Source organism: Lathyrus oleraceus, chromosome 5 (genome assembly GCF_024323335.1).
Source record: "Lathyrus oleraceus cultivar Zhongwan6 chromosome 5, CAAS_Psat_ZW6_1.0, whole genome shotgun sequence".
Taxonomy (NCBI): Eukaryota; Viridiplantae; Streptophyta; class Magnoliopsida; order Fabales; family Fabaceae; genus Lathyrus; species Lathyrus oleraceus.
The window spans coordinates 146538125-146598800 of NC_066583.1; the positions used below are offsets into that span (position 1 = coordinate 146538125).

The following is a 60676-nucleotide window of genomic DNA, read 5'->3' on the forward strand; positions in this document are numbered from 1 at the left end:
AGACGATCGTAACCAAGGTTGTTCGCACTTAAACTCCTTTAAAAACTTGAGAAATGGTGGATCACTTTATGGGGGCCATTCATCCCAAGGATAATAGTCGGTCGAGTGAGGTCCTTAGAGCATCATCGCGGTGTTTCAAACTTTGACTTTTGTTTCCCCTTCTGGGGAAGACATTGCCTTCGTTTTTATCCTTGGTAAGGTTTTAGAGCATACTCGCATTTTTTGGTAGGATATTTATAAAGAAAACAAAAGGTATAACTCAAAAATAAATGAATAGTGTAAAAAGTGTTTGTATTGATCAAATGTGTAACTTATAGTTTCTTTAATGAACAAACTGTGATATTTTTTAAACTTAGTTGCATTCTAAATTCTAGATATGGGAACATCATTCAGTGTTTCCAAGTTATACGCTCCCTAAATGATGCTAGTGATGATTCAATAAGGTCTTTCTTGGTTGGGAGCTAATTTTCTTTCAATTGTGTTTTTTCTTCATATGTTGTCCTTTCTAACGACTAGGTCTCGGAGATTGAAGTTACATGGTACCACCTTCTTGTTGTATTTTGATTCCATTCTCTTCTTTATTATGAACTCGCTCAAAACAACCCAATCGTAACATTCTTTAAGAAGGTCCTAACATTCTTTAAGAAGTCCATCTCTTTTCAACGTCCTTCTTTGTTGCTCTCCATTGACAATGGGTGTAGGGTTCTTCAACCTAACTACCATATCTAAGCGAGGATTACGACTTTTATATTTTAATTGATGCAAAAGGGCATTTCATTTGTGGAGGAGTGTGACATCATCATGTACACCCATAAAACATGTGGATGTTCTTCGGCCTAATTTCCCTTTGCATTTTTCAATTTTTGTCTAAGACCCCTTATAAACTCCATTCACCGACTCTACTTGGGCGTTAGTCTAAGGGTGTTCCACGGAAGTGAAATGTTGGGCTACATGCAAGTTGTCCAACAAATTGAAGAATGTTTTGTCAATGAATTGTGTCTCGTTGTCAATTATTACGATTAATGGGATTTTGAACCTCGTGAGAATGTTTCTCTTAAGGAATTGAATGGCGTTGTGATCTTTAACCTTTGTCAAAGTTTCAACCTCGATTCACTTTGTAAAATAATCGACGCCCACAATTAGATATTTTAATTTACCAAGAGCTATTGGAAAAGGTCCAAAGATATTCATCTACAAGTAGGTGGACAACTAAGACGACGATATGACACTTGTCTCTTCCAATGGTGCAATATGTATGTCCTTGTGCCTTTGACATTTATAGCACCATTGAATTTTCTCTTTGGCGTCTTGGTTTATTGTCGTCCAGTAATATATGGCCTTTGAGGTATTTTTAGCCAAGACTCTTCGTCCTGGATGCTGAAATGTAGTTCCTTCGTGAACCTTCTCCAAAACATTTTTTCATTCTTCATATATTAGACATTTCAATAGTGGATTAGTGAAACCCTGCCTGTAAAGGCAGCCTACCACCAAAGAGTAGGATCACACCCATCTTCAAACCTTCAACCCTTCCTTCATATCATCAAGTAGTTGGTAAACCCAAATATCACTCATAAAGTGAATTATGTAGAAGATTGAAATGAGGAAATACGACCCGATATTTCGATGACCATCATTGTAGTGTCTTGTGAATCACTAATTGTATATAATCCCTTTGACTTAGAATTGACCAATTTGGATAAGAGGTATGCCCTTTGAATTTTTATCTTCAGAGATATGTAGGATTTCTACCTTATTGAACTTATCCCTAATGGCTTTAACCATTGCTAAATATTATTGTATGATGGTATCTTTAGCCTGGTACACTCCCTTGACTTGTGATGTGACCAATTGTGAATCATATTTGATTACCACCTCCAATTGTTAATCTTTTGCTTGCCTCTGCCGTATCCGGTGACTGCTTTCAATGACATTGGGCCACATACGAGAAGTTTTTGGCAAAGACAAGGAGTGACAAGCGACTTCGCGACTTATGTCAAGCATTTTCTTGTTCGATCTTTGGTAAGATGCCCCCTATATTGATAAATTTCATATAATCGCTTTCTGCGACAATCTCAACGAATTCTCATTTGTCTTCTAGTTGTTCAACCTTTTTTCTTGACTCCAAATATAGTGTTTCTGTCTTTTCTTCCTCCTTGAGAGGTTGTTTCTTTAGACGGGCATTTAGTTTCAACGTTGGTCTTGGGCTCCTTTGATAATTGATATTGTCAACAAGGCTCAAAAACAAGTGTGAGACGCTTCTAAGTCTATCTCAAGCAAGTATACCTTATTTTCTTTGATATAAAATTTTAACTTAAGATGGATCGTTGATGACAATATGCACATCCCTACCAACGTCAATCTTCCACAATGCATTTGTAAACATATTTACATCCAAAGGCCAAACACTAGACTTTGATGACTCTTCTTTGTTTGCTTGTCTTGAATGCAACAGGTAAGTTCAAATACCCCAAAGGTTTGGTGTCAGAAACATCAAACCCCTGAAGGTTTATCTTAAGATTTGCTCAGGCTCTAATACATTATACATTTTCGCATACATAATGTAGCAAGAATCATTCTTATATATAAATTGACACAATATACCTTATTTATTCTAAACTATTCAGCTAGTTCCAAGCCGCTTTTCCTAACTGCAACAAACTACGAGGCTTCTTGATTTGTGTTGCCGTTGTCTTATGCCGACTTATTAGCTGTTCAACTTCCTTTTGGCTCATTACAATACACCATTTAAAGGTGCAAGGCAAGGCACTAGGATTAGGATTAATAATTCTAGACTCAAGCGAATTGAGAAAGAGAGGGAGTAAAAGAGTGAGGGAAATAAGTGTCTATGGGTATGTCCAATGTATGAGCTAATTTCCTTCTCTGAATTCTTCTTCTCCTGTATTTGTCCTCTCCCTAATTTATGCTACCCTAGTGTATTAATCCTTCTGTTATCAAAGCATAAGTTGATTTTTACCAAGCTATAAATAAAACAGCACACTACTCTCATAAATTTGTTCCAAGTACATTTCATTCTGCATCATGGAATTTCATCAAAATAATGCACCCCAATGAAGGTTCATAAATACAAACCAGTTATGAACCGATTTTTGCGAACCAGTTTTTAACAGAAGTAAAACTGGTTTAAAAGTTTATTGGTTTTATTTTATGAAAGTGAATTTTAAAAACTGAACCAAACTATTAACATTATCCAATTCAATTTAGTTTATGAACCATACACACCCCTACTACCAATCACCAATCTTGCTTTTGATGGCCATGCGGTGAAGCCATAAGAGAAGTTCAAGAATATAATGTTCTACTTTGTCTTTATAGGCATAGTGGAATGTCTCAATCCGCATTACGCTGCCCTGAAAAACTTTCGTATCCACCTCAGAGCTTCAAGAATCAGGAAGTATTGAAAATCAGAAAATACAATAGGGAAAAACATATAAATTTCTAATTCAAAATAAGAACCTTAGGGACTAGCTACTTACACTGTGTTTTCCCACTCCCCTAACCAACCAAAACAATGATGTGCTCTGAACAAATTTTAAAACACCAAAAGAAAAGGTAAAAGAGAATTAGATTATCTTATAAGCAAAGTTATAAATTGATGATTAAGGATTGCTTGTCATGTGGCCAGTAAGGAGTTAGTTGATAAAAAGCCAGAGATCTTACTTGGATGTGTTTGTGGCAATTGGAACCAACCAATGTAATGTTTTCTTCATCTCATATTTGATTTCTGCTACAGTTAGCTGTGTAAACCAGACAGCAAAGCGTTAGCAACAAACCTCTAATTAAGATTAATGTTAGGCCAATCTATTGATATGCAACTGCTTAAGTTTGCAACTGTTTTTGTTAGTTTGTTTTCTGTTGTAACTATTAGAAGTTCTTAAGGAAGATCAGTTTGTTCAGTCCTTTGTATTCTATAAATACTTCTCATGTATTATTTACCAAATCAAGGAAATACATTTTCATATTGTGTGTTTCTTTCTTTATAGTATCACTTGCGGGAAGAAATCTATAGGATCTTTGTTTCCGTTTTTTCTTTTTCTTTTTTCCATCCGACATAATGTCTAATTCTATGTGAGATACTGAGTCCCAACATACATCCAAACATTCTTCATCTAAGTGTTGTTTCGCTATCACCTCCCCTCTCTTCTCCATGCTCGTCATCTCTCCTCTCTCTTTGCTCACGAATTCGCTCAGATCCGGCGGCTTGGGCGGCGGTTTTCGCTTTGGAAGGTGCTTCACAAATGAATCGGTGTCCGGTGGTTTCAGAGGTAGTGTGAGAGAACCCGAAATCTGATTTTCGTGCTTCTCTTTGGTTTGGATCGGATGTAGATGTGATGCCAGTGACTCTAAAACCCAAACAGTTTGTGGCTTGATTTTCTTCTCTGGCTTCTCAGCCACAAGGATTACATCTTTGTTCAACACACTCGTTTCCTTCTTCTCCACTGCTTCTACCTTTTCCGGCTTCGCATCTGATTGGAACTCCATCCCACAGTGCTCTTTCATAGCATTTGTTATCGGAATTACACTCCAATCAGAGCTAAGATTCTCTGCGGGAATATGACCCATATGCTTCGCCATCTCTGTCCTCAACATAAAGGATTTGAAAGATTCTTCCAATCTTCCCATTCTCACTTAAATTGCATCAATTCTCTCAACCGTTCCTTCTTCTAACTGTTCTTCTTCCGCAATCATCTTGAATGACAAGAATACTAGCACCTCTCTCCCCGATAATACGGCAGGTCAGACCAATTGACCAGTTGATAGAGCAGAGCTTACAGGTATAAGAGAAATATTTGATGGAAGAGATTTATTGTATTAATGGAATAGTGAAAACAGAAATACAACCAAGTGCTCCTAGAGAAGAGATGATTCTCTCTGTCCCACACAAAAGATTCTTAATAGAAATCATATTGAATGCCTTCTTGCTAACTAAACATGTTCTTATATAACTAACTACCTTTCCCATCTATGAAATTGGTTCATAAGCCGGATTAACCAATTCATTATTATTGGGCTATATTATTGGACTAAGGCCCAGACCGAGTATCCTAATACATTACTATGGGTGGCTGGCTATTAATGTTAACTACATGGTTAATTTTTTTTTTTAATCTGGGTATCCGACCTTGCGACCGACTAATCTAAGGGGACCAATTCCACCATCTACTTGCAGGGGCCCCGTTTAAAGCCAGCGCAAAACTTTGTATGAACATGGCCCAACACAGGAATTGTTTGCACCTAGCATGATTCAAACCTGACACTTTGAAATGAGCACACTCTCAGAACTCAAACCTTCACCACTAGGCCAACCCCTGGAGATTAACTAGATGGTTAATTGAGTTTGACTGCAAAACCAACTAAAGTCCATCTTCAATTGAGTTGTGGACAAGAGGCAAAGGGTGCTTCAAGCTAAAGCCTTTCTATATCTATTCTAACTCGTCCAGACCAACCGTAATATTTTGTCTGATTTTTCAACAAAGCAGCAATAATAAAAAGTATAAGGTGTTAATCATACCTCTTCTATGACATGATAGGATGGTAATTTGGAACGCAAAGCTGATTTAATATTTGGGGGCAAGTTTTGATACAATGAATCCCTTGTATTTGCTAGCATAGAAAGAGACCTCGCTACCTGAAAGCATTAACATGGACTCACTACAATGCTCGGCAATGCAAAACAGATTTGTGGTTGATTTTCCCTCTTAAGAAATAAAGATTAAAGGGTAAATTTTAGATTTTACCAAAAACATGAATCTGAAAATAACAGAAAAGTAGACAAGTAGCACGGAAGAAATTCAAGCATTTCTAGAAACTCAATTATATTTTCACCTGATTCAGGGTAAGGTGCAAAAAAGAATAGTCATGGAATGAAATAAACACAATAACATAGATTGACTTACAAGGGTATCAATTTGAAGCACTATATTTGCATAATGCAACGCAAGACCAGCGGCGCCCAATCTTTGGCGATTGCCAATGTGTCCAATTATTGGTTTTTGGTCTACATGTACCCGTGCATGCAAAATACATCTTTCACTACAAACTGATTGCAACAATAACTTGATGAGATTAAAAACACATAATGCAGCTAATTGGTCCTAAAAAGCTGACACTTCTTACTCCTTTCAAATTTATAAATTACAAAATAAGGCAAACAGTCTAACATGTCTGAGACTTTCCTAGTAGCTAGCAAAATGTTACCCCTCCGTCTCATAAAAAGTGTCACATTTGCATTTTTTGCTGTATCAAAATAATTGTCCTTTTACAACATCAATGCGAACACTTATTATTATTTCTCCACTACCATACCCCTATTTATTAACTTTCACTTTATTCAACCACTCTTTTAACTACAATTAATAGGGGTATTCTAGTAAACGATGTTAGTTTTATCACCAAAACCAACCCATCTAATCATTTTTTTAAGAACCGTGAATTGTTCAAATAAGACACTTTTTATGAGACGGAAAGAGTAATTAATTAATCACAGCGATACAAACTAATAGTTATTACATTGACACTAGAACAACATAAATTGAGTAAAGAAAACATCATATATGGCTTTTAGCGGGTACAGACCTGCACTCCCAAAGTTATTTCGTATCTCTAAATGTAAAAAATGGACAATATCTTTAAGCTTCTCAATAACCTGCAATTCATTAGATAAAGAATTATACTCAACTTTTCTCGGTTTTTGATTTGTGAATGAAATGTACAGGATGAACTCATTTCTACAAATAAAAAAGAAACCCCCTATAGTATCTTCAGTATAACCAATTAACATGTGGATCAGACACAATGAAAGTCTAATAGAGAATTAAACAAATAGGAAGGATGATACTGAGGATGAGATGAACACATCAAGAAGTAATTTGTAGTTACCTCCTCCATATTTCTACACCAGAATGATTTTTTCTTTATATTTTTAATTTGCTTCCTTTGACTTTTAATTGTTGCTTCCAAGAATGCAAGGTTATTATCGCCTATAAAGGGAAGAGTGATACTGACGGTCAAATAATATATATGAGATAAGAGACTAACAGGAACAAAGACGCAGAATATACTTCAAAGTCAGACTTAAGGGTAGCTGTGACTTCTCTTCAAAAGGAGTATGTAATAGTAAGCAATCGTCTATTTACATTGTTACACTTAAATATTATATCCATTTCAATGTCCATGGCAAAAAGTAGTTTAATATTAGCATACATCTTTTTTCAATCTTTTTTCAGAACCAATTACATGATCAATGTAAACATAGTCCCAACTCCCAAGGTTCCACACATTTCACAGTCTAATTGATCACCAAACTTTGGGAAGAAAAAAATAATATTGAAATATTTACTCATTATTAACCTAGATACTATTTGTTTTTATGTTTATTAAGTTGCATATCATATCGTGGCCCATTGGTGATATTCCACAATTACCTCTTTGATCCTCCTTTTCACCCTTATGCCAAAAATCTTGTTCAAATCTAGTCATCGCGTTAAGTTTATGGTACAACTCCTGTGGTCATAGAAAAATTGATCTTCCAAAGTATTTACAAATAAATAATCCCTCATAAAAAACTATGTTGGATAAAAGGAAAGTAGTGCATGGAATAGAAAAACTTAATAAAGCATTTGCTTTGCCGCCTGATAAAAAGCCTTGAAGATAAAGTAAATGCAAAGTATAGATAAGTAGACAATCTATTTCTTCACTAAACTAATTCATTATATAGAGAAACTCTTTTTTAGGCGTATTTGTACCTTGATTTTTTTAAACTGTTGTATCTCATACCAGTATCTGTAAGAGTATGAGTACTGTCTATGCATCATAGAAGCACACCTAACCATTATATTGCTTTTTATTTCCAAACAGTGTAATTATGAAATTTCGATGTATACACGATAACAAGTATTATGTAAGGTGATGACAGACATAAAAATATACTGTACCCCAAGAGATTACCACAGAACTAAAGCATTTTTTTAACTGAACGCGGAGCTAAAGTAGTTGAATTCAGAAGTTCCTTATTCATTAATTGAGCATAAATCATGACACGTGTAAAAAGTACAAAGTTCGACAGAGAAAGTGATGGAGAGAAAAAAAATTGATAGGCCCCAGTTAGTTGAGAAAGAATTGCCACGTGAGCAGCTGATGTACATGGAACCAAGTGGACCCCGAGCTTGGAAAGTTTATTCTAGAAGGAAGGGTAAGAAGGGAATTGGTGGCTAATTAATTACAATACAGTGACGTGGCTTGAGTGAGGAGAGCATCTTGCATCCCATTTCCACGATATAAGGAATCAGAGAGAGAATGTAGAGATTGCCTTGGATTATAGTGATATACTAGCATGTATAGGGAGCTATAGCTTCCTATTAGGAGCCTAGCTCTTGTCAGATCTAGGGTTACATTCCCTTTTCTGTATCTCTTTCCATTTCTGCTCAATATAATAAAGCTCTTGTCAGATCTAGGGTTACATTCCCTTTTCTGTATCTCTTTCTGTTTCTGCTCAATATAATAAAGCTCTCATTCTCCTCTGTTTGTCTGTTGTACTGTTATATTATTACATTCTGTTTTTTTGATACGTAACAAGTGGTCCGACCTACCGGATTCCGACGACGGAGCCAGTGAATGCCACCTAAGAAGGTGACGTTAGCAGCGTTCACAAAGATGGAAGCTAGGGTCGAAGCTTTGGAGAGTGAAATCACAGAGGTGCGTTCAACTCTTGTCGAGGTGCAGAACTCAGTGACGACAAACCATGCTAATTTGATAGCAATGTTGGAGAAATGCTTGGGTAAGTCGTTGACTGTGGACGAAGGAGACGCGAGTGTTTCCGGTAAAGGTTCGTCGGGGGTGACAGTAGAGGGCGCTCCGAAGAGCACTGTTGTCGACAGCCATCGGGGAGATGCTTTGACGGAGTATCGTCAGTCCGTTAAGAAGGTGAAACTGCCGGCGTTTGATGGTGAGGATCCGGCGGGATGGATTTCACGTGCTGAAGTGTATTACCGCGTTCAGGGCACGATACCGGAGATGAAAGTGAGTTTGGCTCAGCTGAGTATGGAGGGAACAACGATTCACTTTTTCAATTCCTTGATCGGGGAGGAAGAGGGGTTGACATGGGAAGCGTTGAAAGAGGCATTGTTGGAGAGGTATGGAGGACACGGTGAGGGTGATGTTTATGAACAGTTGACGGAATTGAAGCAAGAGGGAACGGTTAAGGAATACATCGCTGAGTTTGAATACCTAACGGCTCAGATTCCGAAGCTTCCGGAGAAACAATTTCGGGGGTACTTCTTACATGGGTTGAAGGCAGAGATTAGGGGGAAGGTACGTAGCTTGGCGGCAATGGGAGAGATGAACAAAACAAAATTGCTCCAAGTCACAAGAGCTGTTGAGAGGGAGGTAAAAGGGGGAAACGGTTCAGGTTTTCATCGTGGGCCTAGATTTGGGTATAATCCAGCTCATAATGGGTCAGCAGCTCATAATGGGTCAGCAGGAAGGAAAACTGGATCTGACTGGATCATGATAAGGGGGAGAGATGTTAGGCCGCATGGGAGTGTTAAGAGTGGAGTAAGTGGGCTCAAAGGAGACAAACAAGCCCAAAGCGAAAAGAAACATATTGGGCCTCGGGATAGGGGTTTCAAACATTTGTCTTACAATGAATTGATGGAAAGGAAGCAAAAGGGATTATGTTTTAAGTGTGGAGGTCCATGCCATCCTATGCACCAATGCCCGGAAAAACAACTTAGAATTTTGGTTGTGGAGGAGGATGGCGATGATGAGGATGAGACCAAATTCTTGGCTATAGAGGTGGATGAAGGTGATGAAGAGGAAAGGTGGAGATGAGTGTACTTAATTTGCACCACATTGCACATAATACTCATCATACCGTGAAATTCCAAGGAGCAATACATGGAGTAGAGGTATTGATTTTGGTGGATAGTGGGGCAACACATAATTTCATTTCTCAGAAATTAGTGCATCAAATGGACTGACCAGTTTATACTACTCCTCAAATGACGGTTAAATTGGGGAATGGGCTCCAAATAGCAACCCAGGGGGTGTGTAGAGGAATGGAAGTGTGTATTGGGGAATTTAAATTAGACCCAGAAATGCATTTATTTGAATTAGGGGGAATTGATGTGGTTTTAGGCATTGAGTGGCTTAAAACTTTGGGGGATACTACTACTAATTGGAAACAACAAACTATGAGTTTTTGGAATGAGAAAAGGTGGGTGACTCTTAAAGGACAGGAGGGGTGCAGAAAGTCACCGGTGGCTTTGCAGAATATACTGAGTAAGCCCAGGCCCCATATGCAGGATTTATTGTGGACAGTAGAGAAAACAAAACCCAAAGAGGCTAAAAGAAATACGTTGTCTGCCCAGCTACAAAGGGAGTTGGAAACAGTATTACGCAAATACGATCAAGTGTTCCAAACAGTGCTAGGTCTTCCTCCGAAAAGAAACAAAGAGCATGCAATCAACCTTGTGGAAGGACAAGGAGCCGTAAACGTGAGGCCGTATCGCTATCCCCACCATCACAAGAGCGAAATAGAGAAGCAGGTAAAGGAGATGTTAGCTACGGGGGTCATTCGCCACAACACGAGTTCGTTCTCAAGTCCGGTGATTTTGGTGAAGAAGAAGGACTGCACATGGCGAATGTGCATTGATTATCGCGCTCTAAATAAGATCACGGTACCTGACAAATTTCCTATACCTGTGATCGAAGAGTTATTGGATGAGTTGCATGGAGCGAAATTCTTTTCGAAATTGGATTTGAAATCGAGATACCACCAAGTGAGGGTGAAGGAATCGGATGTGTGCAAAACGGCTTTCAGGACACATGAAGGGCATTATGAGTTCCTTGTGATGCCGTTCGGACTCATGAATGCTCCATCAACGTTCCAAAGCCTAATGAATGATGTTTTTCGTTCTCTATTGAGGAAACATGTGCTGGTCTTCTTTGATGACATCCTCATCTATAGCAAGAGTTGGGAGACTCATGTGCGGCATTTAGAGGAAGTGTTGAGTTTGTTAGCTAATCACAGCCTAGTAGCTAACAAGAAGAAGTGTTTTCTTGCCCAGCAGAGTGTGGAGTATTTGGGGCACATGATCACAGAACACGGTGTAGCTGTAGATCTTGGAAAGGTGGTCAGTGTGATGCAATGGCCACAACCTAAAAATGTAAAAGGGGTGAGAGGGTTCTTAGGACTCACAGGATATTACAGGAAGTTTATAAAGGATTATGGAAAAATTGCTAGACCATTAACTGAGCTTACCAAGAAGGATAGTTTCAAATGGGGAGTGGAAGCTCAGCAAGCCTTTGACAAGTTGAAGGAGAGGCTTACATCAGCACCTGTGTTAGCTTTACCCGATTTTTCCAAGAGTTTTTTGATTTAGTGTGATGCTTCCGGAGGAGGAATAGGGGCGATCTTGATGCAAGATAAGAAACCAATAGCATATTACAGCAAGGCCCTTGGTGTGAAGAATTCAGCTAAATCTGCATATGAAAAAGAATTGATGGCAGTAGTTTTAGCAATCCAACACTGGAGACCATACTTGTTGGGAAGAAAATTTGTAGTATCAACTGATCAAAAAAGCCTCAAACAGCTACTGCAACAGAGAATTGTAACTGCAGAACAGCAGAACTGGACTGCTAAATTATTGGGTTATGACTTTGAGATTGTGTACAAACAGGGTAAATTGAACAAGGGGGCAGATGCTTTATCCAGAATTCATGAGGGAGGGGAGTTAGCTACCATGAATTACCAATGGAAATGGCTTCAAGAGGAACAGATTAAAATAGAAAATCAACAGGATGAAAGGTTGCAGAGAATAATAGCAGGGGTCCAACAGAATGCAGAATCATGGCCAGGTTATGAGTACAAGCAAGGGGTCTTGATGTATGAAGGTAGGTTGGTGATTTCCAATAAGTCCTTGTTAATTCCTACATTGTTAGAGGAATTCCATTCAACACCCCAGGGAGGACATTCGGGGTTCTACAAAACTTATAGAAGATTAGCTGCTAATGTGTATTGGATAGGCATGAAAGGAACCGTACAAGACTTTGTAAGAAGGTGCGACATTTGCCAAAGACAGAAGTACATAGCTTCATCTCCAGGAGGTTTGTTACAACCTCTACCCATTCCTCATCAAATTTGGGAAGATATATCGATTGACTTCATCATCGGGTTGCCAAAATCAAAAGGCTTCGAAGCTATTTTGGTGGTGGTAGACAGATTGTCCAAGTACTCTCATTTTATTCCTCAGCGACATCCATATACTGCTAGGAGTATTGCCGAAGTATTTGGTAAGGAGGTAGTCAAACTCCATGGCATACCTCTTTCCATAGTGAGTGACAGGGATCCCATTTTTATGAGCAGTTTTTGGAAGGAGTTGTTCAAACTGCAGGGAACTAAGCTGAAAATGAGTACCGCATATCACCCCAAATCGGATGGTCAGACAGAAGTGGTTAATAGGTGTTTGGAGACCTATTTGAGGTGCTTCATTGCGGATCAACCTAGGACATGGGTAACTTGGATACACTAGGCCGAGTATTGGTTCAACACAACGTTTCATGCTGCTACCGAGAGAACACCATTTGAGGTAGTTTATGGGAGGCCGCCTCCAAAACTAATTCAATGGACTCAAGGAGAGACTAGAGTAGAAGTTGTGCAGAGGGACTTGTTGGACAGAGACGAGGCTTTGAGACAATTGAGGAACCAATTGTTGAGAGCACAAGAGAAAATGAAAAGTCAAGCTAATAAGAAACGCACTGACAGGAGTTTTGCATGTGTGGAGTGGGTGTTTGTCAAGCTTAGAGCTCATAGACAGCAGTCGGCAGTGACCAGAATTAGTGCTAAATTAGCAGCAAGATACTACGGTCCTTATCCCATTATTGAGAAGATAGGAGTAGTGGCATACAGATTAAAGCTACCAGAGGGGTCCAGGGTGCACCCTGTTTTTCATGTATCATTACTGAAGAAAGTTGTGGGCCATTATCATGAAGAGGATGAGTTACCAGATCTATTGGAGGAACAGACTAAAGTGTATGAACCAGAGGCGGTACTAGCTACTAGGAAGGTGAAAAAACAAGATGAAGAAATCAGACAAATCCTGGTACATTGGAAGGGCAAGATAGCAGAAGAAGCAACTTGGGAGGATGAGATAATGATCAGAAGCCAATTTCCAAAGTTTGGCCTTGAGGACAAGGCCATTGCGGAAGGAGAGGGTATTGATAGGCCCCAGTTAGTTGAGAAAGAATTGCCACGTGAGCAGCTGATGTACAGGGAACCAAGGGGACCCCAAACTTGGAAAGTTTATTCTAGAAGGAAGGGTAAGAAGGGAATTGGTGGCTAGTTAGTTACAATATAGTGACGTGGCTTGAGTGAGGAGAGCATCTTGCATCCCATTTCCACGATATAAGGAATCAGAGAGAGAATGTAGAGATTGCCTTGGATTATAGTGATATACTAGCATGTATAGTATGTATAGGGAGCTATAGCTTCCTATTAGGAGCCTAGCTCTTGTCAGATCTAGGGTTACATTCCCTTTTCTGTATCTCTTTCCATTTCTGCTCAATATAATAAAGCTCTCATTCTCCTCTGTTTGTCTGTTGTACTGTTATATTAACATTCTGTTTTTTGATACGTAACAAAATTCCATTGCAATTGGTATGTAATGCAAAATTATAATGTAGATCGAAATCCTTCGATCAATTTCCTCTATAATACATTGTTTGAAAAATTACAAAAGATGACTTCCTATAAAATATTTCCTATTTGAAAACAAACACTCCCTCCCTTATTTGGTTAACGATATTCAAATAGAGGTATAATAAGAAATCGCCTATAAACTTAATTTGGCCGCTTGAGTAATTGTTTTGTTATTGCAAATACTTTCACCACAATTCATTTGTTTTATTTCCTTATATTTCCAGCTTCAAATGTACTGACTATCAATCTCCAAGCAAAACTACATATTTTATTTGGTGACATAACAGAATAGACTCACAACTGTAAATTGGGCCGAAGTCATCAGTTCTTGCATTATTGATTCTGCTTCGTCTCTTGATAGTCTTTGAGCACTTGATTCTTTGCTAATCCTAAGATGTAAAAGAAAAAAAGACGCTGAGAATAATATATGAAAGGCTAAATAAGTTTTATCAAATGAAAGGCTAGATGAATGAGCAAGTACAATTTACATTACTTCTCAAAGTAACAGTCTAAGTTGCGCCACTGAGGATCCTTTGAACGATTTCCAAAACGGCTCACCTCTTCAGAAAAAACTTTCAACTCATGCCTAACAACAAAACCCAAACCATATACCACTGACTTTTATGTTTCCAATGGTGTTGAAAGTGTAAGACAAAACAAAAAGCTCAAGTCATTATTTAATTAATCCAACAGGGCCAGTACTTACCACTTGTCTGCGGCAACAATCCTAAGAAGCTCATCTTTTTCCTTTGACACTAAATCATGGACAGCCTCTGAAAGAAGCACCTCTTCTTTTAGATGCCTTATATTTTGTGTGGAAAGAGATTGCATAAGTCGATAACCTTTGATAATAGTGTTTGCAACCTCAAATGCTAAGATGGAAATTCTAGTCCCCTTAACTGCATCCCTCGAAACAAACTTACTGCTAGCGCTTAAATTTGTCATGCTGCTTCCAATACTATCCAAAAAACCCAATACTTTCCCTGGTCTAGCTCTTCCCAAACGTGAACTCACCTCCGATACCTGAAATAGAAAAAACTCAGTATATGATATCTTAATTTTTCACCTACATAAACTTTTATAGACATAAGCCAATGAATGCTTCTAAATAAGCCTCCTCACAAATAGCCATTCAGGACTGATTCATACACAATGCATAAGGACCATTTTAATTAATGCAGAATAGGTACTAGACATTGAGTCATGGTCATTGAAGCTTTCTTGGATAACAAGTCAAGGATAAACTCTCCTAAAATCTTAAACTAAAGGCAAAAATCCCATGAAATGTTGTAACTTATATGTATGAAACAATGCCGGTTGACATCCAAAGCACTTAAGAAGAGCAATTTTGTTATCATGACAAACAACCTAAACACAATTTGAAATAAGATAAACAACACAAATCTAAAACTCCTTATTAGCAATGAACAAACCCTAAATCCTAATTGCAACAACACTCATCTTTAATCATTATTCTAAGATTCGAGCAGCAAAAACTCCTTTCTAATAAGTAAACTGATAACCAATAGAGGTTGGCGTGCTATGAAATGACAGTCCTATGCAAGAACAAATACTTGCAAATGATGATCCTCTTCATTCTCATAATAGAAATCACATAAACTAGTCTAGATTCATCAAGAAATTAGTTGTGATTGGGAGTTTCGTTGATGATATATAAACAATACATCGAGAATACAGAAACGGTTAAAGGTACACTAACAACGGTAGGTTGCTTTGCGCTAAGCTTGTCGGCATAGCGTGGGATTCCGTCGGATAAAACTTCGTCGGCGGTTACTCCGGCCGGATTTGTCTCCGTGATTTCGGGAAAGTAAGGCGGCGCAGTGATATCAGCGGGGTTGTTGATAGTAAAAGGTTTAAGAGAGGTATCGGAGTTGGCAAAGACGCGGTCAACCTTGACGTAGCGTGGGATTCCGTCGTAGTAAACTTCGTCGGCATTGACTCCGGCAGGACTTTTCTTTTTCTTAAGGAATCCCATTAGTTGAGAAAATGGTACCAATAATTGAATTATTGACACTCTCCATTCATTTATGGATATTGTAAAATAAACTGGCCTAGAATTGTAAAACAAAATTGAGTGAAATGAAGTGAAGTGAAATGGAATTGAATAATTATGTTATTCTTATTGATAGAGTATTTTATGATAAAATAGATTAATTTTTTTATTTCACTTAAATCAAAGAGTACAAGGAATCAGATGAAATGTTTTGCTTCATTTTATTTTTTTTAATTATTTCATTCCATTTTAAATGAGTATTTTATGAATAAAGATATCATTTTATTAATTGAGTATTTTATGATAGAATTAGGCATGGTAACATAACACGTATATGCGGGTACCCACTCAAACTCATCCCGAAGTTGACGGGGAAAACTCGTTTTGATTGGGTTTGAGTTTGGGTTTTCTCCGATTATAAAATATAGGGACGGGTCGGGTAATAGGGATACTAGTACCCACCCCGAATTCGTTTATAATGTATATTATTATTTATTTTTGATAATTTAGAATATTAAATAAGTGGGCAATGTTTTGATATTTTGATTTGTATTAATTATTTAAAATATTTGAAATATATGAATGGACTTTTTTTAGATTGTTTTATTTCATTATTTGTAATATAATTTGATTTTTAAAAAAATAAATATTTTTATTTAAAAATTGATTTTATTAAATGGATGATGGCGGAGCGGAGATACCCGAACTCAATCTGAACTCGTTTGGGACGGGTTTGAGTTTTAATTCTCCATCCTCATTTGGATTTGGGGCGGAGAACGGAGATTGTTTGGGAATTCGGATTTGGGTTTGGGGGAGGTAAAAACCGTCCCCGACCCGCTCCGTTGCCATGCCTAGGAGTAATTTTTTCATTTTGCTCAAATCTAAGAGTACAAAACATATGAAAAGTGAAGGGATATGATTGAATGGATTCCAACTTGTTTAACCTCATTTCATCCTTTTTATATCATTTCATTTCATCACATCACATTTCATCAATCTAAATATAATATAAAATTTGGAGAGGTGTAAAAAAAATATGTGTACATGTATTATCCTTGATAAATCAGTTAATGTTTGCATATATTATCTCTGATCTTTTGATTCATCGCTATTGTATTGGCATTTTCGAAGAAATTTTTAATTTTTTGTTGTTGTTTAATAAGTAATTAATTTCATGCATTCTCATCGTCATTAGACAGTCCTTCGTCAATTTGCTACTTGAAAGAAACCCTACATCATGGTTTATTTGAATGCTTATAGTGACTCTTGAGAATGTGTGGTTGGATCCAACTCAACCATATAAAACCGTCTAGTAGGGTGAGGATTATTCAGGCCATATATTGTCCGATGTGGGACTCCTAACAATGATGTTGAATGCGCAGGACGTCTTGATACTAGACAATATGTCACCGGTTAGAGCATGTTTTTAACTCTTCATTGATCTCATGGAAAAGTAAGAACTAGTGCAAATTTATAAATCTTCCATTGGATCAAAGTATTGTGCTACAACTACTATTTGTTCAAGAAAAAAATTGGCTTCACGATTTTTTTAGCTTCGATTTTCTCAAACAAAGCAAAGTTTATATCATTTAATGCTACAATACAAACGTGTGAAAAAAATATCCATCATCTATCTTAGTTTAGTTTTGATGAAGACAAAATTTTATCAAAGAAGAAGTATCGAAGAAGAAAAAGTTTGGAATCAAAAATCAAGAATGCATAAGCGTATAGATATTTTGAAATTAAAGGAAATTGATCTTGATGATAAGGTACTTAATTTCAATCTCTTTCTTAGAATTGACATCAGAGCGGGTTAAGGTAACTTACTCCTCGGTCTGGTTATATATGGCTTCTACAAAACCGTTCTTAGTAGATAGTTCTAACACCAACAAACCACCATGTTTCGTGGGCGAATAGAATGATTTCTCGAAAAATCGTGCAAATGTACATAGAAGAACAAGGGGATGAAATATGGAGTGTTATAAAGGGTGGACCTTTCATTCTTACAACTCTCATAAATAATGTAGAACAACCAAAGGTTCAAGGTTCTTGAAACTATGACGACAAGAATAAAGGGTTGTATGACAAGAATGCAAAAAATATACATGCATATGCCTTAGGAAATGAAGAATTTTTATGAGTGTCAAATTGCAAAACAGCCAAAGAAATCTAGGATACATTGGAAGTAACACAGAAAGGAATCGTAGAAGTCAAGATCAAAATTGAACACTTTATGACAAGAATATGAAATGTTCATAATGCCACCCTATGAAAACATTCTATATATGCAAAAGAGGTTCATTGTCTAGAAAAATCACTTAACTGCTCTTGGAAAAGTCTTCACTAATGATGAACTAAACTTAAAAGTCCTTAGATCATTGTCTAGAGAATGGCAATTAAAAGTGACTGCAATATCCGAAAAGAAGAGTTTTTCTAAAATGTCATTAAATGGAAGGCTTCACTCGCTCTAACGCTTTTTAGTAGACAACGAGGGGAGTGCATAAGCCTCTTTAGATAGAGATAGGTGTCAGTTCCATTGTTTAGCATTCTGACATACTTTGTCATCTCATCAAGTTTAGAATTCAGGAATACTACTTCAGTTTTTAACTTAGAGATGGTTTCCAAATGTCCTGCCTTATCATTCTCAAGTTGTGTTATCACTTTCTTCTGACTTTCAACTTGTTGACACACTTCTTCACTTCTGTGACATAGCTTTTTGTATGTAGTTGCTAACTCACTTGAGTCTTCATCAGACCCACATCTTCCAGTCAAGGCAGTCACGAGATTTACAGACTCTTCTGTTTCACTTTCACCAGACCAAGTAGCAGCAAGACTTTTCTTCTGTTTCTTGAGGTAGGTTCCACATTCAGTTCTAATGTGTCCATACCCATCACATTCATGGCACTGAACTCCTTTTCCTTCTTTGGGCTTTTCATTTGATCTTGTTCTTCTTCCAGCATTGTTGGATTTACTGATGTCAGATGAGATGTTCTTGACATTAGCCTTAGACCTTACATCCATCTTTTTCAGAAGTCTGTTGAACTGTCTTCCCAACAATGCTACATCATTTTCCAGATCTTCATCAATATCTTGACCATTTTCCTCCTATTTCTCCTCAGTGTTTGACATGAAGGCTATGCTTTTGACTTTCTTTTCAGGTCCATCACACATTCCCATATTAAATGTTTGGAGGGATCCAATTAGCTCATCAACTCTCATATTGGAAATATCTTGAGACTCCTCTATGACTGTCACTTTCATGGCAAATCTCTTAGGGAATGACCTGAGTATTTTCCTCACTAGTTTTTCATCTGACATCTTCTCACCCAGGGCTCCTGAGGCATTAGCAATTTCAAGGATATTAATATGAAATTCATGAATATTTTCATCTTCTTTCATCCTTAAATTTTCAAACTTGGTAGTGAGCAGCTGCAATTTAGACATCTTTACTCTAGAGGTGCCTTCATGAGTGGTCTTGAGAATGTTCCAAGCATCTTTAGCCACCTCACAGTTGTTTACAAATCTGAAGATATTCTTATCTACTCCATTGAATATAGCATTCAATGCTTTAGAGTTCCCAATGGCTAGATCATCCTCCTCCTTGGTCCATTGTTCCTCAGCTTTCTTATCAGTTGTAGCTTCTCCATCCTTAATAATAACTGGATGTTCTCAGCCTGTTAAAACAGCCTTCCAAGCCTTATTATCCAAATATTTTAGGAAGGTTACCATTCGAGGTTTCCGGTAGTCATAGTTGGATCCATCCAAAATAGGTGGTCTGTGAACAGATCCTCCATCTCTCTCCATAGTACCAGAAAGTAACGTCCCTAAATCTCACCCAGAACCAAAGCAGGATGCCTGCTGTGATACCAATTGAAATTTTGGTATCAGATATGAGATGTCGAAGGTAATGTCACGACACTAATATCTGAACAATACAAACATGATAAAAGATAAAGAACAATAATGCAAGAGACACAAGCAATTGTTAACCCAGTTCGGTGCAAACTCACCTATGTCTGGGGGCTACCAAGCCAAGAAGGAAATCCACTAAACAGAATCAATTCAAAGACTCTCGGTAAACAACTTCAAGTTATAGTCTTTTCACCTAATCTCTACCCGTGTGACTTCTACCTAAGAACTCTTAGATATGAGATCCTACTCACTCCCCCTCAATCACAGCAGTGACATAAAACAAGAATTACAATGAAAAGAATACACTCTTCAAAGACACATACTCGATCTTACTTAAAAGCTTCAATCAAGTAAACACACACTCATGCTTCAAATCTTAGAGTGGACAAATTACAACTCAAAAATCAGACCAATTCAATCATCTATGGATGAATTGAATGGCTTACAATTCACACGACCACACAAGACTAAAACCCTTATTCTCTCTCAATATTTCGTTTGTTATTTCTTGTGTATCAAATTAGGTTTTCCATGTCCTTTTTATAGAAGCATTTGGCTGGGCTTGGACATCATAAAACCCTAAAACAATTTTCCATTCATATCTTCTCATGACAGTTGATTATATCTCTTTGGAAAATAAGTCAATCTAGTTGTAATTACTGATTGATAGCGTGTTCAATCATCTCATCAATCATACACAAATTAGCATTAAAAACGCAATCACATAATACATAACATTCAAATTGAATGTTCTGTATACAAATGTCATGACATCGGGTCTGACATCTCAGGAAAATCCTGCATAATCACATTTTAAACATCCTGCAGGTACATGTTATCTTATGTCAAGACAACACATGTGACAACTTGTGAACACTATAGGTTTTACCAAAATTGCTGCCAACACATAGAACCAACAATACTGAGTTTGATATTTCCATGTACCTTGTTGCGGAGCAGTCCCTCTCTGATCTTTCCAGGAGAAGTTTGGATGATTCTTCCAACCTGGGTTGTAAGTGTTAGAATAGGGATTATTATGCTTCAAGAATTTGATCTCTTCAATTTGTTGGGGAGTAGCAAAGCAATAGACCGTGTGATGAGGTCCATTTCAGATTTCACAAGTGCTAGCCTGAGCTGGTTGAACCTGCACTATCTGTTGAGTACCTATATTCATAGCTTTTAGCTTTTTGTCTACTTCGGCAGCAACTGTGTCTTCTAGACGGATTTTATTTGTCGCTAATTTTAGATCAATCACCTCCTCTGGCTGACTAGTACACCTGTCGTATAGCTCTAGATGCTCATTGGCAATTATTGCTTCAATAATCCTCTTGATACTAGTGGATGTTGAGAAATTGGTTGAGCCATTGGCTACTGTATCAATCAACAATTTTTTTTTTATTTTCAGCCCATTAACGAACATCTGCATTTGTTCGGTCTGATCCATATTATGAGTTCGACACGCTACTAAGATCCTTTTGAATCTTTTGTAAGTGTCTCCCAATGATTCATCATCCTTCTGTTTGAAATTAAGAATTTCATACCTTTTTCTCAGGAATACTAATGCTTGAAAGTACTCATTTAAGAATGTAGTTTCCATCTCCTCCAAGGATGTGATACTGCCGGTAGAAAGAGAATAGAACCATTCTTCCGCGTCTTCAGCTAAAGTGAACGAGAACATTCTTAATTTTTTTGCTTCATCAGTATGACCATCAATTTTCAGGGTGATGCTCATGGTCAGAAATCTTTGCAGGTGTTTATTGGCATCTTCATTAACCTTTCCGGTGGAAGGTTTTCTTTCCAATTGATTGATCGTGCTAGGATGTAGTTAAAAATTTGTCACATTCACCGGTTGGTTGACAATGGTCAGTCGAACACCCGGTGCATTTGCACCTCCATAGTCACCCAGGAGTCTTTCTGGAGGTGAAGGAGGTGGAATTGGAGGAACTTCAGCCATTGGTTCCTTGACTTCTGAGTGATCATAGGTACTTTCTTCTATAGAGTCCACTTTTTGTTCTCTGCATCTTCGGTGAAGGGTTCTCTCGATCTCTGCATCAAAAAGAAATTTAGCTAAGGGTTCTTCTCGCATACACAAATTAGTAAATTATAAATGACAGAAAAATAATTTTACTGTAGACCAACAAAATTTTAATTGAAATTAAAATTAAACTCTATATTTTGGCAGTCCCCGGCAACGGCGCCAAAAATTTGATCGGGAAAATAGCAAGTGTACTATTTTGCCTTTTATAGTAATAATGGGGAAATTCCTCGAATGTCGATCTCAAGGACTGCAAGCTAATATTGAGTTTAAATTATCATTCAATTAAACAAAAAGCATTAATTTGGTTTTTAGGTGTAAAAATATAATAAAAAAAGTAAAGGTAAAGAAGGATGAAAATAAGGGCTTATAGAGAAAAATGAACAATGCCATGGAGGGTGTGTGATTTATCCCTGTAACAACTTTGAGTCACTGTTGCATCAACAAATATCAATTACTTCCAGTTCTTAAGGGTATTTTCTCCCAAGTCCTTGGTGAGAAAACCTTTAATCAATCTACCCTAATTTCCATGTCCATAGCCAATTAGGGTGAAGTTAAGCTGTATAATATCAAGATAATTTCCATGTCCATAACCATTTTTAGATTCATTAAATAATTAATGTATCTGATATATTAATTATTTAATGAATCTAAAAATATGAAATTTGCTTATAATATAGGACGGAGGGAGGACTTTAACAGGGCTCTGTATGTCATTATTTTTAGTGTTAAGTAGGGTTGGAAATGAGTCGAGTCGAGTCGAACCCGTCGTCAGCTCGACTCGACTCGATAAGAATTGGTTTAGCTCGAAACTCGACTCGAGTTCGACACGAACTTTTTTTTAAGCTCGAACTCGACTCGTTTTAAGTTCTTGAACAACTCGGTTCAACTCGTTAGGTTTAGTTCGTTAGGCTCAGTTTGTTTACTTCACGGACTAAAAAATCATTTTTTAAAGTTTAAATTGGCACTTTAAAATTAAAAGTCACGGTGCATTATTTTTTTTTTGAGTTAGAAGTATTTTACTTTGTATAAAAAAATGTCACAAGTATTTTTTAAAATATTTAATTTGATAAGTTAAAAGGTTATAAAATCAATACATTATTTTTTTAAATGATACTATTGAGATATATGATTTAAAAATATTATATATATATATATATATATATATATATATATATATATATATATATATATATATATATATATATATATATATATAACCGAGTCGACTCATGAACCTAACGAGTCGAACTATACATAACTCAAGTTCAGCTCATTTATTTTACGAATTTAGTTTTGAGCTCAAGTTCGACTCATTTGGTTCATGAACCAAATCCAACGAATTAATTATCGAATCGAATCTCGAACTATTTTTGAGTTGATTTGATTCATTTCCAGCCCTAGTGCCAAGTGAACTATAGCTAAGTGGTGTGAAGAAAATGAGGTGGATTTTGTATATTTTGTGAATCCTCATAGTATTTAATTCAAGTTATGTTTAGTATGTTTCCAATTTACGATGATTTTTAGAAAATGATTATTATTTATTAGAGGTATTTTTTGTGTGGAGGATATTAAATTTAGATGAAAGAGAATAAATGTTAATTTTACTTTGTGGTTGTGTAAGTGACTGAATTTTATTTTAGTCTTCATCATGCATGACATGTCATGTGCATCTTGTGTTTGATTTTGTGATATGGTTGTATTTTATCATCATGACATGTGTATTTCTGTGTGATGCTTCAGTGACGAGCTATTTTTCCCATTTGTATGTGATAAATTTTGTGTGATGTTTTAATGGAGGATTGATTATATCCGGATCATATAATTTCATGAGCATGCATATTTTTGCTTACAATGGTATAAGATTGATTGTTGATAATTTTGATTAACTCTTACGTGTATTCTGTTTTAAGCTTACAGTTATGTTGTTAATAATGTTGGTGAGTAATCTTATTTAATTCTCTTGGACATGATATAGTATATTTAGATTTTTTATTTATTTTTAACTCTCGTCTAGTTTAGTTTAACATGGATTGTGATTAATGAAAATTGATCCCTTACAATAACATTTTAGGTACAAGTGTAGAGTTTCAAGATTGATTGATACTTGTCACACGATCGTGAGGACGGAGGGGTTTTTAAATTAAAAATATTTAAGTAGTTTAGAAATGCAGTAATTTTTTGCTTTTGAATTTGAATTGTCACTGAATTTGATTAAATTCAAAACCTTTTATTTTGTTTAAACAAGTATTTTAATAAATTTTGAATCATGTCTTGGATGAAAATCTGGGGCGTTATAGTCACAATTATACCTTAATTGGTGGGTCACTCCTAGCAAGAGGAAAAATCTACATGCAAGGCTCGACAATGGTCTTCCTAAGAAAGAGAAGTTGTTGTTGGCCTTGACGAATCTTTTCTCATCTTCTCCTAGTATTTTTGGACCCTCATCCCTAAAGCTTTCATGAACCAGTTAATTTACATAAAGTCAATAGGTTGTCAGAAGACTCTTGTTGAGTGCATGCCCTATGTGACAAAAATCATGACTTTGTTTAGCTTGATATTCACCGCAAAAAAAGGAGTTTGTCGATAAGGAAGAGAGACCTCGGTCTAACAGAAACCCTTAACATTTGAAAGTTGTTCAAGAATTGATCGTATGTCCTTTTCTTTCCTTTAATCAATTACAAAAGAGCGAGACGGGACGATGGGAACCATGAAGGAGGTGGAAACGAAACTGAAGAGTTATTCTAAGTAAGTGAACTTGCAAACAAAAAACTTAAGAAATATGAGGAAGATGTGAGTTCACTCTCTCAAGAGTTAGGAAAAAATAATGGAGACCGAGAGTTGAAGGAAAAGCAATTGGTGGACGCCGAAGGGAAAATGCACTTCCTTTTTAAAAGAAACATTATAAAATGCCAGCAGGACAAGCTTATCCGGTAGGAGAAGTCTCGGGCTAATGATAACCTTCTAAACACTTTCGAGGAGGTTTTTGGTAAGGCTTTTGAGAAGTTATAAATCCCAAAGTACAACGGGTGATCGAGGGTCGACGTGGAGAAATATGTGGTGAACAAGAAAATTATTTTGGAGGATTGGTATTCTTCTTTATTTTATGTTGATTTGGTTTTGCTTGGGTCATGGAATTCGTTCTCGCCCCTTTTGTTGTAACTTGGATATTGTGTCGTAGATAATGTCTCAATCTTAATTTGTGTATATTGCTTTAATATTTTCTTTAATATTATGTGTTTGGCCCTAATTCTTTTCGTGTATCAACTCATGAGACGATCGTAACCAAGGTTGTTCACACTTAAACTCCTTTAAAAACTTGAGAAATGGTGGATCACTTTATGGGGGCCATTCATCCCAAGGATAATAGTCGGTCGAGTGAGGTCCTTAGAGCATCATCGCGGTGTTTCAAACTTTGACTTTTGTTTCCCCTTCTGGGGAAGACATTGCCTTCGTTTTTATCCTTGGTAAGGTTTTAGAGCATACTCGCATTTTTTGGTAGGATATTTATAAAGAAAACAAAAGGTATAACTCAAAAATAAATGAATAGTGTAAAAAGTGTTTGTATTGATCAAATGTGTAACTTATAGTTTCTTTAATGAACAAACTGTGATATTTTTTAAACTTAGTTGCATTCTAAATTCTAGATATGGGAACATCATTCAGTGTTTCCAAGTTATACGCTCCCTAAATGATGCTAGTGATGATTCAATAAGGTCTTTCTTGGTTGGGAGCTAATTTTCTTTCAATTGTGTTTTTTCTTCATATGTTGTCCTTTCTAACGACTAGGTCTCGGAGATTGAAGTTACATGGTACCACCTTCTTGTTGTATTTTGATTCCATTCTCTTCTTTATTATGAACTCGCTCAAAACAACCCAATCGTAACATTCTTTAAGAAGGTCCTAACATTCTTTAAGAAGTCCATCTCTTTTCAACGTCCTTCTTTGTTGCTCTCCATTGACAATGGGTGTAGGGTTCTTCAACCTAACTACCATATCTAAGCGAGGATTACGACTTTTATATTTTAATTGATGCAAAAGGGCATTTCATTTGTGGAGGAGTGTGACATCATCATGTACACCCATAAAACATGTGGATGTTCTTCGGCCTAATTTCCCTTTGCATTTTTCAATTTTTGTCTAAGACCCCTTATAAACTCCATTCACCGACTCTACTTGGGCGTTAGTCTAAGGGTGTTCCACGGAAGTGAAATGTTGGGCTACATGCAAGTTGTCCAACAAATTGAAGAATGTTTTGTCAATGAATTGTGTCTCGTTGTCAATTATTACGATTAATGGGATTTTGAACCTCGTGAGAATGTTTCTCTTAAGGAATTGAATGGCGTTGTGATCTTTAACCTTTGTCAAAGTTTCAACCTCGATTCACTTTGTAAAATAATCGACGCCCACAATTAGATATTTTAATTTACCAAGAGCTATTGGAAAAGGTCCAAAGATATTCATCTACAAGTAGGTGGACAACTAAGACGACGATATGACACTTGTCTCTTCCAATGGTGCAATATGTATGTCCTTGTGCCTTTGACATTTATAGCACCATTGAATTTTCTCTTTGGCGTCTTGGTTTATTGTCGTCCAGTAATATATGGCCTTTGAGGTATTTTTAGCCAAGACTCTTCGTCCTAGATGCTGAAATGTAGTTCCTTCGTGAACCTTCTCCAAAACATTCTTTCATTCTTCATATATTAGACATTTCAATAGTGGATTAGTGAAACCCTGCCTGTAAAGGCAGCCTACCACCAAAGAGTAGGATCACACCCATCTTCAAACCTTCAACCCTTCCTTCATATCATCAAGTAGTTGGTAAACCCAAATATCACTCATAAAGTGAATTATGTAGAAGATTGAAATGAGGAAATACGACCCGATATTTCGATGACCATCATTGTAGTGTCTTGTAAATCACTAATCGTATATAATCCCTTTGACTTAGAATTGACCAATTTGGATAAGAGGTATGCCCTTTGAATTTTTATCTTCAGAGATATGTAGGATTTCTATCTTATTGAACTTATCCCTAATGGCTTTAACCATTGCTAAATATTATTGTATGATGGTATCTTTAGCCATGTACACTCCCTTGACTTGTGATGTGACCAATTGTGAATCATATTTGATTACCACCTCCTTTCCCCATCTACAAGGCCATGTGTAGCAAATCCATTTATACCTCCAACATATTTCCTATCTAGTCTTTGAATTTTTTTTCATCATTCTTTAGTATTGCTCCTTGCTCCTGCATTCTTCTGACCAAAAAATTTGATGCCTTTATCATGAATGTTATTTTTTTTCCTGTCGTTAGAATCCATTGGGATATTGTTGTGGCTCGAATACATCCATGAATGATAGAAGTTTGAACTCTGACGAATTATATACTAGTTTATCTGTGTTTGGTAGGGGTAGACATTATTGGGGGTAGAGGCTCGACTGAGGTCTGAGTAATTAACTAACATGCACCATTTGTTGTTTGACCTTTTTTAATATCAGAATGTTTCACAGCCAAGTAGTGTACTTCGCTTCAATTATATATTTGATTTTCAAGATGTCCTCAACGAATCTTTTGCTTGCCTCTGCCGTATCCGGTGACTGCTTTCAATGACATTGGGCCACATACGAGAAGTTTTTGGCAAAGACAAGGAGTGACAAGCGACTTCACGACTTATGTCAAGCATTTTCTTGTACGATCTTTGGTAAGGTGCCCCCTATATTGATAAATTTCATATAATCGCTTTCTACGACAATCTCAACGAATTCTCATTTGTCTTCTAGTTGTTCAACCTTTTTTCTTGACTCCAAATATAGTGTTTCTGTCTTTTCTTCCTCCTTGAGAGGTTGTTTCTTTAGACGGGCATTTAGTTTCAACGTTGGTCTTGGGCTCCTTTGATAATTGATATTGTCAACAAGGCTCAAAAACAAGTGTGAGACGCTTCTAAGTCTATCTCAAGCAAGTATACCTTATTTTCTTTGATATAAAATTTTAACTTAAGATGGATCGTTGATGACAATATGCACATCCCTACCAACGTCAATCTTCCACAATGCATTTGTAAACATATTTACATCCAAAGGCCAAACACTAGACTTTGATGACTCTTCTTTGTTTGCTTGTCTTGAATGCAACAGGTAAGTTCAAATACCCCAAAGGTTTGGTGTCAGAAACATCAAACCCCTGAAGGTTTATCTTAAGATTTGCTCAGGCTCTAATACATTATACATTTTCGCATACATAATGTAGCAAGAATCATTCTTATATATAAATTGACACAATATACCTTATTTATTCTAAACTATTCAGCTAGTTCCAAGCCGCTTTTCCTAACTGCAACAAACTACGGGGCTTCTTGATTTGTGTTGCCGTTGTCTTATGCCGACTTATTAGCTTGTTCAACTTCCTTTTGGCTCATTACAATACACCATTTAAAGGTGCAAGGCAAGGCACTAGGATTAGGATTAATAATTCTAGACTCAAGCGAATTGAGAAAGAGAGGGAGTAAAAGAGTGAGGGAAATAAGTGTCTATGGGTATGTCCAATGTATGAGCTAATTTCCTTCTCTGAATTCTTCTTCTCCTGTATTTGTCCTCTCCCTAATTTATGCTACCCTAGTGTATTAATCCTTCTGTTATCAAAGCATAAGTTGATTTTTACCAAGCTATAAATAAAACAGCACACTACTCTCATAAATTTGTTCCAAGTACATTTCATTCTGCATCATGGAATTTCATCAAAATAATGCACCCCAATGAAGGTTCATAAATACAAACCAGTTATGAACCGATTTTTACGAACCAGTTTTTAACAGAAGTAAAACTGGTTTAAAAGTTTATTGGTTTTATTTTATGAAAGTGAATTTTAAAAACTGAACCAAACTATTAACATTATCCAATTCAATTTAGTTTATGAACCATACACACCCCTACTACCAATCTTGCTTTTGATGGCCATGCGGTGAAGCCATAAGAGAAGTTCAAGAATATAATGTTCTACTTTGTCTTTATAGGCATAGTGGAATGTCTCAATCCGCATTACGCTGCCCTGAAAAACTTTCGTATCCACCTCAGAGCTTCAAGAATCAGGAAGTATTAAAAATCAGAAAATACAATAGGGAAAAACATATAAATTTCTAATTCAAAATAAGAACCTTAGGGACTAGCTACTTACACTGTGTTTTCCCACTCCCCTAACCAACCAAAACAATGATGTGCTCTGAACAAATTTTAAAACACCAAAAGAAAAGGTAAAAGAGAATTAGATTATCTTATAAGCAAAGTTATAAATTGATGATTAAGGATTGCTTGTCATGTGGCCAGTAAGGAGTTAGTTGATAAAAAGCCAGAGATCTTACTTGGATGTGTTTGTGGCAATTGGAACCAACCAATGTAATGTTTTCTTCATCTCATATTTGATTTCTGCTACAGTTAGCTGTGTAAACCAGACAGCAAAGCGTTAGCAACAAACCTCTAATTAAGATTAATGTTAGGCCAATCTATTGATATGCAACTGCTTAAGTTTGCAACTGTTTTTGTTAGTTTGTTTTCTGTTGTAACTATTAGAAGTTCTTAAGGAAGATCAGTTTGTTCAGTCCTTTGTATTCTATAAATACTTCTCATGTATTATTTACCAAATCAAGGAAATACATTTTCATATTGTGTGTTTCTTTCTTTATAGTATCACTTGCTGGAAGAAATCTATAGGATCTTTGTTTCCGTTTTTTCTTTTTCTTTTTTCCATCCGACATAATGTCTGATTCTATGTGAGATACTGAGTCCCAACATACATCCAAACATTCTTCATCTAAGTGTTGTTTCGCTATCACCTCCCCTCTCTTCTCCATGCTCGTCATCTCTCCTCTCTCTTTGCTCACGAATTCGCTCAGATCCGGCGGCTTGGGCGGCGGTTTTCGCTTTGGAAGGTGCTTCACAAATGAATCGGTGTCCGGTGGTTTCAGAGGTAGTGTGAGAGAACCCGAAATCTGATTTTCGTGCTTCTCTTTGGTTTGGATCAGATGTAGAGGTGATGCCAGTGACTCTAAAACCCAAACAGTTTGTGACTTGATTTTCTTCTCTGGCTTCTCAGCCACAAGGATTACATCTTTGTTCAACACACTCGTTTCCTTCTTCTCCACTGCTTCTACCTTTTCCGGCTTCGCATCTGATTGGAACTCCATTCCACAGTGCTCTTTCATAGCATTTGTTATCGGAATTACACTCCAATCAGAGCTAAGATTCTCTGCGGGAATATGACCCATATGCTTCGCCATCTCTGTCCTCAACATAAAGGATTTGAAAGATTCTTCCAATCTTCCCATTCTCACTTAAATTGCATCAATTCTCTCAACCGTTCCTTCTTCTAACTGTTCTTCTTCCGCAATCATCTTGAATGACAAGAATACTAGCACCTCCCTCCCCGATAATACGGCAGGTCAGACCAATTGACCAGTTGATAGAGCAGAGCTTACAGGTATAAGAGAAATATTTGATGGAAGAGATTTATTGTATTAATGGAATAGTGAAAACAGAAATACAACCAAGTGCTCCTAGAGAAGAGATGATTCTCTCTGTCCCACACAAAAGATTCTTAATAGAAATCATATTGAATGCCTTCTTGCTAACTAAACATGTTCTTATATAACTAACTACCTTTCCCATCTATGAAATTGGTTCATAAGCCGGATTAACCAATTCATTATTATTGGGCTATATTATTGGACTAAGGCCCAGACCGAGTATCCTAACACATTACTATGGGTGGCTGGCTATTAATGTTAACTACATGGTTAATTTTTTTTTTTAATCTGGTATCCGACCTTGCGACCGACTAATCTAAGGGGACCAATCCCACCATCTACTTGCAGGGGCCCCGTTTAAAGCCAGCGCAAAACTTTGTATGAACATGGCCCAACACAGGAATTGTTTGCACCTAGCATGATTCAAACCTGACACCTTGAAAGGAGCACACTCTCAGAACTCAAACCTTCACCACTAGGCCAACCCCTGAAGATTAACTAGATGGTTAATTGAGTTTGACTGCAAAACCAACTAAAGTCCATCTTCAATTGAGTTGTGGACAAGAGGCAAAGGGTGCTTCAAGCTAAAGCCTTTCTATATCTATTCTAACTCGTCCAGACCAACCGTAATATTTTGTCTGATTTTTCAACAAAGCAGCAATAATAAAAAGTATAAGGTGTTAATCATACCTCTTCTATGACATGATAGGATGGTAATTTGGAACGCAAAGCTGATTTAATATTTGGGGGCAAGTTTTGATACAATGAATCCCTTGTATTTGCTAGCATAGAAAGAGACCTCGCTACCTGAAAGCATTAACATGGACTCACTACAATGCTCGGCAATGCAAAACAGATTTGTGGTTGATTTTCCCTCTTAAGAAATAAAGATTAAAGGGTAAATTTTAGATTTTACCAAAAACATGAATCTGAAAATAACAGAAAAGTAGACAAGTAGCACGGAAGAAATTCAAGCATTTCTAGAAACTCAATTATATTTTCACCTGATTCAGGGTAAGGTGCAAAAAAGAATAGTCATGGAATGAAATAAACACAATAACATAGATTGACTTACAAGGGTATCAATTTGAAGCACTATATTTGCATAATGCAACGCAAGACCAGCGGCGCCCAATCTTTGGCGATTGCCAATGTGTCCAATTATTGGTTTTTGGTCTACATGTACCCGTGCATGCAAAATACATCTTTCACTACAAACTGATTGCAACAATAACTTGATGGGATTAAAAACACATAATGCAGCTAATTGGTCCTAAAAAGCTGACACTTCTTACTCCTTTCAAATTTATAAATTACAAAATAAGGCAAACAGTCTAACATGTCTGAGACTTTCCTAGTAGCTAGCAAAATGTTACCCCTCTGTCTCATAAAAAGTGTCACATTTGCGTTTTTTGCTGTATCAAAATAATTGTCCTTTTACAACATCAATGCGAACACTTATTATTATTTCTCCACTACCATACCCCTATTTATTAACTTTCACTTTATTCAACCACTCTTTTAACTACAATTAATAGGGGTATTCTAGTAAACGATGTTAGTTTTATCACCAAAACCAACCCATCTAATCATTTTTTTAAGAACCGTGAATTGTTCAAATAAGACACTTTTTATGAGACGGAAGGAGTAATTAATTAATCACAGCGATACAAACTAATAGTTATTACATTGACACTAGAACAACATAAATTGAGTAAAGAAAACATCATATATGGCTTTTAGCGGGTACAGACCTGCACTCCCAAAGTTATTTCGTATCTCTAAATGTAAAAAATGGACAATATCTTTAAGCTTCTCAATAACCTGCAATTCATTAGATAAAGAATTATACTCAACTTTTCTCGGTTTTTGATTTGTGAATGAAATGTACAGGATGAACTCACTTCTACAAATAAAAAAGAAATCCCCTATAGTATCTTCAGTATAACCAATTAACATGTGGATCAGACACAATGAAAGTCTAATAGAGAATTAAACAAATAGGAAGGATGATACTGAGGATGAGATGAACACATCAAGAAGTAATTTGTAGTTACCTCCTCCATATTTCTACACCAGAATGATTTTTTCTTTATATTTTTAATTTGCTTCCTTTGACTTTTAATTGTTGCTTCCAAGAATGCAAGGTTATTATCGCCTATAAAGGGAAGAGTGATACTGACGGTCAAATAATATATATGAGATAAGAGACTAACAGGAACAAAGACGCAGAATATACTTCAAAGTCAGACTTAAGGGTAGCTGTGACTTCTCTTCAAAAGGAGTATGTAATAGTAAGCAATCGTCTATTTACATTGTTACACTTAAATATTATATCCATTTCAATGTCCATGGCAAAAAGTAGTTTAATATTAGCATACATCTTTTTTCAATCTTTTTTCAGAACCAATTACATGATCAATGTAAACATAGTCCCAACTCCCAAGGTTCCACACATTTCACAATCTAATTGATCACCAAACTTTGGGAAGAAAAAAATAATATTGAAATATTTACTCATTATTAACCTAGATACTATTTGTTTTTATGTTTATTAAGTTGCATATCATATCGTGGCCCATTGGTGATATTCCACAATTACCTCTTTGATCCTCCTTTTCACCCTTATGCCAAAAATCTTGTTCAAATCTAGTCATCGCGTTAAGTTTATGGTACAACTCCTGTGGTCATAGAAAAATTGATCTTCCAAAGTATTTACAAATAAATAATCCCTCATAAAAAACTATGTTGGATAAAAGGAAAGTAGTGCATGGAATAGAAAAACTTAATAAAGCATTTGCTTTGCCGCCTGATAAAAAGCCTTGAAGATAAAGTAAATGCAAAGTGTAGATGAGTAGACAATCTATTTCTGCACTAAACTAATTCATTATATAGAGAAACTCTTTTTTAGGCGTATTTGTACCTTGATTTTTTTAAAATGTTGTATCTCATACCAGTATCTGTAAGAGTATGAGTACTGTCTATGCATCATAGAAGCACACCTAACCATTATATTGCTTTTTATTTCCAAACAGTGTAATTATGAAATTTCGATGTATACACGATAACAAGTATTATGTAAGGTGATGACAGACATAAAAATATACTGTACCCCAAGAGATTACCACAGAACTAAAGCATTTTTTTAACTGAACGCGGAGCTAAAGTAGTTGAATTCAGAAGTTCCTTATTCATTAATTGAGCATAAATCATGACACGTGTAAAAAGTACAAAGTTCGACAGAGAAAGTGATGGAGAGAAAAAAATTTGATAGGCCCCAGTTAGTTGAGAAAGAATTGCCACGTGAGCAGCTGATGTACATGGAACCAAGTGGACCCCGAGCTTGGAAAGTTTATTCTAGAAGGAAGGGTAAGAAGAGAATTGGTGGCTAATTAATTACAATACAGTGACGTGGCTTGAGTGAGGAGAGCATCTTGCATCCCATTTCCACGATATAAGGAATCAGAGAGAGAATGTAGAGATTGCCTTGGATTATAGTGATATACTAGCATGTATAGGGAGCTATAGCTTCCTATTAGGAGCCTAGCTCTTGTCAGATCTAGGCTTACATTCCCTTTTCTGTATCTCTTTCCATTTCTGCTCAATATAATAAAGCTCTTGTCAGATCTAGGGTTACATTCCCTTTTCTGTATCTCTTTCCGTTTCTGCTCAATATAATAAAGCTCTCATTCTCCTCTGTTTGTCTGTTGTACTGTTATATTATTACATTCTGTTTTTTGATACGTAACAAGTGGTCCGACCTACCGGATTCCGACGACGAGCCAGTGAATGCCACCTAAGAAGGTGACGTTAGCAGCGTTCACAAAGATGGAAGCTAGGGTCGAAGCTTTGGAGAGTGAAATCACAGAGGTGCGTTCAACTCTTGTCGAGGTGCAGAACTCAGTGACGACAAACCATGCTAATTTGATAGCAATGCTGGAGAAATGCTTGGGTAAGTCGTTGACTGTGGACGAAGGAGACGCGAGTGTTTCCGGTAAAGGTTCGTCGGGGGTGACAGTAGAGGGCGCTCCGAAGAGCACTGTTGTCGACAGCCATCGGGGAGATGCTTTGACGGAGTATCGTCAGTCCGTTAAGAAGGTGAAACTGTCGGCGTTTGATGGTGAGGATCCGACGGGATGGATTTCACGTGCTGAAGTGTATTACCGCGTTCAGGGCACGATACCGGAGATGAAAGTGAGTTTGGCTCAGCTGAGTATGGAGGGAACAATGATTCACTTTTTCAATTCCTTGATCGGGGAGGAAGAGGGGTTGACATGGGAAGCGTTGAAAGAGGCATTGTTGGAGAGGTATGGAGGACACGGTGAGGGTGATGTTTATGAACAGTTGACGGAATTGAAGCAAGAGGGAACGGTTAAGGAATACATCGCTGAGTTTGAATACCTAACGGCTCAGATTCCGAAGCTTCCGGAGAAACAATTTCGGGGGTACTTCTTACATGGGTTGAAGGCAGAGATTAGGGGGAAGGTACGTAGCTTGGCGGCAATGGGAGAGATGAACAAAACAAAATTGCTCCAAGTCACAAGAGCTGTTGAGAGGGAGGTAAAAGGGGGAAACGGTTCAGGTTTTCATCGTGGGCCTAGATCTGGGTATAATCCAGCTCATAATGGGTCAGCAGCTCATAATGGGTCAGCAGGAAGGAAAACTGGATCTGACTGGGTCATGATAAGGGGGAGAGATGTTAGGCCGCATGGGAGTGTTAAGAGTGGAGTAAGTGGGCTCAAAGGAGACAAACAAGCCCAAAACGAAAAGAAACATATTGGGCCTCGGGATAGGGGTTTCAAACATTTGTCTTACAATGAATTAATGGAAAGGAAGCAAAAGGGATTATGTTTTAAGTGTGGAGGTCCATGCCATCCTATGCACCAATGCCCGGAAAAACAACTTAGAATTTTGGTTGTGGAGGAGGATGGCGATGATGAGGATGAGACCAAATTCTTGGTTATAGAGGTGGATGAAGGTGATGAAGAGGAAAGGTGGAGATGAGTGTACTTAACTTGCACCACATTGCACATAATACTCATCATACCATGAAATTCCAAGGAGCAATACATGGAGTAGAGGTATTGATTTTGGTGGATAGTGGGGCAACACATAATTTCATTTCTCAGAAATTAGTGCATCAAATGGACTGACCAGTTTATACTACTCTTCAAATGACGGTTAAATTGGGGAATGGGCTCCAAATAGCAACCCAGGGGGTGTGTAGAGGAATGGAAGTGTGTATTGGGGAATTTAAATTAGACCCAGAAATGCATTTATTTGAATTAGGGGGAATTGATGTGGTTTTAGGCATTGAGTGGCTTAAAACTTTGGGGGATACTATTACTAATTGGAAACAACAAACTATGAGTTTTTGGAATGAGAAAAGGTGGGTGACTCTTAAAGGACAGGAGGGGTGCAGAAAGTCACCGGTGGCTTTGCAGAATATACTGAGTAAGCCCAGGCCCCATATGCAGGATTTATTGTGGACAGTAGAGAAAACAAAACCCAAAGAGGCTAAAAGAAATACGTTGTCTGCCCAGCTACAAAGGGAGTTGGAAACAGTATTACGGAAATACGATCAAGTGTTCCAAACAGTGCTAGGCCTTCCTCCGAAAAGAAACAAAGAGCATGCAATCAACCTTGTGGAAGGACAAGGAGCCGTAAACGTGAGGCTGTATCGCTATCCCCACCATCACAAGAGCGAAATAGAGAAGCAGGTAAAGGAGATGTTAGCAACGGGGGTCATTCGCCACAACACGAGTTCGTTCTCAAGTCCGGTGATTTTGGTGAAGAAGAAGGACTGCACATGGCGAATGTGCATTGATTATCGCGCTCTAAATAAGATCACGGTACCTGACAAATTTCCTATACCGGTGATCGAAGAGTTATTGGATGAGTTGCATGGAGCGAAATTCTTTTCGAAATTGGATTTGAAATCGGGATACCACCAAGTGAGGGTGAAGAAATCGGATGTGTGCAAAACGGCTTTCAGGACACATGAAGGGCATTATGAGTTCCTTGTGATGCCGTTCGGACTCATGAATGCTCCATCAACGTTCCAAAGCCTAATGAATGATGTTTTTCGTTCTCTATTGAGGAAACATGTGCTGGTCTTCTTTGATGACATCCTCATCTATAGCAAGAGCTGGGAGACTCATGTGCGGCATTTAGAGGAAGTGTTGAGTTTGTTAGCTAATCACAGCCTAGTAGCTAACAAGAAGAAGTGTTTTCTTGCCCAGCAGAGTGTGGAGTATTTGGGGCACATGATCACAGAACACGGTGTAGCTGTAGATCTTGGAAAGGTGGTCAGTGTGATGCAATGGCCACAACCTAAAAATGTAAAAGGGGTGAGAGGGTTCTTAGGACTCACAGGATATTACAGGAAGTTTATAAAGGATTATGGAAAAATTGCTAGACCATTAACTGAGCTTACCAAGAAGGATAGTTTCAAATGGGGAGTGGAAGCTCAGCAAGCCTTTGACGAGTTGAAGGAGAGGCTTACATCAGCACCTGTGTTAGCTTTACCCGATTTTTCCAAGAGTTTTTTGATTTAGTGTGATGCTTCCGGAGGAGGAATAGGGGCGATCTTGATGCAAGATAAGAAACCAATAGCATATTACAGCAAGGCCCTTGGTGTGAAGAATTCAGCTAAATCTGCATATGAAAAAGAATTGATGGCAGTAGTTTTAGCAATCCAACACTGGAGACCATACTTGTTGGGAAGAAAATTTGTAGTATCAACTGATCAAAAAAGCCTCAAACAGCTACTGCAACAGAGAATTGTAACTGCAGAACAGCAGAACTGGACTGCTAAATTATTGGGTTATGACTTTGAGATTTTGTACAAACAGGGTAAATTGAACAAGGGGGCAGATGCTTTATCCAGAATTCATGAGGGAGGGGAGTTAGCTACCATGAATTACCAATGGAAATGGCTTCAAGAGGAACAGATTAAAATAGAAAATCAACAGGATGAAAGGTTGCAGAGAATAATAGCAGGGGTCCAACAGAATGCAGAATCATGGCCAGGTTATGAGTACAAGCAAGGGGTCTTGATGTATGAAGGTAGGTTGGTGATTTCCAATAAGTCCTTGTTAATTCCTACATTGTTAGAGGAATTCCATTCAACACCCCAGGGAGGACATTCGGGGTTCTACAAAACTTATAGAAGATTAGCTGCTAATGTGTATTGGATAGGCATGAAAGGAACCGTACAAGACTTTGTAAGAAGGTGCGACATTTGCCAAAGACAGAAGTACATAGCTTCATCTCCAGGAGGTTTGTTACAACCTCTACCCATTCCTCATCAAATTTGGGAAGATATATCGATTGACTTCATCACCGGGTTGCCAAAATCAAAAGGCTTCGAAGCTATTTTGGTGGTGGTAGACAGATTGTCCAAGTACTCTCATTTTATTCCTCAGCGACATCCATATACTGCTAGGAGTATTGCCGAAGTATTTGGTAAGGAGGTAGTCAAACTCCATGGCATACCTCTTTCCATAGTGAGTGACAGGGATCCCATTTTTATGAGCAGTTTTTGGAAGGAGTTGTTCAAACTGCAGGGAACTAAGCTGAAAATGAGTACCGCATATCACCCCAAATCGGATGGTCAGACAGAAGTGGTTAATAGGTGTTTGGAGACCTATTTGAGGTGCTTCATTGCGGATCAACCTAGGACATGGGTAACTTGGATACACTAGGCCGAGTATTGGTTCAACACAACGTTTCATGCTGCTACCGAGAGAACACCATTTGAGGTAGTTTATGGGAGGCCGCCTCCAAAACTAATTCAATGGACTCAAGGAGAGACTAGAGTAGAAGTTGTGCAGAGGGACTTGTTGGACAGAGACGAGGCTTTGAGACAATTGAGGAACCAATTGTTGAGAGCACAAGAGAAAATGAAAAGTCAAGCTAATAAGAAACGCACTGACAGGAGTTTTGCATGTGTGGAGTGGGTGTTTGTCAAGCTTAGAGCTCATAGACAGCAGTCGGCAGTGACCAGAATTAGTGCTAAATTAGCAGCAAGATACTACGGTCCTTATCCCATTATTGAGAAGATAGGAGCAGTGGCATACAGACTAAAGCTACCAGAGGGGTCCAGGGTGCACCCTGTTTTTCATGTATCATTACTGAAGAAAGTTGTGGGCCGTTATCATGAAGAGGATGAGTTACCAGATCTATTGGAGGAACAGACTAAAGTGTATGAACCAGAGGCGGTACTAACTACTAGGAAGGTGAAAAAACAAGATGAAGAAATCAGACAAATCCTGGTACATTGGAAGGGCAAGATAGCAGAAGAAGCAACTTGGGAGGATGAGATAATGATCAGAAGCCAATTTCCAAAGTTTGGCCTTGAGGACAAGGCCATTGCGGAAGGAGAGGGTATTGATAGGCCCCAGTTAGTTGAGAAAGAATTGCCACGTGAGCAGCTGATGTACAGGGAACCAAGGGGACCCCAAACTTGGAAAGTTTATTCTAGAAGGAAGGGTAAGAAGGGAATTGGTGGCTAGTTAGTTACAATATAGTGACGTGGCTTGAGTGAGGAGAGCACCTTGCATCCCATTTCCACGATATAAGGAATCAGAGAGAGAATGTAGAGATTGCCTTGGATTATAGTGATATACTAGCATGTATAGTATGTATAGGGAGCTATAGCTTCCTATTAGGAGCCTAGCTCTTGTCAGATCTAGGGTTACATTCCCTTTTCTATATCTCTTTCCATTTCTGCTCAATATAATAAAGCTCTCATTCTCCTCTGTTTGTCTGTTGTACTGTTATATTATTACATTCTGTTTTTTGATACGTAACAAAATTCCATTGCAATTGGTATGTAATGCAAAATTATAATGTAGATCGAAATCCTTCGATCAATTTCCTCTATAATACATTGTTTGAAAAATTACAAAAGATGACTTCCTATAAAATATTTCCTATTTGAAAACAAACACTCCCTCCCTTATTTGGTTAACGATATTCAAATAGAGGTATAATAAGAAATCGCCTATAAACTTAATTTGGCCGCTTGAGTAATTGTTTTGTTATTGCAAATACTTTCACCACAATTCATTTGTTTTATTTCCTTATATTTCCAGCTTCAAATGTACTGACTATCAATCTCCAAGCAAAACTACATATTTTATTTGGTGACATAAAAGAATAGACTCACAACTGTAAATTGGGCCGAAGTCATCAGTTCTTGCATTATTGATTCTGCTTCGTCTCTTGATAGTCTTTGAGCACTTGATTCTTTGCTAATCCTAAGATGTAAAAGAAAAAAAGACGCTGAGAATAATATATGAAAGGCTAAATAAGTTTTATCAAATGAAAGGCTAGATGAATGAGCAAGTACAATTTACATTACTTCTCAAAGTAACAGTCTAAGTTGCGCCACTGAGGATCCTTTGAACGATTTCCAAAACGGCTCACCTCTTCAGAAAAAACTTTCAACTCATGCCTAACAACAAAACCCAAACCATATACCACTGACTTTTATGTTTCCAATGGTGTTGAAAGTGTAAGACAAAACAAAAAGCTCAAGTCATTATTTAATTAATCCAACAGGGCCAGTACTTACCACTTGTCTGCGGCAACAATCCTAAGAAGCTCATCTTTTTCCTTTGACACTAAATCATGGACAGCCTCTGAAAGAAGCACCTCTTCTTTTAGATGCCTTATATTTTGTGTGGAAAGAGATTGCATAAGTCGATAACCTTTGATAATAGTGTTTGCAACCTCAAATGCTAAGATGGAAATTCTAGTCCCATTAACTGCAGCCCTCGAAACAAACTTACTGCTAGCGCTTAAATTTGTCATGCTGCTTCCAATACTATCCAAAAAACCCAATACTTTCCCTGGTCTAGCTCTTCCCAAACGTGAACTCACCTCCGATACCTGAAATAGAAAAAACTCAGTATATGATATCTTAATTTTTCACCTACATAAACTTTTATAGACATAAGCCAATGAATGCTTTTAAATAAGCCTCCTCACAAATAGCCATTCAGGACTGATTCATACACAATGCATAAGGACCATTTTAATTAATGCAGAATAGGTACTAGACATTGAGTCATGGCCATTGAAGCTTTCTTGGATAACAAGTCAAGGACAAACTCTCCTAAAATCTTAAACTAAAGGTAAAAATCCCATGAAATGTTGTAACTTATATGTATGAAACAATGCCAGTTGACATCCAAAGCACTTAAGAAGAGCAATTTTGTTATCATGACAAACAACCTAAACACAATTTGAAATAAGATAAACAACACAAATCTAAAACTCCTTATTAGCAATGAACAAACCCTAAATCCTATTTGCAACAACACTCATCTTTAATCATTATTCTAAGATTCGAGCAGCAAAAACTCCTTTCTAATAAGTAAACTGATAACCAATAGAGGTTGGCGTGCTATGAAATGACAGTCCCATGCAAGAACAAATACTTGCAAATGATGATCCTCTTCATTCTCATAATAGAAATCACATAAACTAGTCTAGATTCATCAAGAAATTAGGTGTGATTGGGAGTTTCGTTAATGATATATAAACAATACATCGAGAATACAGAAACGGTTAAAGGTACACTAACAACGGTAGGTTGCTTTGCGCTAAGCTTGTCGGCATAGCGTGGGATTCCGTCGGATAAAACTTCATCAGCGGTGACTCCGGCCGGATTTGTCTCCGTGATTTCGGGAAAGTAAGGCGGCGCAGTGATATCAGCGGGGTTGTTGATAGTAAAAGGTTTAAGAGAGCTATCGGAGTTGGCAAAGACGCGGTCAACCTCGACGTAGCGTGGGATTCCGTCGTAGTAAACTTCGTCGGCATTGACTCCGGCAGGACTTTTCTTTTTCTTAAGGAATCCCATTAGTTGAGAAAATGGTACCAATAATTGAATTATTGACACTCTCCATTCATTTATGGATATTGTAAAATAAACTGGCCTAGAATTGTAAAACAAATTTGAGTGAAATGAAGTGAAGTGAAATGGAATTGAATAATGATATTATTCTATTGATAGAGTATTTTATGATAAAAGAGAATAATTTTTTTATTTCACTTAAATCAAAGAGTACAAGGAATCAGATGAAATGTTTTGCTTCATTTTATTTTTTATAATTATTTCATTCCATTTTAAATGAGTATTTTATGAATAAAGATATTATCTTATTAATCGAGTAATTTATGATAGAATTAGGCATGGTAAGATAACACGTATCTGAGGGTATCCACTCAAATTTACCCCGAAGTTGACGGGGAAAACCCGTTTTGATTGGATTTGGGTTTGGATTTGGGTCTTCCATGATTATAAAATATAGGGATGGGTCGGGTAATGGGATACTAATACTCATCCCGAACCCGTCCCGTTTACTTTATTATGTATATTATTATTTATTTTTGATAATTTAGAATATTAAATAAGTGGTCAATGTTTTGATATTTTGATTTGTATTAATTATTTAAAATATTCGAAATGTATGTATGGAATTTTTTTAGATTGTTTTATTTTATTATTTGTAATATAATTTGATTTTTTAAAAAATAAATATTTTTATTTAAAAATTGATTTTATTAAATGGATGATGGCGGAGCGGGGATACCCGAACTCAATCTGAACCCGTTTGGGACGGGTTTGAGTTTTAATTCTCCATCCTCGTTTGGATTTGGGGCGGGGAACGGGAATTGTTTGGGAATTCGGATTTGGGTTTGGGGGAGGTAAAAACCGTCCCCGACCCGCTCCGTTGTCATGCCTAGGAGTAATTTTTTCATTTTGCTCAAATCTAAGAGTACAAAAAAATATGAAAAGTGAAGGGATGTGATTGAATGCATTCCAACTTGTTTAACCTCATTTCATCCTTTTTATATCATTTCATTTCATCAATCTAAATATAATACAAAATCTAGAGAGGTGTAAAAAAAATATGTGTACATGTATTATCCTTGATAAATCAGTTAATGTTTGCATATATTATCTCTGATCTTTTGATTCATCGCTATTGTATTGGCATTTTGGAAGAAATTTTTAATTATTTTCTTTTGTTGTTTAATAAGTAATTAATTTCATGCATTCTCCTCGTCATCAAACAGTCCTTCGTCAATTTGCTACTTGAAAGAAACCCTACATCATGGTTTATTTGAATGCTTATAATGACTCTTGAGAATGTATGGTTGGATCCAACTCAGCCCTATAAAACCGTCAAGTATGGTGAGGATTATTCAGGCCATATATTGTCCGATGTGGGACTCCTAACAATGGTGTTGAATGTGCAGGACGTCTTGATACTAGACAATATGTCACCGATTAGAGCATGTTTTTAACTCTTCATTGATCTCATGAAAAAGTAAGAACTAGTGCAAATTTATAAATCTTCCATTGGATCAAAGTATTGTGCTACGACTACTATTTGTTCAAGAAAAAAATTGGCTTCGTAGTTTTTTTAGCTTCGATTTTCTCAAACAAAGCAAAGTTTATATCATTTAATGCTACAATACAAACGTGTGAAGAAAATATCCATCATCTATCTTAGTTTAGTTTTGATGAAGACAAAAATTTATCAAAGAAGAAGTATCAAAGAAGAAAAAGTTTGGAATCAAAAATCAAGAATGCATAAGCTTATAGATATTTTGAAATTAAAGGAAATTGATCTTGATGATAAGGTACTTAATTTCAATCTCTTTCTTAGAATTGGCATCAGAGCAGGTTAAGGTAACTTACTCCTTAGTTTGGTTATATATGGCTTCTACAAAACCGTTCTTAGTAGATAGTTCCAACACCAACAAACCACCATGTTTCGTGAGCGAATAGAATGATTTCTCGAAAAATCGTGCAAATGTACTTAGAAGAACAAGGGGATGAAATATGGAGTGTTATAAATGAAATTCTAGTTAACAGACTTTCGATGTCACACAGGATGTTATGACATCCAATTCTGCGCAGACAAGAGTTATGCAGAACTTAAAAGCAAAGTGCAGTAAATAACACAAGGAATTGTTTACCCAGTTCGGTGTCACACACGCCTACGTCTGGGGGCTACCAAGCCAGGGAGGAAATCCACTATTAGCAGTATTAATTTAGGCCTTAAACCACCTATTTAATCCTATCACTTAATACCTACCCAATGCAATTTCAATCTTAAACTAAGACCAGAGTTCCTACTCACTCCCCCTCAATCACCTCAATGATTACAACCTTTAATTAAATTAAAGTTAATGGTGAAGTTATACCTTAAACAACTCTTGATTGTGCTTAACAGCTTTAATCAAGATACACAGCACTCACGCTTAAAAGCTTAGAGTGACACAACACTTACAACTCAATGCTTGGCTCACAAAATACCCTATTACAAGACACACACAAAAATACAGCAGTGAAGTATGATGGACCAATAAAATCTTCACGCCTAAAATCCACGAGTTCTGAAAGAAGGATTGCCATCCTTTTATATTGCAGCACTTGGGCCTTGTACTTGTATTTCCTAAAATTAAGGTTAAGCAAGTTAACCTAATTTCCACATATTAGGGTACTAACAAATAGGCTATTTGTTAGGTTCATTAATTGTAGCTCAGTTGTTAGTTTCTTGGATTTTAGCTCAGCTGTTGGACTCCTGAAGAATAGCCTGAGAAAAATACTGAAACAGAAAAACTAATCATCCTACACTTTAGCATATGCTGTCAGGAATGAATGTCACAACATTCAGTTTGACGTCCAGAACATATACCATATGCTAAGTCTGTTATTTTCCTGAAAACAGATTGTGCTAAATGATGTACTGTAAAAGACCAACCAGTCTATACTTTAGTATCAACTTACAGTAATAAATGTCAAGACATCCAGTTTGACATTTTCACACTGGCATTATGCCAGGTCTGTTATTCCCTTGATAAACAGACTGAGATACATACTGAACTGAAGCAGAAAAACCAACCTGCCTATTATTCAGTATATGCTGTCACTGATGAATGTCATAACATCCAATTTGACATTCAGACAGTAGGCCTTATGCCAGGTCTGTTATTCTCCTGAATAAACAGACTGAGATAAATACTGAGTTATAACAGACAACCAACTATTCTAAACCTCAGTATCTGCTGTCAGGGATGAATGTCATAACATTTAGTTTGACATTCAGTAAATCTTGTATTAGCTAAACCTGCAGCATACTACTCAAGTATGTCATGACATCAGTTAAGACATCATAGTACAGTTAGATGTTTTAACACAAAATGCAGCCAATCAAACATCTACAAACTCCCCCTTTGGCAAATTTTTGGCTAAAACAACTTAGCATCCCAACAGAGTTCACAGCAGCGGAAAACATACATCTAGCAGGGAAATTTACCTAGCTAATACACTCAGAGCAGCAACACACTCAACACACAAAGAAGTTAAATAAAAACTTCTAACATCAGCACACATACAGATAACACACTCACACTCATCACACATAGGAGTGGAACATCAGGCTGCAGCACAACCTCTGGATTAGAGGATCTTCAATATTTGTTTAATCACATAGCAAATAATCTGTTGTCCTGGGGCATCACAGGTGTTACTCCCTGTGATACGGTGAACTGACTTTGTGTTTTTGCTTTGAAAAGCAATGTTGCGGATAGCAAGAGTCGCCACCGACTTTTCTTTTATCCAATAAGGAAAGGCGGAAAAGAACAGGAAAGACCTTGATTAGATGTTGAGTTCGGGAGGTGCATTATACAAAGGGAAGGTGTTAGCACCCTTTGTATCCATGGTTATCCATGGGTTCTTAATTGCTTAACTCACTTATATTTTCCTTGTTTGAGAAAGTGTTTGGGAAATGTGGTGTGTTTAGAAAATATTTTGAAAGGAGAGTTTAACTTTGTAATGATTCTTGTACGAATGTATACAAAGTGTTTATCTCGTTTGATTTTGAAATATGTTTAGAAAAATATAACTCGGCGATGATTCTGGTGCGAATGTATACCAAGTGGTGATTTTCTAAAAGATGTTTTGAAAAGTGTGAGGTGTGAAAAGTATTTTAAGCTGTGAGCAAGCATTTAAGAGTTATACCTAACCAAGGTCTTTATAGGTATTTCCTGTCCTTAGGAGGGTAAAATTGTCCTTACTATTGAGAAGTAAGTAGTCTTATCCTTTGGATGTAAAGGGACATCGTGGGGTCGTCGATTGGTCATTGAAGGCAACATTTGTAAGGATACCTTAGCATTCAAAGAGACGATCATCATTTAATCGTAGGCTACAACGAAGGGTCATCGAGGGACAAAGTCATATATTCGAAGGCAACGTTCGAGGGACTATGATTTATCTTGTAGGGACATTGACCTTTTGATCGAAGGGACTATGACTTATCTGTTTAGGGATGATGATGATTTAATCGAAAGGGTCTTTGCTAAGGGTATCCCCACATTCGTGGGACATGACCGTAATATCGTAAGGCAACAAAGAGAGGGGTAAGATCACGTATTCGAAGGCAAGGTAATTAGTCAAGTAATCAGAATAAATCTCCACGATGATATCCCACAAATAAAGTGGAATATCCAGCTATCTCTTCAAGAGTCACGGGAACTCTTACAAAAACTCAGCAAACATGTTAGAATAACGGGATGGGGTGCAATCGAGAGTTGCACCGAACAAAAGAATCATAGCAATAATAGTGTCAGGCAAACAGCGTGCAAATGCAATAGAAAACATGTCAAACAAATACAAAACAGATCAGAATGCAAACAGAAAAAAAATCAACTACTGTCATGTTCGCTACTGCCTCGCCTAGCGAAGGCCTGGCGAACCCTCGCTACATGTTCGCTTAGCGAGGTGCTAGCGAACGGCTGCGGGTTCTGGGTTTTTCTTTGATACTGGTACGATTTCGGAAACCCCAAACCCTATGGCATCAATTACAAAAATTACGTGATTGAACATACAAAGTATTGTTTTACACATTTATGCACATCTAAACCCACATGCAAAACCTAACAATATTCGCCCTTCCAAATTCAACCATAATGCCTCATACATTTAGAAATTTCAAATTGGGAGCATAGAGTAGTGGGAATAGGGCAAACCTGATTGGAGGGATCGAACAAGATTGAGTTGCGTCGTTGGGTTTGCAGGGCAATCTTAGGGTTTATGCCTGATAGGGTTGGTGAAGGTAACCCTTGTGCAGATGAGTTCTCTTCAGTGTATATGGAGGCTGCTCTGAATTAGCTTCTAGGGTTTTCTCCGTTTTTTTCTGATCTCCCCCCTTTTTCAAATGAAGTTCTGGAATTTATAGTTGATCTTTGTGGCTTGGTGGGCTCAGAATGAAGGCAATTCAGGCCCAAAATATTCTGGTATATCCGTATGCTCGCTAGGCGAGTGAAGTAGCGAAGGGGTCGCTAGGCGAGCCCTCAGCGAGGCTCTAGCGAACGCTCCCAGACTTGGATAAAAGCATAGCTAGTACTTACTCTCTAGGCGAGCAGCTAGCGAGCAGGTAGTGAGCATTCCAATAGCAAAATCCACAAGGTTCGCTGGAGCGATGGAGGAAGCGCGGGCTTCGCCTAGCGAAGGTTTTGCTCGCCTAGCGAGCATGACAGTTCGGGTCATCTTCTGGATTTGGTAGCCTGTGCGCTGGATCTTTGTTCCTTTGAGATTAATGTTTTGAATCTGTTGAAAGTATAAAAATTAACAGGCAAATTTTGGGGTATGGCACTCCCCCTTTTTGTCAAAAATGTTGCCAAAGCAACACCATAAATTACAGTTCAAAATAAAACAGAATTACACATACTTGTCAGAAACACAATCTTGATTTTACTTCACAGTTTCAATCAAGAATACTCCCTCTTGATCTTGCTTTACAGCTTTGATCAAGACACCACCCACTTGATCTTGCTTCACAGCTTTGATCAAGTAGTCACACACTCTTGCTTTACAGCAGGTACACCCATATCAGATGCCATGACTTTGAGTCTGACATCTTGAACCACTCCTGCATGAACATTTTCTTGAAATCCAACAGGCACATAGGCTGTCTCATGTTAGGATATCCCCTTAACATCCTTAAGTTGCTGCAACAATTCTTCTCTTTCACGGATCCAAGCACGTGAAAGGTCTTCTTCTCTCACCTCCTCTACACGTTGGGTAGAGAGGGTTGAAGGCCCAACCACATCCAACGGTGTAGGTCTCGGATGATCGTATGGCATGAGGTATACAGAAGCTTTCTGTCTGACCCAAGATATATAAGGCTCCAAAGCAATGCAGTTCTTCGGACCTAGCTCATTTCTGCTCTTCTTGCAGATCTTGCGCCAAGCGCGGACAAATCTGGCTTTCAGGCCTTGGGGATCTTTACCCTCCTGAAAGAATACACCTTCTAACAGAATGTTATGAGGTTTATCCTTTAGGGGGAACCCAAGCTGACGACGTGCTAGAATAGGATTGTAGCTTATCCCACCACATGTACCAAGAAGAGGCACATTAGGGAATTCACCACAATAGTCAATGATCTGCACAGTATCATACACGCGATCATACCAAGAGCTATCATCATTAGTGAGAGACATGAGTCTCTGAGACCACCGTAGACATCTCTTGTTCTCCTTGAAGGCAAGAGTTTGCGGCAAGTGCGAAATAAACCACTTGTATAGCAAAGGCAGACAGCAGACAATAACTCCTCCACCCTTTGCATTCCTCAGGTGCAAAGAGACATAGGCATCACCCAACAAAGTCGGAACGGGATTAAGAACTGAGAAGATCCTAATGGCGTTCATGTCCACAAATTTGTCGAAGTTGGGGAATAAGACCAACCCATAGATGAGCAGCACAAATAAAGCCTCAAAGGCATCCTCACTCATGGCCTTCCCATAGATGGTAGCTTGAGCGACGAGGAACTCGGACGGAAAACCCTGAATTCCACCTTTGGTAGTCAAATTAGCTTTAATCAAAGCTTCATCTATGTGCAACAAGTCTGCAATCTCTCGAGCAGTCGGAATACTCTCTAGGCCACTGAACGGCACCTGATCCAGAATGGGAATCCCAATAAGATGAGAATATTCCTCCAAGGTAGGCAGCAACTGGAAGTCCGGAAAGGAGAAGCAGTGATACAGAGGATCATAAAACTGAGCCAGAGTACTCATCAGTCCCTCATCAACCTGAGTAGTCAACAGAGGCAGGAGCTTCCCATAACGAGCTTTGAAACCCAAGGAATCTAATACATAAGATGTCAGATTCCTTAACTCTTTCACATCGGGCTGTCTAAAGTTGTACTTCTTTGTATGCCTTTTCGGTCTTTCCATGTTTGAAAATTTTGCAAATAAACCCTTTAAGTTCCTTGAAAATTTTCTTTTTTGATGACATGAATGCAGATGAATGCATGAATGCATGAATGCATGAATGCAACAATCACACTCAAGGATCAAGCAAGTCACACCAAACAAAGGTCGTGGGAAAGCTCATTGTATCCCTAATATCAATCATCCATTTTGGTGGATTTAGGTTTTCACCTTATCAACACCTAAGTTCCATTGATATTAACGGTATATGAACCGGCTCTAACATCTTTAATATCAATCATCCATTTTGGCGGATTATGGTTTGCACCTTATCAACGCCCAAGTTCCATTGATATTAACGATGTTTGAACGACTCAACCACGAATCACGGGTTTGCTGAGAGTCACGAGCATGGAGTCTTGGTTAAGAACCACCCAAAGGGAGTGTACTAGGGTTTAAACCTGCCAGACATGTTCTACCAGAGGTTCCCATAATCATCGTCCCATCTCTCGGATATTATCGGAGAAACGAATACTCGTATTCCAAAAATATTCTCAAGAGAGACTCTTATGAGTGTAGTATCGCGTAACAATCGCATCAGATCTTACATCTGAACGACCTCCGCACTACGTCCTAAAAATAGGCCAAGATGGGCTTGGTAAGCTAAGGTCCTTGGCTTCTAAGGCACATGATTGAAAGAATAATGCCTAACCACAAATAACTTGTGTGACATTATTAATCCAACATGACCTCCACCAAGTGAATGGACTCGCAAGTCAACTGGCTAAGGAATACTCCACACCAGTTAACAAGACTACGCCATTCTCCTATCCTAGAGTGCACTCGAGTTCGGGTATAGAACTCATCTCACAGAGATCACCAAAGCGAACAACAATTGTATATCAAGCAATTCAAACATTACAATCAATACAGTTATCCCAAATTGTACAAAAATATGTCAAATAACACATAAACAAATATCATACAACAAGGGTGAAAAGTAGGCAATACCACCAGGGAAGGTCTAATGTTATCCCCAGCAGAGTCGCACTTTTCTGTAGCGGTGTATTCGTCGCTATATGATTTATTGATTAAACCATAAGCAAAGTATACAAGGAATCGAGTCGCCACCGCACTTTTATTTATCCTAAGGACTGGTTAAAAAGCGAACAAAAACCTAAGAAGTTTTACACATAGAAAACTAATGAAAAAGATCAGAGAATCTGGGTAAGGGGTAAATTACGCAATGGGAAGGTGTTAAGCACCCATCACGTCCTAGGTACTCCTAGGGAGCCCTTTTCACACTTGTTGTATAAAAATGTTTATTTGTTTTTGACATATTGTGCAAACATGAATGGGAAGATGAGAAAAGAATATACAAGTTAGTTATTTTTGTGTTTGAACGGATGAACCCGTTGCCTACGTACCTTCCATCAAAGGTAAGGATCAAAACGCCGTAGTTCGGCTAAAAGATTTCCAAAAATTAGTGAGTTCATTTTAAAACACAAGCATTAAGGCTTTTCATTACCAATGGGAGAAAACTCAACCTGAATTCAACAATCCACCATGCGAGGACGGCTTCGACGTACTAGAGGGGTTAACCCTGTTTTCAGTACGGAAGTCCTACAATCGACTCACTAAGGATAAGGTAAGATTTACATCAACCACTGTGGTAATTGAAACCTATGGCTAATGTATGAAAACATATTATCAATGGGCAAAGCCACAAAACAATTGAATGTGTGAAGTTAATTGATTATGAGTATTCACAAAAAAACATGGTCAAGGTATGATTAAGATTGATTCAAAGAAGTGTTATGAAAAGTGAAATTTGAAAAGTCAAGGACTTAGGGTCCAGGTTTCTAATTTGAAAAAGACATGAAGATGTTTGCACAACAAGTCAAAGTTTTGAATTAACAATGTGAAAAGGTTTAGGACAAAGAGGGATGTGGATGAAGGAGTGTAAAACTTCCTAGAAGTTCACCTCTTGAAATCATATAGAAGATGATTCAAGTGTGTCCTTAGGAATGAGGCAACAAAGCAAGTAAGCAAATAAAAGCAAGGTGATACCGGATGCCATCAATGGACTTATACCAATCTCACAAACAAAAGCGGATATCGGACACCAATAAATGGATTTACACCAATCTCCTAAAATAAAACAAAACATGGATGTCAGATGCCAACAAATGGACTTATACCAACCTCCAAAGGATGATCATAGGAGTACAAATGCCAACAACACGGTCTTACAATTGCATCCTTACATACAACAAACAAACAGAAGCAATGGACATAAGTGGCCAAATGGAATGGTCTTACACTTTATCCCTTCCAAATCATAGGAACAATGGCCAATGAATGGACTTACAGTTGTCCTTAATGGGTAAACTCAAACAAACCACAAGGGTATGAAATGATGATCATGCCATAATGAACAATTAATGATGATAAATGCACCAAGGCATGCAAGCAAACATGTACAAATGCAACAAACAATCAATCAAACAAAGTCATTTAGCACACACTATAGCCAAGCAATTAGGCTCAAGCAAAGGGTTAGACTATGAAGTCAACTGGCGTAGGGTAAATGGTGCTCTTAACCTTGACATTGAGAGCCAAGGTGAAGAAGATGAAAGGATATGAGGGGTGTGCCTCATTGCTCTTATCCCTGGTCAGGGAGAGCATTGAATATCAGAAGGTGTGGGAGTTCAGAAAGATGGATCTCTCTCCACAAGTTAATGACTCGATAGATCTTGGGCTTTTACTCACCATGCATCAACACATGTGGTGTGAGCAAGGTGAGTGACTCACAGAATAGTAGGAGATAGGCTACATATCTCTTTTGTCTACCAATTGCCTCATATGAGGTCTTTACCTGCTTGGGGACAAAGTTAAACAATCACAAACATTGCCTCTTAAGGAGGACTTCAGACAGGTGCCTGGCTAAGTAACAAGCCAGGTCTTCCAGACTACATGGAGACAAGAGATTCTACCTCAATGCTTAAGCAAAGCAAAGCAATAGCAAGTTCACAAAGGAACTAAAGCAACTATGGTACCTGAAATCAATCAAATATAATCAGTATACCAATCACAAAGTCAAAACAGACAAGATAAGAGCCAACAGTCAACACAATCAATCATATGTGCAAAGCACAAACTCAAATCAAATGAGATAGCATCCTACAAAACAAACCAAGTTAGTCCATAACAATCAAATAAACCAAACTCAATCAACTTGAATTAAACTCCTTAAAGCAATTGCTTCTTCAACCTGAAAATCAAACTCAAATGTGAGAAGTGAACCCTTAGGCCAAAGCCTAGGGTCAAAGGAGGAGAAAAAATTTAAAACAGAACATGAAACTTGATCAAAATCAAGATTAATCAAATAATAACAAATTCCAGCTGGTCTCATGTCAAAACTATACACCAATTGCATTTCATAAGCAAATCATGTCAAACTAGGCAAGTTGAGAACTCAATGATGTAAACAGAATGAACACAAGCATATCAATACCAAAATGGCTCAATAAATTCCAGGAAACATCATGCTTAAACAGAACACATTGAATGAGCAACACACCAAATTTCATGGCATTTGGATAAAGGGAAGCCAGTCAATTAAAATCAACAAGTCAAAGCATGTTCATACAAGCTCATACAAGACCACAAATCAAGCATCAACTTCAAGCAATCATAAAACAGTGACCAAACATGAGAAATGAATGAAATCAAAGCCATGGCAACCTTTAAGATGTCTATAATACACATGCCAAATTTCAAATTCATCCAATAAACCACAAGGATTTCACAAATCATATGATATCATGACTCCCAAAATGTTCACAATTGACCAAACAGAGGGAAAATTCTCAAACAAAAATGAAAATGCATTCCAAAATTCCAGGAAAAATCACAAGCAAACTGGACATCCATAAGTATCCACATGCAAAAATCCAGAGTAATTGGCATAGCATAAGCATGGAAAATAAAATCAGGAACATGAACAAGACATGGTGTGGCATACATTGTCACACCTCCAAAGATTACATCATATCTCACAATCCAGAAATGCAAAATTAGCAAACCATATACCAAAATGACTAGGAGTGAGTCTAGATCATGTATATAAAATTTCAAGCATTTTGGAGCAAGCATCAAGATTTCATGATCAAAATGGTAAAACATAGGCAAAAAGCATACATGATCAAAACCAATAGACCAAAATAAAAACCAGCCGTGCACAACTTTTGTTATCATGCCTATAAAAAACTAGAGGAAAAATGGAGATCAATGCAAAAATTCCCACTCAATTTGGATTAAGAATGAAGTTTTTATGATTTTTTTGAAGTTTGATTATGAAGTGAAATAAAAATTTGGTTGAAAAAAAAAGATTTAATATGAACGCATGGCATTTTGGTAATTAAGCCGCTCACTTAATGAAACGTTGCGTTTCATTAAGTGAGGTGGCAACGCGTGAATGGCTACATGGCAAGGAAACACGAAAATCACATGCGAATCATGGCCAAACGGATCGAAACACAATCTGGAAAAGAAAATTTGAAGAACTCATCGTGTTCTTGCTGTTCATAATGCTCAAGATCCAAAGTTCACCAAAATGCATAAAACATATATCATTCGAATCCTTATTCATCCTACATTAACAATCCAGCATCAATTTCTCTTAACTCTAACCACATGAAAGGAATCGAGCAAAACAAAATCTAACAATCAATATTCAAATCCATATATCTTGCTTAAATCTCAATGAAATCACACGATTCAACTTGCAGCATGCTCTATAATGAAAGATCTACCAAAGCCATAGCTTAATTTTAGCAATTGTAAGAATCGAATTCTTACCTCTTGAAGTTGCAGATCTTGAATCTGTTGGTTTCAAAGCTCCAATGGCGAAAACAGATGCTCAATGATCAATAGGAAGATGAATGAAGTGTGTTCTTTTAGCTCAACAATGTTCAGGTTCGAAGAATTCTCAAACTGCCATGTGAATGCAAGGTTCCAACAGTTGCGATTTCTTCAAGATTTTCCACCTTTCTTCTTCAACAGATCTCTAACAGTACCTGTAGATGAAGATCAACACAAGTACAAGCCAAAAGAACAGTGAAATTGGATGAATAAAGTGAAAAAAAGTTGGAGAGAATTTGAGAGATTTTGGAGAATTTTCTGTTTGGATCTGAGATTGTGAATGGTGATTTCGAAATTCTGTTACAATTAGGAATATATACTCCTTGTTAATCAGCATTGTTAATCATGATTAGCAAAATGAAATTGGATTAGTGAAAATGCACATGTTATGTAAAAATGCCAAAATGCCCTTATGTAAGTGTGATCAATGGAATAGTGTAAAACCAGCTGAAGCAAGTCACAAAACCTATTTTGAAGTGATTGGAAATAGTTTGGCATGAAAATTGCATGTACTTTTGAAAATCACCTTTTTTCCCACCAAAATTTAAATGGTTCACTTGAAAAATGACCTTTTTATGTGATGATTTTTGATGAAATGTAATGATGCATTATGATAGCTCATACCAAATGGGATTTTCTCAAAGAAACCTCACTCAATTTGGCCAAATGGTTCAAGAGTTATGCCTCCTTGAAGTTCAAGATTTCTTGAAAATGATTTGATCATAATTTGCCAACCATAAATGAGAAATGAGTGTTCTTGGACTTTTTGGAAAGGCAAGAGCAAGATCTTCAACTTTCATGTTGGACTAATTTTGATTTGAAGCTTGCTTGAGGATATAATTTTCAGGAGAAGAACTTTCCATTTTTGGTAGTTGAAAATTACAGGTCATTACTATTTTGGGAAACTTTTTGTCTGACCTCCAATTCCTCAATGTTGATGTTTGGCATGTTATATGAGGCTTGTATGGACATGAATGAGACCTTTCCAACCATCTCACACCCTCAAATCCCTGATTAAATGCACAGTTGACTTTGCTAGGGTTTTGGTTGACTGAGCCATGCTTTGATGAATTTCAAGCCTCTTCCACTTGAGATCTTGATTCCAAATGATGTCACAACTCATATGAACTTCTGATTAATGATCATGGTGCCCAAATTCTTCAAGCATGGTCACCATCTATAGCTCAATGAATGCATTGACTGTTTTGACCTAGTTTGCTTCATCTGCAAGTAACATGGTTAGATGACAATATTTTTGTACTTTTGGGTTAATAAACAAATGAAAAGCAATGATATACAAATGCTAGACATGCTTGGTGATCAAGAACCACACTCATAAGATAACCCACCCACAAGGAGGAAGGCAAAGTGCACAATGATCCTTGAGGCAATGATATGATATGATATGATGCCATGAGGGATCTTAGGGACAAAATTGGGGTCTTACACTTGGTATCTAGCACACACTCCAACTGCATAGGAAATATCGGGTCTACTTGCAGTTAGATATAGTAGACTACCTATCATGCTTCTATACAAGCATTGATCAACATTGGGACCTCCTTCATCTTTGGTTAATTTTAAATGAGTAGGTGCAGGAGTTCTTTTGTGTCTAGCATTATCCATACCAAACTTCTTAACTATGTTTTTGGCATATTTGCTTTGGAAGAGAAACATAGAATCCTCCATTTGGTTAACTTGCATTCCAAGAAAATAAGTCAATTCTCCAACCAGACTCATTTCAAACTCAGATTGCATCTGGTGAACAAAATGTTTCACCATTTGCTCTGACATTCCACCAAAGACAATATAATCCACATAAATTTGGGCAATCATGATTTTGCCATCTTCATCCTTCACAAACAGGGTCTTATCTATCCCTCCTTTCCTGTACCCATGAGAGGTCAGAAATTCAGTCAACCTTTCATACCAAGCTCTAGGAGCTTGCTTCAACCCATACAAAGCTTTCCTCAACTTGTACACATGTTTGGGCAGGTTAGGATCACAGAACCCTTTAGGTTGTTCCACATAGACTTCTTCATTCAAGTAGCCATTTAAAAAGGCACTTTTCACACCCATTTGGAACAATTTGAACTTTAGAATGCAGGCCACACCTAACAGCAATCTTATTGACTCAAGTCTTGCAACGGGTGCAAACGTCTCATCAAAATCAACCTCTTCAACTTGAGTATACCCTTGTGCCACTAGTCTTGCTTTATTCCTAGTGATTACTCCTTTCTCATCAGACTCGTTCTTGTAAATCCACTTGGTACCAATGATGTTAGTCCCTTCAGGTCGTGGAACAAGCTCCCATACTTCATTCCTTTTAAACTGCTCCAGTTCATCTTGCATGGCATTGATCCAATATTCATCAGTCAGGGCTTCTTTCACATTTTTTGGTTCAACCTTGGATACAAAACAGGAATTAGAGCTAATTTCCCTTGATCTGGTAGTCACACCACTATTGGGATCCCCTATGATAAGATCCTTAGAGTGGTCTTTCTGAATTCTGATAGACGGCACTTTGTTGGATGCATCTACCTCACATTTAGGAGGAGTCTCCTGTACTTCTTCAGACTTGACTGGTATGTCTGTTGAAGTATCAAGGAATGTTCCAACATCCTCTATGACATCAACTCCTTCCTCTTTATCATCCACAATAACATTTATGGATTCCATCAGGACATTGGTCATGGAGTTGAATACTCTGTAGGCTTTGCTGTTAGTTGAGTATCCTAGGAATATACCCTCATCACTTTTGGGGTCCATTTTCCTTCTTTGTTCACAATCTGTAAGAATGTAACATCTGCTTCCAAAGATAGGAAAGTACTTCACGGTAGGTTTTCTGCCTTTCCATATTTCATACAGAGTGGAAGAGGTTCCTTTTCTCAAGGTAACTCTATTGTGAACATAGCAAGTTGTATTCATAGCTTCGGCCCAAAAGTGCATAGGAAGCTTCTTTGCATGAATCATAGCCCTGGCAGATTCTTGAATAGTTCTGTTTTTCCTTTCAACTATCCCATTTTACTGAGGAGTTATAGGAGAGGAAAACTCAGGACTTATCCCTTCAGATGCGCAGAACTCATCAAACTTCGAGTTTTTAAACTCCGTCCCATGGTCACTCCTAATTCGGACAACACAACTATCTTTTTCCCTTTGAAGTTTGATGCACAGATCTTTGAAGACATCAAATGCATCTGATTTTTCTCAGATGAAGCTTATCCAAGTATATATGGAATGGTCATCAACAACTACATAGGCATATCTCTTTCCACCGAGACTTTCAACCTGCATAGGTCCCATTAAGTCCATGTGCAAAAGTTCCAGAGTTTTGGATGTTGTAGGATGTCCCAACTTAGGATGTGACATCTTGGTTTGCTTGCCAACCTGGCATTCTCCACAAACTCTACCTTCATCAATAAGCAGCTTTGGGATTCCTCTAACTGCTTCCTTGGATATGATCTTTTTCATACCCCTTAAGTGAAGATGGCCAAGACGTTTATGCCACAGCTTCACCTCCTATTCTTCCTTGGCTGAGGAGCAAATTGTGGAGTAGTTTGAGACTTTAGGTTCCCAGAGATAGCAGTTATATTTGGATCTGGCTCCTCTCATAACTTCCTGATTATCTCCATTCGTCACAACACATAGCTCCTTAGTGAACTGAACATAGAACCCTTGATCACACAGCTGGCTTATGCTGATGAGATTGGCAGTTAGTCCTTTTACTAACAGCACATTATTCAGTTCTGGAACTCCAGAACTGTCCAGCTTACCCACACCTTTGATTCTTCCTTTAGCACCATCACCAAAGGTCACATAACTGGTAGTGTGAGGTTGTATATCCACCAATAAATTCTCCATACCAGTCATATGTCTTGAGCAACCACTGTCAAAGTATCAGTCTTCTCTGGTAGATGCCCTTAGAGTTGTATGAGCTAACCTAGCACCCCATTGTCGTTTCTTGATGGGGGCATTATGCTTATATGCCTTATGCTTAGGTCTGACATGAAGGGTTTGGTTAGGATAACCATGCAACCTGTAGCAGAAGGCTTTTATATGACCAAATCTACCACAGTAGTGACATCTCCATCTCTGAAATTTCTTCTTCTGATGGTTACTCATCCTGGTCCCCTGATGTTGAGACATTGGTTGTGACTTCTGCTTGAATTTCTGAACTTCAGCCTTTGAGCGTTTGAGTTCAGCAGAGGATTTCTTCACAAAGCCTAAACCAGACATGGTTCCTGACTTTTGTCCCACCTTTAGGATCTCTTCCAACGTGTCAGTTCCTTTATTTAGCATTCTGATGGATTTTGTCATTTGATCTAGCTTAGAGGTCAGCAAGGTTATCTCACCATTTAGACCATTTATGACTGTCAGATGCTTCTTTTTCTCATCCTCCAGCTCCTTGATGAGTATCTTCTACTTTTCTCCTTGTACACACACTTCTGCACTTTTGACACATAGCTCTTTATATGAAGCAGCAAATTCATCAAAAGTCAGTTCATCTCCACTTGAGTCATCATCAGAGGCACAGACACTGGTTACTGCAGTGACATGCTTAGCAGATTCTCCTTCAGATTCACTCTCAGAATCTCCTTCAGACCAGGTGACAGATAGCCCCTTCTTTTGCATCTTGAGGTAAGTAGGACATTCAGCTCTAACGTGTCCAAAACCTTCACATCCATGACACCGGATTCCCTTGCCTTGGTTGAACTTTTCTTCAGATGTTGATCTTTTCCTGATGTCAGACGAAATGTTCTTGACATTAGGTCTACCTTTTTTATCAATCTTCTTGATGAACTTGTTAAACTGTCTCCCAAGCATGGCTATGGCTTCTGATATGCTTTCATCACCTCCAGTACTTCCTTCTTCTGAGTCCTCTTCAGTATTTGATACAAAAGCTAAACTTTTGTTCTTCTTTTCAACATTCTCACACAAGCCCATTTCAAAAGTTTGGAGAGAACCAATAAGTTCATCAACCTTCATATTGATGATATCTTGAGCCTCTTCTATGGATGTGACCTTCATGGCAAATCTCTTTGGCAATGATCTGAGAATCTTTCTCACAAGTTTCTCTTCAGCCATTTTCTCACCTAATCCACCAGAAGTGTTGGCAATTTCAAGAGTATTCATGTGGAAGTCATGAATAGTCTCATCCTCTTTCATCCTCAGATTTTCAAACTTGGTGGTCAGCATCTGAAGTTTAGACATCCTCACCTTGGAGGTACCTTCATGAGTTATCTTGAGGGTATCCCAAACTTCTTTAGCCAGCTCACAGTGATGCACCAGTCTGAAGATGTTCTTACTTATTCCATTGAACAGTGCATTCAAGGCCTTAGAGTTTCCAAGAGCTAATGCCTCTTGCTCCTTGTCCCACTCTTCTTCAAGAATTTGCATACTTACTCCATCTTTACCTGTCTTCGTTGGATGTTCCCATCCTTTGTTGACAACTCTCCAGACTTTGCTATCTATAGACCTCAAGAAGGCTATCATACGAGGTTTCCAGTCATCATAGTTAGAACCATCCAGCATGGGTGGTCTATTTGAGTATCCTACATCCTTGTCCATGGTACTAGAAAGTAACTTCCCTAGATCTCACCCAGAAATTAACAGGCAGGGTGCCTGCTCTGATGCCAATTGAAATTCTAGTTAACAGACTTTCGATGTCACACGGGATGTTATGACATCCAATTCTGCGCAGACAAGAATTATGCAGAACTTAAAAGTAAAGTGCAGTAAATAACACAAGGAATTGTTTACCCAGTTCGGTGTCACACACACCTACGTCTGGGGGCTACCAAGCCAGGGAGGAAATCCACTATTAGCACTATTAATTCAGGCCTTAAACCACCTATTTAATCATATCACTTAATACCTACCCAATGCAATTTCAATCTTAAACTAAGACCAGAGTTCCTACTCACTCCCCCTCAATCACCTCAATGATTACAACCTTTAATTAAATTAAAGTTAATGGTGAAGTTATACTTCAAACAACTCTTGATTGTGCTTAACAGCTTTAATCAAGATACACAGCACTCACGCTTAAAAGCTTAGAGTGACACAACACTTACAACTCAATGAACACCCTAGTCCAATGCAATCATCTAGGTGATAATTGCTTGGCTAACAAGATACCCTATTACAAGACACACACAAAAATACAGTAGTGAAGTATGATGGACCAATAAAATCTTCACGCCTAAAACCCACGAGTTCTGAAAGAAGGATTGTCATCCTTTTATATTGCAGCACTTGGGCCTTGTACTTGTATTTCCTAAAATTAAGGTTAAGCAAGTTAACCTAATTTCCACATATTAGGGTACTAACAAATAGGCTATTTGTTAGGTTCATTAATTGTAGCTCAGTTGTTAGTTTCCTGGATTTTAGCTCAGCTGTTGGACTCCTGAAGAATAGCCTGAGAAAAATACTGAAACAGAAAAACTAATCATCCTACACTTTAGCATATGCTGTCAGGAATGAATGTCACAACATTCAGTTTGACGTCCAGAACATATACCATATGCTAAGTCTGTTATTTTCCTGAAAACAGACTGTGTTAAATGTTGTACTGTAAAAGACCAACCAGTCTATACTTCAGTATCAGCTTACAGTAATAAATGTCAAGACATCCAGTTTGACATTTTCACACTGGCATTATGCCAGGTCTGTTATTCCCTTGATAAACAGACTGAGATACATACTGAACTGAAGCAGAAAAATCAACTTGCCTATTATTCAGTATATGCTGTCACTGATGAATGTCATAACATCCAGTTTGACATTCAGACAGTAGGCCTTATGTCAGGTCTGTTATTCTCCTGAATAAACAGACTGAGATAAATACTGAGTTATAACAGACAACCAACTATTCTAAACCTCAGTATCTGCTGTTAGGGATGAATGTCATAACATCTAGCTTGACATTCAGTAAATCCTGTATTAGCTAAACCTGCAGCATACTACTCAAGTATGTCATGACATCAGTTAAGACATCATAGTACAGTTAGATGTTTTAACACAAAATGCAGTCAATCAAACATCTACAATAAAGGGTGGACCCTTCATTCCTACAACTCTCATAAATAATGTAGAACAACCAAAGATTCAAGGTTCTTGAAACTATGACGACAAGAATAAAGGGTTGTATGACAAGAATGCAAAAAATATACATGCATATGCCTTAGGAAATGAAGAATTTTTCTAAGTGTCAAATTGCAAAACAGCCAAAGAAATCTAGGATACATTGGAAGTAACACAGAAAGGAATCGTAGAAGTCAAGATCAAAATCGAACACTTTATGACAAGAATATGAA

The 60676-nt window shown here is 37.6% G+C and overlaps 4 protein-coding genes across 10 annotated transcripts; 1 reads left to right on the forward strand and 3 right to left on the reverse strand.

The window, feature by feature from the left end:
• Positions 1-2981: 2981 nt before the first annotated feature.
• Positions 2982-15818, reverse strand: LOC127078960 (protein PSK SIMULATOR 1). 5 transcript variants are annotated; one of them, XM_051019375.1, is made up of 12 exons: positions 15435-15818; positions 14421-14737; positions 14208-14300; positions 14013-14103; positions 7443-7521; positions 6898-6998; positions 6595-6664; positions 5916-6016; positions 5531-5647; positions 3679-3755; positions 3495-3539; positions 2982-3396 (listed from the first exon to the last, which is right to left on the reverse strand). In XM_051019375.1, the coding sequence occupies exons 1-12, from the start codon at positions 15708-15710 to the stop codon at positions 3246-3248; spliced, it is 1518 nt and encodes a 505-aa protein (XP_050875332.1). In that variant the 5' UTR covers positions 15711-15818; the 3' UTR covers positions 2982-3245. The 5 variants fall into 5 exon arrangements, with proteins under 5 accessions (XP_050875332.1, XP_050875331.1, XP_050875335.1 ...); XM_051019374.1 differs by having other exon boundaries at positions 5916-6058; positions 15435-15816; XM_051019376.1 differs by having other exon boundaries at positions 3238-3368; positions 5916-6058; positions 15435-15816.
• On the reverse strand, positions 3762-30883 carry LOC127078963 (uncharacterized). The gene is made up of 2 exons (XM_051019381.1): positions 30501-30883; positions 3762-5140 (listed from the first exon to the last, which is right to left on the reverse strand). The coding sequence occupies exon 2, from the start codon at positions 4639-4641 to the stop codon at positions 3940-3942; it is 702 nt and encodes a 233-aa protein (XP_050875338.1). The 5' UTR covers positions 4642-5140; positions 30501-30883; the 3' UTR covers positions 3762-3939.
• On the forward strand, positions 8151-38963 carry LOC127078962 (uncharacterized). The gene is made up of 2 exons (XM_051019380.1): positions 8151-9810; positions 35169-38963. Exons 1-2 carry the CDS (start codon positions 8632-8634, stop codon positions 35202-35204), a joined length of 1215 nt encoding a protein of 404 aa, XP_050875337.1. The 5' UTR covers positions 8151-8631; the 3' UTR covers positions 35205-38963.
• Positions 28350-41231, reverse strand: LOC127078959 (protein PSK SIMULATOR 1). Of its 3 annotated transcripts, none has more exons than XM_051019372.1 (12): positions 40795-41231; positions 39781-40097; positions 39568-39660; positions 39373-39463; positions 32803-32881; positions 32258-32358; positions 31955-32024; positions 31276-31418; positions 30891-31007; positions 29040-29116; positions 28856-28900; positions 28350-28729 (listed from the first exon to the last, which is right to left on the reverse strand). In XM_051019372.1, exons 1-12 carry the CDS (start codon positions 41068-41070, stop codon positions 28720-28722), a joined length of 1419 nt encoding a protein of 472 aa, XP_050875329.1. In that variant the 5' UTR covers positions 41071-41231; the 3' UTR covers positions 28350-28719. The 3 variants fall into 3 exon arrangements, with proteins under 3 accessions (XP_050875329.1, XP_050875328.1, XP_050875330.1); XM_051019371.1 differs by having other exon boundaries at positions 28350-28757; XM_051019373.1 differs by lacking the exons at positions 32258-32358; positions 32803-32881 and having other exon boundaries at positions 28350-28757.
• Between the last annotated feature and the right edge of the window lie 19445 nt (positions 41232-60676).

What these genes read in the sequence shown, in the direction of transcription:
- LOC127078963 (XM_051019381.1), bottom strand. Translation starts at nt 4,641, where the DNA reads ATGGGAAGATTGGAAGAATCTTTCAAATCCTTTATGTTGAGGACAGAG.
- LOC127078962 (XM_051019380.1), top strand. Translation starts at nt 8,632, where the DNA reads ATGCCACCTAAGAAGGTGACGTTAGCAGCGTTCACAAAGATGGAAGCT. An exon ending in CCAAATTCTTGGCTATAGAG is followed by an intron (nt 9,811 to 35,168) that starts GTGGATGAAGGT and finishes TTGGTTATAGAG; the next exon opens with GTGGATGAAGGTGATGAAGA.
- LOC127078960 (XM_051019374.1), bottom strand. Translation starts at nt 15,710, where the DNA reads ATGGGATTCCTTAAGAAAAAGAAAAGTCCTGCCGGAGTCAATGCCGAC. An exon ending in CCTATCATGTCATAGAAGAG is followed by an intron (nt 3,756 to 5,530) that starts GTATGATTAACA and finishes TGGTTTACACAG; the next exon opens with CTAACTGTAGCAGAAATCAA. An exon ending in ATTGCCACAAACACATCCAA is followed by an intron (nt 3,540 to 3,678) that starts GTAAGATCTCTG and finishes AAATTTGTTCAG; the next exon opens with AGCACATCATTGTTTTGGTT.
- LOC127078959 (XM_051019371.1), bottom strand. Translation starts at nt 41,070, where the DNA reads ATGGGATTCCTTAAGAAAAAGAAAAGTCCTGCCGGAGTCAATGCCGAC. An exon ending in AAATAACTTTGGGAGTGCAG is followed by an intron (nt 31,419 to 31,954) that starts GTCTGTACCCGC and finishes TGTTGCAATCAG; the next exon opens with TTTGTAGTGAAAGATGTATT. An exon ending in TGCTTCAAATTGATACCCTT is followed by an intron (nt 31,008 to 31,275) that starts GTAAGTCAATCT and finishes TAATGCTTTCAG; the next exon opens with GTAGCGAGGTCTCTTTCTAT.